Source organism: Gossypium arboreum, chromosome 10 (assembly GCF_025698485.1).
Source record: "Gossypium arboreum isolate Shixiya-1 chromosome 10, ASM2569848v2, whole genome shotgun sequence".
NCBI lineage: Eukaryota > Viridiplantae > Streptophyta > Magnoliopsida > Malvales > Malvaceae > Gossypium > Gossypium arboreum.
In genome coordinates this window covers 12869256-12941344 of record NC_069079.1, presented here as the reverse complement: position 1 = coordinate 12941344, position 72089 = coordinate 12869256, and the positions used below count along the sequence as shown (strand labels likewise).

The following is a 72089-nucleotide window of genomic DNA, read 5'->3' as shown; positions in this document are numbered from 1 at the left end:
TATCATTAATACATAGGCATTCATCAACAATTCATTTATTAATACGGTCTACGAGACCTAAAACATACATTTAAGAAAGTTCAGAGCTAAAATGAATACATTTAGAATTTTCAGAACTCAACTTTCAAACTGTTAAAGTCACACGCCCGTACGACTAGGTCGTGTGTCATACACGGGCATTAGACACGCCCATGTGAACTAGCCGTGCCAAAAATAGGTCCTATACTGACTTTTTCACACGGCAAATAGGCACGCCCGTGTACTATGGTCGTGTGATACTTAGCTAGCTACTGACTTTAGCCCACGGCCATATGACACATCCATGTGTCAAGACCGTGTGGTTCTTAGGAGAATACTGCTTTCCTTACATGGTCATAAGGCACGCCCGTGTCCCCTGATCGTGTGGCACCAAGCAGGCTTGGTTTAAGCCAAATTTGCCACCCTATTTTGGGTCCAATCCTACAAGCAATAATATTCAACATTCATACCAAAATTTCCAACCAATTCTATGATCAAAACATGCTTCATTATAACAAAAACATATTAACTCATAAAACACTACAACCATATATCATTTGGCACCATCAACCAAATACCAAAACTATATACAACATTTCATTTGCTAGCCAACTCCTATGGCATAATATACACACATCAAAACTTATAAACATAGACTTTCTAGCCTATACATACCATACTTTAAAATATGTACACTTTCAAAAGTACCAAAATGAGTTCGATAGTATGGTGACGATCCTCGACTATCCTCGAGCCTTTAGTAGCTATGATAACTGTAAAACAAACAAAAATCACATAGAGTAAGCTACAAGGAGCTTAGTAAGCCAATTACAATTGGTCTAACTACTAAAACATATAAGTACAATACAACCATAAAGATTCATAACCATTTCATAGAATAATTCATAAACTTAACTATGCTCCTTTGTTTGCATATATGTCATGCATCATTTCCATACATATTTCACGCTTCATTTCCATACATATTTCACAGAGATAGAGTTTTTCATATTCAAAAGTTTAGTACGATACAAATGTACCTGCATAGGTTATACAATTCATATATTCAACTCAGATTTTATACGCAATAATCAGACGAGTCAGAAATGATATAGATGCTCATAATCAAGTACAATGCCGACGTCCCAAACGTGGTCTTACATGTAATTCAATATCGATGCCTCTGTCCCAGACAGGGTCTTACACGAAATTAGATACGATTTCAATGTCCCAGACATGGTCTTATACGTAAATCTCAATCGAGGCCTGTGTCCTAGACACAGTCTTACACGATGTCACAGACAGATGTCAACTTTGCTTAGGAACATACAGAGTTTTTCAAATATTAACATATTATCATACTTTACTCCAAAGATATACATCAGATACTCAAGGCCATCAATACAGATTACAGTTTATATGTGTAGAATTTATTTCAATTAACATGTAATTGTAATTTGACTTACCTCAGATGAATTTCGGATAAAACAAGTTGTCTATTCAACTATTTTGGACTTCCCCCAATCTAAGTCTGATTTTCTTTGTTCTTGATCTAATACAATATAAATTCAACCATTAAATTATTCATTTCATTCAACTTAATCCATATACACATATTTAGAGCATTTTACATTTTAGCCCTTACATTTTCACACTTTGACAATTTAGTCCATTTTTTCACAAAATCACCAATATGCAAAATTTCTTTGCAACAAGGGCTAGCCGAATTTTTATGGCTTCTATATAAGCCCATACAACATGTTTATTTCACAATTTAGTCCTTCAAAACCTCATTTTCACAATTTATCCCAAATAGCTCAATTTCATCAAAAACTCAAAGACAAAACTTATGAACCATCTACCAAGCCTTCATAATTCATTCACAAACATCACAAAACACATGATATCAACAATGACATTTCATGAAATCTTTAACAGAAATAGAAATTCAAACATGGGTTTTGAAGAACACGAAGCAACGATCACAGAAACGTAAAAATTATCAAAAACAGAACAAAAATTCTAACCTTAATCAAGCTTGGACAAGGCCGAATCTAGCTTGTTCTTTTTCTTTCTTTTTCCTTTGAATTTTCGACCAATGATGAACTAATATGCATGGACATTTCATGTTTATTTTATTATAATATACATTAATATGCATTTTCCAATTTTGCCCTTTAATTAACAATTAAAAATTCCATCCACTAGTGTCCATACTTATCCATGCATTAGTACAATGGTCCAATTGACATGCAAGGACCTTTATTTTAAAAGCAAAGCCAAATAGGTGCTTTAGCATCTAGCATTGAGCTTTTATACTTTACGCGATTTAATCCTTTTTCATAATTAAGCATAGAAACAGACAAATTAAATCACAAAAATTTCACAGATGTAAATTCACATATCACAGACACAGAAAATAATATTAAAATATTTTTCAAACTCAGATTTGTGGTCCCAAAACCACTATTCTGACTAGGGTCAAAATCAAACTGTTACAGTTTCTTGCCTTTGTCATGGTTTGCTAGACACTTAGTCCACAAAATAAGGCAATCACTTGCTGAAATGAGAGCAACTAAGACATCAAATTGAAGGTGTTTAGGTGATTTTTAACCTATATATGACAAGGGAAGCCACCACAGGAAGCTGTAAGGAGCAGTTGCAGATAACCCTCTACATTAAGTTGTTTACTCTTCGCATTATGAAATGGTTGTAAATAACCCCTGAAACGTCTCCAATTTGGGCCTAGAAGTATTGGGCCTTTAGTTTGGGTCTGTAAGGAGGTTGTATATAAGCATTTAATTATACAAGGAAATGACATAATTAAATGCCTACTTTAATGGTTAATGGCCCTAAGAAGTGTTGGAGAAATCTTAGGGTCAAACCTGGGCTTTAGCAAATATTTTTGTAATAAGTGAATAAAACCCAGGGTGCTTGGATGAAGGCCTTTTAAATTATTGTGGTAAATAAATGACACAAGGAAGCTCGTGGTCTACTGGTTGTTGTGTCATTAAGGTTTCAAGGGAGCCTGGGTTCAAGTCTTGGCTCTTGCAATTTATTTTGGTTTTTCTTTTAAAGAAACCTGGACTTTGGCCTATAGACTTTATATTTAATTGATGATAAAATATGACGCAGAAAGAGCCTGTGGTGGAGTGGCAAGGTGGCGTGTTGTGTAACTGTGGGGCCTAAAGTTCAAGTCATGGGATGCGCAATGGAGTATTTATTTTGTTATTTGAGCTGTGTAGGAGGTGGAGTTGGACTGGAAGTCTGTGGTTGAAGTGGTCATAAGAAAATAAGGAATTTTCCTAAGGGTTGAAAGTAATCCCACATCGGGAAACTAACATGGGAATTGGTGATAAACTGGCTTTAAATAGAGCCAACTAAATGAGTTGTTGAAAAAGAAAAAGGTGATTAAGACCCAATGCAGGATATGCCAAGGTTGGTGATCATGGACTTCGGCGTGCTCTCATAAACAGGTTTGTATTCACGCCCTTCTTTGTTAGAAATCAGCAAAAGCTGAAAGCCGCGAGTTCTCGTGTATTGGGGCTATTTTGGGCCCCGATGGGCCCGTGAGCCCACTTGTGTAAATCTAACTGTTAGGTGGGAAGTAGTTGGGCCTGATGGGCCATATGAATGTGATTGGGCCTGATGGGCCATATGAATGTAATTGGGCCTGATGGGCCATGTGAACGAGATTGGGACTAAAGGGGCCAAATGAATAAGTATGGATCTGTTAGTGGTTAGTAAAGGGGTTGTGGATCTAGTTTTTGGTAACTACTCAAGCAGACATAAAACTTAAATAATTAATTAATCATGACCATGGACCAGTCATAAGGTTAAGGTGTGGCAATGGGTATATGCATGTCTAGAATTGGATCTAAGGAGAGCTTGGTACTTAAACGGTCTTAATGACTCACCCTTCTTCTTTGGAATCCTACCTGGTGTATAGTATCTGTTCACTTTAGCCAACGAGGACTTGTTAACGGACCATGGTAAGTAATAAAACCATAATAAAGAGAAATAACTGAAATACCCTCGATTTGTAAAATTATCAAAATACCCTCGATTTGTAAAATTACCAAAATACCCTCGATTTGTAAAATTACCGAAATACCCTCGTTTGTGAAATTACTAAAATACCTTTGATTTGTAAAATTATCGAAACACCCTCGATTTGTGAAATTACCAAAACACCCTCGATTTGTAAAATTATTGACACACCATCGATTTGTAAAATTACCGAAATACCCTTAATTTGTAAAATTACTAAAAATAGCCTCGATTTGTAAAATTACCAAAACACCCCCGATTTTTAAAATTATCAAAATACCCTTGTATTGTAAAATGACCGGCATACCCCTATAGGGTAAAATTACTATTTTGCCCTTGAGGGTAAATGACCGACTTAGATTTCGAATTTGACTGATTCGATTATGAATGTATAACGGCGTTTTAATTGACCTGACTGTGCTTGTATGACTGATATGCTCTTAATATATGTTTAAAAGACTGTTACTGACTATGGCCATTCTGCATACACGTGTGATGATTGAGCATGACATACACGACATATTGCATGGGTTGGGAATTATGGAACGCAGGAAGTATAAGAGGATCGCATGGTTGCTTAACGACTGTGGATCCATCGATGGCTATTAAGCCTAATATTTGATTAGCAACTTGCTGCAATGAAGATAGTACCGCAACTGGGCTACCATTGATGTGTATCGGATGGGTGGGTATATTTATATCCCCATATGATGTGTACCGTGGGACTGAGTTGGTGTGTAGCAGTTGGATTATTAGGGTGGGTTGCACAGCATTGCATGTATGATATTATTGTGATATTATTGCGATGTGGGCTTCGGCCCAACTGAGGCTAAGATGGGCTAGGCCCAATTGATTCTGTTAGGGGCTGTGACCCAAATGATATTGCAACTGGCTTTGGCCCACGTATTCTCTAAACTGGACTGCATCTTTATTCTTGTAATGGGCTCGGCGGATCGATTCTCAATTTTGTCATTTCTTGAATGTTACTCTAGTAAGGGGATTACACACTGAGTTTTCGTAAACTTACCCCGTTTATTAACTGTGCAGGTAATCCCCAACATTAGGTGGATCGGTGTCGTAGAGGAACTCGAAGACGACCACAAAACTGTACATGTTTTTCTATTTCGTTTATTTAGTTAAGCACTTTAGTTTTTGATTTGGGTTGTATTAAGGCCTCTTTATTTTCTTAACCTTTTATTTGGGGAATTTATTTAGTATGCTTAATATCTGTTAGAAGTAGGGCACGGCTTTCCAAAACAATAAGTGGTTTTCAAAATATCACGTTTTCGTAACTGTTTAAAAGTAAGCTTCCGTAGCAAGTAAGGTTTTAAGGGAATTAACGTTTCATAAGTTTTAAAATGGCCAGAGGTTTTGAGTAGTAAGAAGGGTTTTCAATGAGAACATGGTTTTCAAAAAACATTTCAATGTGGCACGCAAGATTCAGGCCTAACTTTAGGCCTAGTTTGGGGTGTTACATTTAGTGGTATCAGAGCCAAGTTGTAAAACTCGTCTGTGAAATGAGTTTTAAAATTGAATTTTTAAAAGAATTGTTTCAAAAAGGTTTGAAAATATTTGAAGTATTTGAAATGTATTTCTGAATATTTTCCTAAAAGTGTAGTTGCCGAGTCTCTGGCGCTGAATCCGTAAGTTTTCTGTTAAACTGTACTTAAAGTTAGATTTTGTATTTATTCAGTGTATGTTCTGGAAATCATATTTTTTTTTAGTTAGCAACAATACTGTGATGGATTTCGAAGGCAAGTAAGGTCGCGAAGAGTTGCCCGTCTCCCCGGAACATGAGATGGTTCAGGAAACTATAGTCACAGTAAGTCCGCTAACTTTGGGTAAGAATAACTTGGAGCTTGGTACGTAGGCACTGATCTGGTTGGTAATGGAAGTGCTGGAAGAAGTGTTCGAGGCAAGAGTTAAGGCTTATGGTGAACCACTTCAGGCTAGGCACTTGGAGTGCAGCAGGAAGAGGGATCACAGTTCCTTTTAAGTCAAGTGTGTTTTGTTTGGATGTGATGTTTGAATATAGAAATTGTAGGCATGTGTGGTAAATATCTGTTTGCTTCTGTTGTTAGATGTTTTGGTTGGGTGTGAAAGGTTTTGAGATTAAGTTAAAAGTGTATTCGTGTAGTTTGGAACTAGAGTGCACAACGAGAGCATAGTGGTATACATTGAGCTAAGCGCATGTTCAGATAGTTAGAAATTTTAGGGACGAAATTTCTTTAAGGGGGTAGAACTGTAACTCTCTGAATTTGGGCCTAAAACTATTGGGCCTTTAGTTTGGGTTCATAAGGAGGTTGTATATAAGCATTTAACTGTACAAGGAAATGACACAATTAAATGTCTACTTCAGTGGTTAATGGCCCTAAGAAGTGTTGGAGAAATCTTGGGTTCAAACTTGGGCCGTAGCAAAAATTTTGGTAATAAGTGAATAAAACCCTGGATGCTTGGATGAAGGCCTTTTAAATTATTGTGGTAAATAAATGACATAAGGAAGCTTGTGGTCTAGTGGTTGTGGCGCCATTAAGGTTGCAAGGGAGCCTGGGTTCAAGTCTTGGCTCTTGCAATTTCTTTTGGTTTTTCTTTTAAAGGAACCTGGACTTTGGCCTATAGACCTTATATTTAATTGAGTATAAAATATGACACAGAAAGAGCCTGTGGTGGAGTAGCAAGGTGGCGTGTTGTGTAACTGAGGTCTAAGGTTCAAGTCTTGGGATACGTAATGGAGTATTTATTTTACTGTTGGAGCTGTGTAGGAGGTGGAGTTGGACTGGAACTCTGTGGTTGAGGTGGTCATAAGAAAATAAGGAATTTTCCTAATGGTTGAAAGTAATCCCACATTGATAAGCTAGCATAGGAATTGGTGAAAAGCTGGCTTTAAATAGAGCGACCCAGATGAGTTAGTTAGCAGCTTGCTGCAATGAATGTAGTACCACAACTGGCTACCATGGATTTGTATCGGATGGGTGGGTCGATATTTATATCCCCACATGATGTGTACCGAGGGACGGAGTTGGTGTGCAGCGGTTAGATTATTGGGGTGGGTTGCACAGCATTGCATGTATGATATTATTGTGATATTATTACGATCTGGGCTTCGGGCCAATTGAGGCTAAGATGGGCTAGGCCCAATTGATTCTGTTATGGGCTGTGACCCAAATGATATTGTAACGGGCTTTGGCCCACGTTGCTCTGAACTGGACTATACTGTTATTTTAATGGGCTCCGGCCAGACTGATTCTGAATTATGTTTGTTTACTGACTGTTACTCTAGTAAGGGGATTACACACTGAGTTTTTCTAAACTCACCCCGTTTATTAACTGTGCAGGTAATCCCCAGCGTTAGGTGGATCGGTGTCATAGAGGGACTCGGAGACGACCACACAACTGTACATGTTTTTCTATTTCGTTTATTTAGTTAAGCAGTTTAGTTTTTTATTTGGGTTGTATTAAGGCCTATTTATTTTCTTAACCTTTTATTTAGGAAATTTATTTAGTATGCTTAATATCTGTTAGAAGTAGGGCACGATTTTCCAAAACAACAACTGGTTTTCAAAATATCACGTTTTCACAACTGTTTAAAAGTAAGCTTCCGCAGCAAGTAAGGTTTTAAGGGAATTAATGTTTCATAAGTTTTAAAATGGCCAGAGGTTTTGAGTAGTAAGAAGGGTTTTCAATGAGAACATGGTTTTCGAAAAACACTTCAATGTGGCACGCCAGATTTGGGCCTCAGTTCTAAGCCAAGTTTGGGGTGTTACATTTAGTTGTATCAGAGTCAAGTTGCAAAACTCGTTTGTGGAATGGGTTTTAAAATTGAATTTTTGAAAGAATTGTTTCAAAAAGGTTTGAAAAGATTTGAAGTATTTGAAATTTATTTCTGAATATTTTCCTAAAAGTGTGGCTATCGAGTCTCCGGCGTCGAATCCGTAAGTTTTCTGTTAGCTATACTTAAAGTTAGATTTTGTATTTATTTAGTGTATGTTTTGGAAATCAGATTATTTTTTAATTTAGCAACAATAATATGATGGATTTCGAAGGCAAGCAAGGTCGCGAGGAGTTGCCCGTCTCCCTGAAACATAAGATGGTTCAGGTAACTGTAGTCAAGGTAAGTCCGCTAACTTCAGGTAAGAATAACCCAGAGCTTGGTACGTAGGCACTGATCTGGTTGGTAAGGGAAGTGGCTGAAGAAGTGTTCAAGGCAAGAGTTAAGGTGTATGGTAAACCACTTCAGGCTTGGCACTTGGAGTAAAGCAGGAAGAAGGATCACAGTTCCTTTTAAGTCAGGTGTGTTTTGTTTGGATGTGATGTTTGAATATAGAAATTGTAGGCATGTGTGGTAAATATTTGTTTGCTTTTGTGGTTAGATGTTTTGGTTGGGTGTAAGAGGTTTTGAGATTAAGTTAAGAGTGTATTCGTGTAGTTTGGAACTAGAATGCGCAGTGAGAGCATAGTAGTGTAGATTGAGCTAAGCGCTTGTTCGGATAGTTGGAAATTTCGGGGACAAAATTTCTTTAAGGGGGTAGAATTGTAACGCCTCGAATTTGGGCCTAAAAGTATTGGGCCTTTTTTCTAGGTCCGTAAGGAGGCTGTATATAATCATTTAATTGTACAAGGAAATGACACAATTAAATGTCTGCTTTAGTGGTTAATGGCCCTGAGAAGTGTTGGAGAAATCTTGGGTTCAAACCTGGGCTTTAGCAAAAATTTTGGTAATAAGTGAATAAAACCCTGGGTGTTTGGATGAAGGCCTTTTAAATTATTGTGGTAAATAAATGACACAAGGAAGCTTGTGGTCTAGTGGTTGTGGCATCATTAAGGTTGCAAGCGAGCTTCGGTTAGAGTCTTGGCTCTTGCAATTTATTTTGGTTTTTCTTTTAATGGAACCTGGACTTTCGCCTATAGACTTTATATTTAAGTGAGGATAAAATATGACACAGAAAGAGCCTGTGGTGGTGTGGCAATGTGGTGCATTATGTAACTGTGAGGACTAAGGTTCAAGTCTTGGGATGCGCAATGTAGTATTTATTTTGCTGTTTGAGCTGTGTAAGAGGTGGAGTTGGACTGGAACTCTGTGGTTGAGGTGGTCATAAGAAAATAAGGAATTTTCATAATGGTTGAAAGTAATCCCACATCGGGAAGCTAACATGGGAATTGATGAGAAGTTAGCTTTAAATAGAGAGAACCAGATGAGTTGGTGAAAAAGAAAAAGGTGATTAAGACCCAATGTAGGATGTGCCAAGGTTAGTGATCGTGGACTTCGACGCGCTCTCATAAACAAGAGTGTATTCATGCCCTTCTTTGTTAGAAATCAACAAAAGCTGAAAGCCGCCACGAGCGTTCTCATGTGCTGGGGCTGTTCTGGGCCCCGATGGGTCTATGGGCCCACTTATGTAAATCTAACTGTTAGGTGGGAAGTAGTTGGGCCTGATGGGCCATATGAATATGATTGGGCCTGATGGGCCATATGAATGTGATTGGGCCTGATGGCTATGAATGTAATTGGGCCTGATGGGCCATGTGAAAGAGATTGGGCCTAAAGGGGCCAATTGAATAAGTGTGGATCTGTTAGTGGTTAGTAAAGGGGTTGTGGACCTAGTTATTGGTAACTACTCAAGCAGACATAAAACTTAAATAATTAATTAATCGCGACCGTGGACGAGTCATAAGGTTAAGGTGTGGTAATGGGTATATGCATGTCTATGATTGGATCTAGGGAGAGCTTGATACTTAAGGGGTTTTAATGACTCACCTCATCTTCTCTGGAATCCTACCTGGTGCATAGTATCTGTTCACTTTAGCCAATGAGGACTTGTTAATGGGCCAAGGTAAGTAATAAACCCATAATAAAAAGAAATTACTGAAATACCCTCGATTTTTAAAATTACCGGAATACCCTCAATTTGTAAAATTATCGAAATAGCCTTGATTTGTAAAATTACCAAAACACCCTCGATTTGTAAAATTATCGAAATACCTTTGTAGTGTAAAATAACTGACATACCCCTGTAGGGTAAAATGATTGTTTTGCCCTTGAAGGTAAATGACCGACTTAGACTTCGAATTTGACTGATTTGATTATGAATGTATGACTGCGTTTTAATTGACTTGACTGTGGTTGTATAACTGATATGCTCTTAATATATGTTTAAAAGGCTGTTACTGACTATGGCCATTCTGCATACACATGTGATGATTGAGCATGATATACACGACATATTGCATGGGTTGGGAATTATGGAACGGAGGAAGTATATGAGGATCGCATGGTTGCTTGATGACCGTTGATTCACCGATGGCTATTAAGCCTAATATTTGATTAGCAGCTTGCTGCAATGAAGGTAGTACCACAACCGGGCTACCATTGATGTGTATTGGATGGGTAGGTCGATATTTATATCCCCACATGATGTGTACCAGGGGACGGAGTTGGTGTGTAGCGGTTGGATTGCTGGGGTGGGTTGCACAACATTGCATGTATGATATTATTGTGATATTATTGCGATGTGGGCTTCGGCCCAACTGAGGCTAAGATGGGCTAGGCCCAATTGATTTTATTATGGGCTATGACCCAAATGATATTGTAATGGGCTTTGGCCCACGTATGCTCTGAATCGGACTGCATCACATTGTAATAGGCTCCGCGATCGATTCTCAATTCTATCTGCTATGATTGTTACTCTAGTAAGGGGATTACACACTGAGTTTTTGTAAACTCACCCTGTTTATTAACTGTGCAGGTAACCCCCAGTGTTAGGTGGATCGGTGTCGCAAAGGGACTCGGAGACGACCACACAACTGCACATGTTTTTCTATTTTGTTTATTTAGTTAAGCACTTTAGTTTTTTATTTGGGTTGTATTAAGGCCTCTTTATTTTCTTAACCTTTTATTTGGGAAATTTATTTAGTATGCTTAATATCTGTTAGAAGTAGGGCACGGTTTTCCAAAACAACAACTAGTTTTTAAAATATCACGTTTTCGCAACTGTTTAAAAGTAAGCTTCCGCTGCAAGTAAGGTTTTAAGGGAATTAATGTTTCATAAGTTTTAAAATGGCCAGAGGTTTTGAGTAGTAAGAAGGGTTTTCAATGAGAACATGGTTTTTGAAAAACACTTCAATGTGGCACGCCAAATTCGGGCCTAACTTCTAGGTCGGGTTTGGGGTGTTACATTTAGTGGTATCAGAGTCAAGTTACAATACTCGTCTGTGGAATGGGTTTTAAAACTAGATTTTTGAAGGAGTTGTTTCAAAAAGGTTTGAAAAAGATTTGAAGTGTTTGAATTATTTTTCTGAATATTTTCCTAAAAGTGTGGTTACCAAGTCTCCGGCGTCGAATTCGTAAATTTTTTGTTAGACTATACTTAAAGTTAGATTTTGTATTTATTTAGTGTATGTTCTAGAAATTAGATTTTTTTTAGTTAGCAACAATACTATGATAGATTTCGAAGGCAAGCAAGGTTGCGAGGAGTTGCCCGTCTCCCCGGAACAAGAGATGGTTCAGGAAACTGTAGCCAAGGTAAGTCCGCTAACTTTGGGTAACAATAACCCGAAGCTTGGTACAGAGGAGTTGATCTGGTTGGTAAGGGAAGTACTGGAAGTAGTGTTCGAGGAAAGAGTTAAGGCGTATGGTAAACCACTTCAGGCTAGGCACTTGGAATGCAATAGGAAGACGGATCACAGTTCATTTTAAGTTAGGTGTGTTTTGTTTGGATGTGATGTTTGAATATAGAAATTGTAGGCATGTGTGGTAAATATTTGTTTGCTTCAGTGGTTAGATGTTTTGGTTGGGTGTGAGAGGTTTGGAGATTAAGTTAAAAGTGTATTCGCATAGTTTGGAACTAGAGTGCGCAGTGAGAGCATAATGGTACAGATTGAGCTAAGCGCTTGTTCGGATAGTTGGAAATTTCGGGGACAAAATTTCTTTAAGGGGGTAGAGTTGTAACGCCCCAAATTCGAGCCTAGATGTATTGGGCCTTTAGTTTGGGTTCGTAATGAGGTTGTATATAAGCATTCAATTATACAAGGAAATGACACAGTTAAATGTCTGCTTTAGTGGTTAATGGCCCTGAGAAGTGTTGCACCAATCTTGGGTTCAAACTTGGGCTTTAGCAAAAATTTTGGTAATAAGTGAATAAAATCCTGGGTGCTTGGATGAAGGTCTTTTAAAGTATTGTGGTAAATAAATGACAAAAGAAAGGTTGTGGTCTAGTGGTGGTGGCATCATTAGGGTTGTAAGGGAGCTTGGGTTCAAGTCTTGGCTCTTGCAATTTATTTTTGTTTTTCTTTTAAAAGAAACTGGACTTTGGCTTATAGACCTTATATTTAATTAAGGATAAAATATGACACAGAAAGAGCCTGTGGTGAAGTGGCAAGGTGACGTGTTGTGTAATTGTGAGGTCTAAGGTTCAAGTCTTGGGATATGCAATGGAGTATTTATTTTGTTGTTTGAGCTGTGTAGGAGGTGGAGTTGGACTAGAACTCTGTGGTTGAGGTGGTCATAAGAAAATAAGGAATTTTCCCAATGGTTGAAAGTAATCCCACATCAAGAAGCTAACATGGGAATTGGTGAGAAGTTCACTTTAAATAGAGCGAACCAGATGACTTGGTGAAAAAGAAACAAGTGATTAAGACCCAATGTAGAATGTGCCAAGGTTCGTGATCATGGACTTCGGTGCGCTCTCATAAACAGTTGTGTATTCATGCCCTTCTTTGTTAGAAATCATCAAAAACTGAAAGCCGCCACGAGCATTCTCGTGTGCTGGGGCTGTTCTGGGCCCCGATGGGCCCGTTGGCTCACTTGTGTAAATCTAACTGTAGGTTAGAAGTAGTTGGGCCTGATGGGCCATATAAATGTGATTGGGCCTGATGGGCCATACGCATGTAATTGGGCCTGATGGGCCATGTGAACGAGATTGGGCCTAAAGGGGCCAAATGAATAAGTGTGGATCTGTTAGTGGTTAGTAAAGGGGTTGTAGACCTAATTTTTGGTAACTACTTAAGCAAACATAAAACTTAAATAATTAATTAATCGCGACCGTGGACGAGTCATAAGGTTAAGGTGTGGTAATGGGTATATGCATGTCTAGGATTGTATCTAGGGAGAGCTTGGTACTTAAGTGGTCTTAATGACTTACCTCCTCTTCTCTGGAATCCTACCTGGTGCATAGTATCTATTCACATTAGCTAACGAGGACTTGTTAACGGGCCAAGGTAAGTAATAAACCCATAATAAAGAGAAATTACTAAAATACCCCTGATTTGTAAAATTATCAAAATACCCTCGATTTGTAAAATTACTGAAACACCCTCAATTGTGAAATTACTAAAATACCCTCAATTTTTAAAATTATCTAAACACCCTCAATTTGTGAAATTATCGAAACACTCTTAATTTGAAAAATTACCGAAACACCTTCGATTTGTAAAATTACCGAAACACCATCGATTTGTAAAATTATTGAAATACCCTTATTTTGTAAAATTACCAAAATAGTCTCGATTTGTAAAATTACCAAAATAGCGTCGATTTGTAAAATTACCAAAACACCCCCGATTTGTAAAATTATTGAAATACCCTTATAGTATAAAATGACCAACATACCCTTATAGGGTAAAATGACTGTTTTGCCCTTCAAGGTAAATCACCGACTTAGACTTTGAATTTGACTGATTTGATTATGAATGTATGACTGCGTTTTAATTGAATTGATTGTGGTTGTATGACTGATATGCTCTTAATATATGTTTAAAAGACTGTTACTGACTATGGCCATTCTGTATACACGTGTGATGATTGAGCATGACTTACACGACATATTGCATAGGTTGGAAATTATGGAACAGAGGAATTATATGAGGATCGTATGGTTGCTTGACGACCGTGGATCCATCGATGGCTATTAAGCCTAATATTTGGATCCATCGATGGCTATTGAGCCTAATATTTGGATCCATCGATGGCTATTGAGCCTAATATTTGATTAGCAGCTTACTGCACTGAAGGTAGTACTGCAACTGGGCTACCATTGATGTGTATCAGATGGGTGTTTCGATATTTATATCCCCACATGATGTGTATCGGGGGACGGAGTTGGTGTGTAGCAATTGGATTATTGGGGTGGGTTGCACAACATTGCATGTATGATATTATTGTGATGTGGGCTTCAGCCCAACTGAGGCTACAATGGGCTAGGCCCAATTGATTCTGTTATGGGCTGTGACGCAAATGATATTGTAACGGGCTTGAGCCCACGTATGCTCTAAAGTAGACTGTACTGTTACTATAATGGGCTCCGGCAAGAATGATTCTGAATTATGTCTATTTACTGACTGTTACTCTAGTAAGGGGATTACACATTGAGTTTTCGTAAACTCACCTCGTTTATTAATTGTGCAGGTAATCCCCAGCGTTAGGTGGATTGGTGTTGCAGAGGGACTCTGAGACGACCACACAACTACACATGTTTTTCTATTTCATTTATTTAGTTAAGAACTTTAGTTTTTGATGTGGGTTGTATTAAGGCCTCTTTATTTTCTTAACCTTTTATTTGGGGAATTTATTTAGTATGCTTAATATCTGTTAGAAGTAGGGCACGGCTTTCCAAAACAACAACTGGTTTTCAAAATATCACGTTTTCGTAACTGTTTAAAAGTAAGCTTCTGTAGCAAGTAAGGTTTTAAGGGAATTAACGTTTCATAAGTTTTAAAATGGCCAGAGGTTTTGAGTAGTAAGAAGGGTTTTCAATGAGAACATGGTTTTCAAAAAACACTTCAATGTGGCATGCCAAATTTGGGCCTAACTTCTAGGCCGGGTTTGGGGTGTTACAACCCCTTCGGCTACTCTATCTTATCATTCTCTTTCTGTTAAATTATTGTTTTCTATGCCAGGAGATAAGATTGCATCTCATCTTTATATTTTCAGTTTAATATGACATGGCTTAATTTTGTTTATTCAAAATACATATGAATCTTGACTTGATTTCATTAGTGATTGTTTCTTGAATATTCTGTACAGATGATTATCTCATTCATTTAGGTTTAAAGCATGTTTACACTTGTGAATGTGTGACCAACAGTTGTAAGGTATTAAATTAACTGTTTAATCTTGGAAGAGGTAATAGTTAATAGACATAAATCTAAATGGTGCATACCATGTTGATTTCAGAAGATAATTATTGTATACATAAACTGTGTAAATGCCTGGGAGGGTGATTTCTAAGTTAGTTTTTTTGCATAGGGATATTCTAATTAACTTAGGGACATAATAGGACTTTAGGAGAAACCAATTTTTTAATTAAAATGAGTTTAATGAATTATGCTATATATTGTACAAGTGAATAAATCCATAAACGAATTTACGATCTACTCATCTTGGGTCTTGGTTGATGTACTATCAGTCTAGTCAGTTACATCTATATCTCTATCATCTAGGAGTCATCCACTCCGATGCCTAAGACAAAGCATCTCCCCAATTGGACTTGAGAGACAACATATTAATCTTTAGATCTGTTTGCTTATTTTTTTATTAAACTATGGAAATTTTTAAGTTCGTCTACTAATACAAGTTGTCTTTTTGTATTACGATCCGACCATGTAATACTGTTTAGTATTAGTTAAACATTAGATAACTAGTTAGCAACATTTGCTTCCATTTTGCTTTTCATGCAAAAGCCATTTAAAGACAATAGTACAAAGTATATTAATTGTAATCAATGAATTTCTTTTATTAATCAATCTGTTCGAAAAAAATACAAATTTACAAATGAATATAATACACTCAGGGCACCAGATCCAACATATTATGCCTTCAGGGTTAGCACTTATGTGCTTTCTCATTTTGTCTGGATGAGTCTCAAGTATCCGAGTCACATTTTGCTAGAGTTTACTAAGGGCTATGAGCTAATAAGCTTAAAATAAATTTAATAAATGAACATACTATGAATAAATATGTTTTGATGCCATGCTCTAAACATTTTTAGCATAAAAAGGATCTTGTGTCTTACTAACTAAGCCAAATGATTAGGTGTATAACAATAAAGGAAAATTATGGATCAATTCATAAGCATATGAGCCATAAAATAGAGTTTTGAGATTTAAATTTATGATTCTGTTGCTAATGCAATATAAGACTTGACTTATATATGGACAAATGAGAAAAATGCTTAAAAGGGGTTATATGCGTTAGTTTAAATACCATGTGAGTACTAATTAAAAGTCTTATATTTGAACTTTGAAATATGATCAATAATGAACCCATTATTTGGAAGTTGAGCCCATGTAATCTGCTAATAAGATTTAATTCCATTAGAATCATTAAAATGTGACAAATTATTTTTGAATCGAACATATCTAAAGGGCTAAACCTTAATAACAAGATAATATAAGTAGATTTATCCTTGTGTAGTTACTAAGCTCATTAAGCCCATGTGTTAGTTGTTTAAACTCGTAGGTTGGACTTGACAAGAAGCTTGTGATTTTGAACTTGGGAGTATCACATCACCATTCAAGAATTTGAAATTGCATTTTGGCATGTGCATATAGACTTAGGCTAGTATAAGAATTTGAAAGTATTTTGGTTTGTGAGATTAAGTGTTATTTGAAATTATTAAGATGTTTTGTGTAGTTCCTAATTTATAAATTGATTTTAGCATATTTGTGTCTTGAGTTTATGCTTAAATGAGTTTTGAAAATGTTTTATAAATGAATTGGAACTTGATAGTGTGTTTTGACAATGTTTGATTGTAGGGCTAGCTAGGTGGTAGGAGTTAGCCATGTAGATGAAAAGCAAACTATTTTGACCTTTTCATGTATGCCAACCTACCATTTGGAAGATAAAAATAGCCATTTGAATGACATCAAGGATGTTCTGAAATATGTAAAAGTGTGTTGTTGCCAAAAGTTCATTTTAAGTAACACTAATTTCCAAACACCTAAGGAATAATTTGATATGATTTGTAAAATGTCTTTGAGCCTTTAAAATTGTTGGAATTTATTCTTACGAGATTTTTATTAAATTATTTTAAAATTGTAGGCAAAGCTTTCCAAATTTTTAAAATTGTTCTAAAAGATTTTATTGAGTGAAAAATTAATTTTTTTAAAAAAAAGAAATTTTCTATAAGCAAATAAAGTGTTAATGTCACATAGCTTATCCATGCCAGTCCTCAGATTAAGAGGTGTTACACATACTTTTCTTTACATGAAGGGATCAAGTTTCTTTGGGCATTTCACATAAAATCATTGTATATTTTTGTTCCAGTAGCTATAAATTTTGATGCTAAAACCCAACCCAACCTGCAACAACAAAATAATAACATTTTCTTGCAATCATACTATTTGGCTGACCCCTTTTGGTGTCATTTGTTGGCATCTCTAGATTAGAAATTGTTTTAATGCAAATTTCATTGAATGTGATAGTGTATTAGAGATAAGCTACAGAATGAGAGATGTTTATCTTCATTCTAACCATGGGATGGCGAGTTCTTTGATGCATAGGCAAACTAAAATTTGCAGATTAGTTAGGTGGATTCCACCTAAGGATGGATGGCATAATGTAACACCCCTAACCCGTTTCCGACGCTGGAATAAGGTTAGAAGGAATTACAGTATAACAGACCTCATTCACATACATATATGCAATCATAATCAAAATCCATTCATATCAAACACTTTGTCCCTTATAAGGTCTTACGAGACCTTAAAACATACTTAGAAGTGGTTCTGGACTAAACCGATAACACTCACAAACTTTGAGAAACTTATAAAATTTTCAAATTCTGAAAGGTTACACGCCCGTGTCAACAGGCCGTGTGCCTCACACGGTTACTACACACACCCATGTCATAGGCCGTGTGAAAACAGGGCATACATACTGACTTGTACCACACGGTCGAGGACACGCCCATGTGCTATGACTGTGGGAAAACTGGGGAGGTTACTGACTTGGGTCACACGGTCGACCACTCACCCATGTGCCAGCCCGTATGCCACACACGGCCAGTGGACACGCCCGTGTTTCTAGGCCGTGCCAAACCTGTAGGGTATACTGACTTTAATTCGAAGGGTACCCCAGGGGACACACGATCATGTAGCATGACCGTGTGGTGCACTTGGCTAAGAAACACGCCCGTTTCTTTGCCCGTTGGTACGTGATATTCGCGACAGGTTTTAAAAACTTATAATTAATCGTTCTTGAAAATTACTATTATCACGATGAAGGCAAGTGTACCTATCGAACAGTAGTATAACTTTAGCAAGACCGGATTGCCGAACCCAAAGGAACCAACAGTACTAGTAATTACTTTCTTTTTATTATCTAGCCTAAAAATTAAGGGATTTGTTTATCTAAACTAATTAACTAAACTAAGGGTGCACAGAGAGAAAGTTGGGGAAAAGCTTTTGGGAAAACTTGATTGATTAAGATAATACCCAAGGAAAAATTCACCTAGACTTCACTTGTTATTTAACTCTAAATCAAATGATTTATTCATTTGATTTGATCGTAGAAATCCCTAAGTTATATTATTATCTCTCTCGAGACTAATAATGTCTAACCCTAGGTTGATTAATTGAAATCTCTTTCTAGTTAACACCCTAGTGTTGCATTAACTCGATCTATGGATTCCCTTATTAGGTTTCACCCTAATCCGGTAAAATCTTGTCACCCTATCTCTAGGCGTGCAATCAACCCCGCTTAATTACGACAAATGTACTTTTAGACAGGGACTTTTGCTCCTCTGAATAAGTGCATTTGCTCATCTGAATAAGTGCATTAACTTGAATCAATATCCTGGAATATTAAAATAAGAATTAAGAACACATAATTAAGAACAAGTCAAATATTTATCATACAATTCAGAAAATAATAACAAGATCCGTATTAGATTTCATTCCTCTTAGGTATTTAAGGGGTTTAGTTCATAATTATGAAAGAAAACATCTCAAAAGAATAAAGATAACAAAACATGAAGAAAACCCAGAACTCCTGAAGGAAAAAAACCCAAAACTCCTGAAGGGAATTGAAAGGAGATCTTCAGTCTTGATGATGAATCCGGCTTTTGAGATGGATCAATCGGCTTTCCTTGAGTAATTCCTTGCCTCCTACTCTCCGCTCCTTTCTAAGTGTCTCCTCAGGTGTTTAAATAGGCTTTCGAATGCCTAAGAGTCCTCAAAAATGGCCTTTTCCGAATAGGACTCAACTTGGGCTCGACAGGGACACGCTCGTGTGACACGTCTGTGTGCGATTGCTTCAGACCATGGTCAAGGCTATTAAATAGGCACGGGCGTGTGTTCTACCTGTGTGAGTCGTGCTTTGATTCTGCCAAATGGACACGGCCGTGTTGATTTCCCATGTTGGCCCATTTTCTCTGTTTTTGGCCCGTTTCTTGCTCTTTTTTGCTCTCATATGCTCACCTAAGTATAAAACATGAAATTAAAGGATTAGGAGCATCGAGTTCACCAAATCTAAGGAGAAATAATCCATAAATGTGCTAAGCATGGGATTAAAATATGTATAAATTACAGTTTATCAAATACCCCCACACTTAAGCGTTTGCTTATCCTCAACCAAAATCCTCAATTCAAAATCAAAATAAATTCTTCTCAACTTATAATCCCTATCGAAAATATCTCAAAATAAACCATAAGTAATCATACATTGAGAATTCAACTAGAAGAACCTCAAATTTTCAAACATTCCAAGTTGAGCATTTTATCACGAAGACATAGGAGTCTCCCCTCATTTAAGTGATTACCTTTGATTCAAAATATCATAAAGTTTAACATCCTCACTAAAGATTCACTCAAATCACTCGGGGTGTTTAAGGACAATAAATGAAGCACTCATTAGTCAATATGAAAAGTTATTACCATAAGCTTGCATGAAAATCAAATCTCCACCACTATATATTAAGATGATACATCGATCAAAAGGTCTTTAGAGGGTTGTAACGTGGCTTTGGTTAGGGGGTGTGGTCAAAAGCTGGAAGAAATGGTTAGAACCGAGATCGAATTAAAAAAAATTACCTAACTAGAAAAATAACTAATCATTAATTGAATACAAGTGAGCTTCTTCTCAGAATATGGAATTAACACTTAAGCTCAAAAAACGACGAATTACTACTAATATATATGTACGTATTGTATTTTATTTTTTTAAGATTATGTCAAATAAAATAGGCTATCTATCAAAAATAAAACATAGCTAAGCAATTTATTCAAATCAAATCTCGACAAAAATAGGGATCAAATTAATTTAAGGGATTTAAACAATAATGGGTTAAGGGTTAATGTTGGGGGTAAATCAATGAATGGGTTGTTAGGCTCAAGGGGGTTCACTAAGTTTAATTGTGAAGGTAGGCTTTTATGGAGTGAATGGGTTAAACCTAAGTTCCTTTATCATCTCAACATGCCAAATCAAATGGTGTGGTCTTGACATGCATAATCAAGCAAGATCTAGTGTCACGGACTTAGGATTCTTGCCTCACAATCCGTGCGGCCTTAGGCAGTTTCTTACTCCAAAAACGCCTAAGTCAGCCTAACTTCCACAAAAGAAGGATTCAACAGAATTCTTCCCAAAACACAACTCAAGCGAAGGCAACTCGAGGCCAAACAATATGAAAGAAGAACGAGACAAGAACAAGCCAAAGAAAATAAGAACACAAGAGAGAGAGAGATTTGAGTGAATGCTCTCAAGATTTCTTATTTCTCAAAACTCAAGTGATTTACAATGAGGGAAGAGGTCTCTTATTTATAGTTGAGCCTCTCCACATCCAACGGTACAAAATCAAGTATATCAATGGCTAAGATTAAAGGCCACCTACCACCAAATCTTTAAGAATATAAAATAATATCTTAAAAGATCATGTTTCCATATTTGTCTAACTTGTAGATGGGCCTTTAATCTCTTCAAGCAGCAGGCCGGTCTGATTGGGCCAAATGACCTTATTAAAAAGCGATAAATCGTACAAGTCCGTCATGGTTGCAAGTTTCCCTTCGCAACCCATGACACTAGAATGACAATTCAATATTGACGCACTCAAAGAAAAAATAAAAGTGAGCATGAAAGAAATAATAGATGCTCTAAAGGCTCAAGATCTCACAAACATTATGGCTTTTTGATGTTTAAACCTGTGATTTTTAACTCAAGATAATACCTAAACTTGGGGAAACAACCTAAAAATTTTTCATTTTCAAGAATCAACTCTTTATGCTTGATTCCTTAGTTCCTTTAAAGTCTGACAATCAATGAATAAATGCCTATGTTTTAGTTCAAGATCTATCAATAAAAATCATAAATTAATCAAAAATGCATTCTAGTAACGATATGAGAAGATTATTTGAGAACAAGACAAAATTCAGGGATTTTTTTATAATGATATAAATATCCCCCTACACTTAAGATGTACATTGTCCTCGATGTACAAAGATATATAATGTGATATAAAGATAATATTAGAAAAGAGAGGGAAAGAACTGAAACTTCCTGAATGTATAATGGAATCCTTGAATTGGAGGTATGGAGAATAATCGGCCAAGGAAATGATAAGATTGGAGGAGGATACTCCGGTGGTGGTAGAGGTTGGGTTCCACAACCACAGTGTCCAGTGAAGAGGTTATCGTGGTGGTCGGGCTAGATATGGCAGTCGTGGAGAACCTTTTCCAGTGGAGTTTCGAGTTCCTAGGTGATGATGAGCTTCGAAGCTCTTTATAACTATGATAACATCAAGAACTCTTTAGGAAATATAAAGAAGCATAATTACTCGTAATGAAATAGCCGAAACTATAAATTATTCAATAAAAATTATAAAACCTAAAGATGAAATAATATTAAAGGAAAATAAAATAAAAAGTACTTAAAGAAGATAAATAAAGATAAAAGTGAAAATAATAAATAATAAATAAAAAGTTCTTAATCATTGTCATTGCCGGATGGTTCGCGAGGTGGTGGTGGCGATGAGATGTGAAGGTGCTGACAAATCTGATGTAGAGTAGCATCAATATGATCAAAGTGCTAAAAACACTGCTGCTCAAATCGAGTAAGGCGCTCAGAGATGTCAGAGTATGAAGTCGCCACATGAACTGGATGATGGATGGGTGGTGGCTGAGACTGTGGGTCCTAGTGCTGTGGAAGGACATCATCAGTAATTTCTTCTGGGTCCTCCTCCTCGACAGACTGGACCAGGCGATACTAGGGAGGGTTAACTCTACGTTGTCGCTCAATCATCCTTATATGAAACATGCTCGAGATGCCTTGTGGGGACATCTGGCCGATAAGGGTGAGGGAGGATGATTGTACTGCTGTGTTGAGGAGCACAAGGTACTGTGCCAATCTAGTCACATAGGGGCCAATAGAGATAATTCTTCTCCTATGCCACTCCGTCTGATGGCGAATGGCGAAGACAATGAAATAGGCAAGGTCGAAGACGTTCCCGTTTGCCATACTCCATAAAAAGTAGGCATCGTGAGTGTTGACAACGCCAGTGCTCTCTCGCCGCCCTGTTAGAGTGTGGACCAAGATGGCGTGTAAGTACCTCAAGGATGGGGCAAGGGCCGATACCTTGGAACGACTAGGGTCGTAGATGGCCGAAACAGGAATGAGGGCCTTCCAGCAGTTGGAGGGAGACAAGTGAATGTGGCGATGGAGTGTGTTAAAATCATCGACGTCCATGAACTCCTCCGTACAGAGCCCCAGAGCAACGCCGAACTCAGGTACGCTCAACTGGTGGACTAAACCACCAAGACGAAACTGGACCATTCCGGGATCATCGAACTCAGTCATAACTACTTGGAGTTGGAAGGTCAAATAGAGTTCGAGTGTGAGCTCGAGGTACGTCGGCTCGATGATATCAAAGAATAGCCCCTTTGGGTCAGTCGTCAGGAGGGCTCAGACTGCGTCAGCCAGTTGGATTTGTTCAAGTGCGGCCCAGTCAATGCAGCGGCCCTTTTCTAAGGGTTGGGCCCATAGTATTTGAAAAAGTTCCTCCTGTGGTCCTGGTGGGAATTGGAGGAATGGGTGCCTGATTTCAGCGGTAGGACCCGAGGATGACGTTGCTCATTTCCTCTTCTTCGAGGGGGTACAGCGGTTTTCTTGCTGCGTGGATCTGACATAGTATCTGAATGAAAACATGAAGTTATAGGAATAAGCCACACGAATGGAAAAACATGCAAGTATGTTAAAACCAATATTTCATGGGAGTTTTCTAACTAAAGGGAAAGTCCACTGAAAAACAACCAAGTCCTAATAGACATATCAAAACATTATTATGAATCTAAATATGAGAATGATGCTAAGGGAAATAACTAGTGGATGCATGCATATGGGAATGATAATATGGGAAATAAATTGAAGTCCATGGCAATACAAGAATGAATGTACCATAATCCATCAACTAGAATAGCAAGAAACAAATAGCATAAGCATGGCTATTATTAGAACTATAAAGATTTAACGGTCAAAATAACACAAGAAAAATCAAATTAATAAACAAAATGAAGAGGAAAGAATGAACAAACACAATGGCTTGGTAGGGAGAGGTGTAACACCCCGTACCCGAGACCGCTGCCGGAGTCGGACACGAGGGGTTAACGGCTTAAACCATTCATTTTCACAGTCCATTTTAAAAATTTCCAGGCAGTTGGCTAACTGCGTCACTGTCACTTTAAAAATCATATCATGAGTTCCAAAACTCAAAAATCAGATTCGTAACTTTTCCCTGAAACTAGACTCATATGTCCATCTACAGATTTTTTTCTAGAATTTTCGGTCAGGTCAATTAGTACAGTTTATTAGTTAAAGTCTCCCCTGTTACAGGGTGCGACTACACTGACCTTCATGCATTACGACCTGGATATCTCCCGGTACAGGGTTTCAATACTGATGCAGTTTGTTTCTATAGAAACTAAACTCAAAAAGGAATCTATACATATATGGCATGACTTCTAAATGTCTCTGGTTAATTTATAATGAATTTCCAAAGTCAGATCAATGGATCCAGAAACCGTTCTGGCCCTGTCTCACGAAAACATTAACATCTCATAATATACTGTTCATATTAACGTTTCGTTACTTTCCTATGAAAATAGATTCATCAAGGTCCGATTACATAATTTATTCACTATTTAATTCCATTCCTACTATTTTTAGTGATTTTTCACATCCACATCACTGCTGCTGCCAGCATCTATTTTTAAGGTAAATTTTACCTATTTCATGATCCTTCATGGATCAACTAGAGTTTGTCATACATATATCAAAAGTGATCATGAATAACCATTCCCATGGCTAACCGTTGCCAACATTTCCTTACCTCTCGATGGATAACATACAAAACGATTATAATGCTATGATCAAAGTATATTTAAGCCATTTTCGCATGGCTATCCAAATTTACACAATACCGAAGGGTTCACGACCAACAACAAAAGGGTGGTCCTATACATGCCATTTCAAAGTTCAACCAAAAGTATACCAAAAGGAGCTTTGATAGTGTGGGCGACTTCGACTTCAAAATCCCGAGTCCGATAGCTGAAGAACCAAAATCTATAAAACAGAGAATCAAAGAAACGGAGTAAGCATTTAATGCTTAGTAAGTTTGAGTCATGAGTTTAGACACAACCAAAGTATAGCATTTATGTAGCTAAACAGATAATTTCATATGCACAAATTCTCAATATCATACTTACTTCACATTACCAACCCTTATATTCATACACAAAGATCAACTTAGCCAAAGGCTGGTAGCTCATTTATCAACTGAGTGAATACTTATTTGTAAGGGCTCAACTAATTCAAAGCACATACGAAACAAACCTCAAGGTTGGGATGTTACAAGCGTATTAACTAAAATTTTTACAGCAAGATCATTCATTCCCGAATCACGTACCTTCGGAATTTAACCGGATATAGCTACTCGTTCAAATGCCTTCGGGACATAGCCCGGTTATAGTAACTCGCACAAATGCCTTCGGGACTTAACCCGGATTTAGTAACTCGCACCAATGCCTTCGGGCGTAGCCCGGAATTAGTAACTCGGACAAATGCCTTTGGATCTTAGTCCGGATATGGTCACTTAGCACAAAGCCTTCGGGACTTAGCCCAAACATCATTCGAATAACCATGCACATTTAACAATAAATCATGACACATTCGTATTTCATTTTCATTAGCAAAACTCAAACACAAGACACTTATCACACTTGCAATTTCGGCTCAATAGCCACACACAAGAGCATGATTTTGATTTGCTTAAAACATGATCTAATCAAATCATAATTTAAGCTCTATTACTCAAGAACTTACCTCGGATGTTGTCGAACGATTTCGATGGCTATTCGACCACTTTTTCCTTCCCTTTATCGGATTTAGATCCCCTTTGCTCTTGAGTTTAATTAAACAAATAAATTGATTTAATCATTTAAGCATCGAAAAGAGGAACACAAGGCACTTAGCCCATATTTATACATTAGACATTAAAGTCACATACATGTGAAATCATGCATCAACTCAACATATTAACCCACACTCCCTTTTAGCCGATTGTCCTAACCAAGATAAAGGCATCAATATGCTTGCCTCTAACCGAATGCATGCAACACTAATCTTCTCATGTGGCCGAGTATGCATGTATATGTTGAGGCCAATTATATGCTTAATACTTTCTACAAGTATGGTTACTTGTATTGATTATATCTCGTTTCGTTTCAAATTCAAAACTCGGCTAATACGCATTTATACACTAGTAATCAAATACTAACATTTTGCATTTCATCTTACTACCATTTCACATCTACTTTCTACCATGGCGAATGCATCAAGACACCATTTACCCTTGCAAGGCATAAATTTCACCATCAAAACTAACAAGCTTATAATCCCATGACCGAAATCTCTAACAACACCAATTAAAATACTTCATGGGTTTGAGGTAAAACCAAGAAAGAAACTCATGAATATCGAGATATAAGCACTAACATTGTTCATCTAGATTTAGCATGACACAACATCCATCACCCTTATATTTTCCATAGCCGAAAACCTTACTCATTCCAAAAATTCAAATCTCAACTTGGTCACAAAAATAACTTGATATCTCACCAACACAACATCAACACCAAGCAAGAATGATGCATCCATGGCCGAGTGTCATTTCCATCACATAGCAAGATTTAGACCATGGGCTAGGTAGAACTCAAGCTAATAACTAAAACATGCATGCATCTCATGGAACATCATCAAACATACCTTAGCCTAGTTACATGCATGGCCGAACCTCTTCAACCTTTCTTCTTCCTTCCTCCTTAAAATTTTCGGCCAAGGATGAACCAAAGGATGAACACTTTTTTTTTTTGTTTTCTTTCCTTCAACTCACGGCAATGGGGGGACAATCACACACATCCTTTCTTTTTTTTTTTTTGTTTCTCATCCTACTAACACTAATATTTTATTGCCCATGCTTTTTATTTTATTAATCCTTACATAATGCATTACCTCAACATGTTTATGACATGTTTTTATATAACATCTTGTCCACCCATGCTCATGGCGGCCACTACATATTAGGGGGAAATTGACATGCAAGTCCCCCTTTGATTACATGCACTATTAGGTCCTTATAGATTAGCTTATCACATTACAAAAATGTCACCCATAAGTCTTTTTGACTAAATTCACATGCAATTTACTAAATCGAAGCCTAAAACTTTCACACATTCATAATCACATATTTTAGACAATAAATATCACATTCAAATAATTTGGTGACTCGGTTTAGCGGTCCCGAAACCGCTTTCCGACTAGGGTCACTTTAGGGCTGTCACAACTCTCCCCCACTTAAGAAATTTTCGTCCCCGAAAATCTTACCGGTAAATAGGTTTGGGTATCGCTCTTTCATAGAGTTCTCGGGTTCCCAAGTAGCTTCTTGCAATTTCTTCCAAAATCGTGAGGTGAATCTCGAATCTCTATCCGACACGATAGAAATAGGTACCCCGTGTAATCTCACAATCTGAGAAACATACAATTCAGCTAGTTTATCCATTGAAAAATCCGTGCGTACGGGGATAAAGTGAGCCGACTTAGTCAGTCTATCCACAACAACCCAAATCGCATCTTTCTTACTTCCGACATCGGCAACCCGGATACGAAATCCATCGTGACTCGATCCCATTTCCATTCGGTACCATGATTGGTTGGAGTAAACCGTAGGCACTTGATGTTCGCCTTTACTTGCGACATATTAAACACTTGAAACAAAATCGAAAATGTCTCGTTTCATACCATGCCACCAAATCTGGCGTCTCGGATCGTTGTACATTTTGTACTCCCGGTGAATTGACATTCGGCTACAATGGGCTTCGTTCGTAATCATCGAAATGAGTTCTGAATTTCTTGGAACACACAACCGACTTCTGAACCTCAAACAATCGTCATCATCAATTTGAAATTCGGATTCCATATTCGGAACACATTTAGCCTGTTTTGCAACCAATTCATCGTTTACTTTCTGAGCTTCACGAATTTGATGAATCAATAATGGTTTGGCCTTTAATTCAGCTACTAACACATTGTCGGGTAGAACAGACAAGTGTACATTCATCGCTCGTAAAGCAAACAGTGATTTCCGGCTTAAGGCGTCCGCAACCACATTAGCCTTTCCCGGGTGGTAATCAATGACAAGCTCATAATCTTTCAACAAATCAAGCCAACGTCTTTGTCGCAGATTTAAGTCTCTTTGAGTCATCAAATATTTGAGACTTTTGTGATCCAAAAATACATGGCACTTCTCACCAAATAAGTAATGTCGCCATATTTTCAAGGCGAATACGATGGCAGCTAATTTGAGATCATGGGTCGGATAATTTTTCTCATGTGGCTTTAATTGTCTTGACGCATAGGCCACAACTCGACCTTCTTGCATCAACACGCAACCTAACCCAAGTAGGGAGGCGTCACTATAGATGACAAACTCTTTGCCTGATTCGGGCTGCACTAAAATTGGGGCTTCAGTCAAATAAGTTTTCAATTGATCAAAACTTTTCTAACATTTTTCCGTCCATTCGAACTTAATATCTTTTTGAAGTAGCTTCGTCATGGGTGTGGCTATCATCGAGAAACCTTTTACAAACTGTTGGTAGTAATCGGCGAGTCCCAAAAAGCTCCGAACCTCAGTAATATTTCTCGGAGGCTTCCAGTTAAGTATGGCTGAAATTTTGCTCGGGTCAACTCGAATACCGATCAGATACCACATGGCCCAAGAAGCTAACCTCTTAACCGAACTCACACTTCTTGAACTTAGCATATAACCGCTTATCCCGTAAAATTTGCAACACTAATCTCAGGTGCTCAGCATGTTCGGTCTCATCTCTTGAATAGACCAAGATGTCGTCAATGAACACAACTACGAACCGGTCCAAATACTGTCTGAAGATCCGATTCATCAAATCCATAAATACCGTAGGGGCATTAGTGAGTCCAAACGGCATCACTAAGAACTCGTAGTGGCCGTATCTCGTTCTGAAAGCAGTTTTGGGTATATCCGAATCTCGAATTCGCAATTGGTAATAACCCGATCTCAAATCTATCTTTGAAAACACTGAGGTTCCCTTCAGTTGATCAAACAAATCATCAATACGCGGTAACGGATATTTATTCTTTATCGTCACTTTATTCAGCTGACGATAGTCAATGCACAACCTCATGGTTCCGTCCTTCTTTTTCACAAACAATACTGGTGCACCCCAAGGTGAGAAACTTGGTCGAGCGAAACCTCTATCCGTCAACTCTTGCAACTGAGCTTTCAACTCTTTTAACTCGGTTAGTGCCATACGATACGGAGTTATCGAAATTGGCGTAGTCCCAGGTACAAGCTCAATACCAAACTCTACTTCCCGAACAGGTGGTAAACCCGGCAATTCTTCAGGAAAAACATCCGGGTATTCACAAACCACCGGCACAGATTCGGGTTTCTTTTCTAATTCTTTATCATCAAGTACATACGCAAGGTATGCTTCGCACCCCTTTCTTACATATTTCTGGGCCAACATTGCTGATATTACAGCTGGCAACCCCTTTAAGTCCGTAGACTCAACTCGGATTATCTCGTTATTTGCGCACTTCAAATCAATAGTCTTGCTTTTGCAATTCACAATCGCATCATGCACGGTCAACCAATCCAAACCAAGAATAACATCAAATTCATCAAACGGCAAAAGCATCAAGTCCGCCGGAAAACAGGAACCTCGAATTACTAGGGGACATTTCTTACACACTTTGTTGACAAGCACGTAACGATCCAAGGGATTTGACACCCGAATTACGAACTCAGTAGACTTAATAGGTAAAGTCTTCCTGGATGCTAAGGTTTCGCATAAATAAGAATGAGTAGAACCAGGGTCAATCAAAGCAATCACATTAGTATCAAAGAGAGTAAAAGTACCGATAATAACATCTGGCGAGGAAGCATCCTCGCGTGCGCGTATAGCATAAGCCCTAGCTGGAGCACGAGCCTCAGATCTGGTCGTAGCATCCCTAGATCCTCTCTGACCACCACTAGCATTGCCCGTATTTCTAGATGGTCTACCCCGAGCAGTGGTAGCACCCGGTTTCCCACTCTGATTTGCATTCTGTTCAGACAACCTTGGGCAATCTTTAATGAAGTGGTCAACTGACCCGCACTTGTAACAGGAGTGGTCATGGAACCTACAACTCCCCGAATGCCATTTACCACAATACTGGCATTCCGCTCTGTCTCGACGGTCATTTCCAACACTGGCGATCGAAGTGACTCGTGTGCTCATAGGGGGTCGATCGCGATCTCGTCTAGAAAGGCCCGTAGTGTCTCTAGATCGGCCTAAGCCATCTCTAAATTTCTTCGATGACTGTGGGAAGGGCTTCCCCGAAGACCTCTTACAAAACTCCCTTGCTCCCATATCAGCTTTTCTTTTCTCCATACTGAGCTCCTCGGCTTTGCAAGCTCGCTCAACAAGTACCACAAATTCTCGGATTTCCAAGATGCCAACATACGCTTTATATCATCATTTAGTCCATCCTCAAACGCGTTTACACATTACGGCTTCGAGGAAATGCATTCTCGTCATGTCTGGCTAAGCCTTACAAATTTTCGTTCATAGTCAGAACCGACATGGAACCTTGTTTGAGTTCAAGAAATTTCTTCCGTTTTGGTCAATGAATCTCGATCGATATACTTCTTTCGAAACTTGGTTTGGAAGAACTCCCAAGTTACTTGCTCTCTAGGCACAACTGAAGTCAACGTATTCCACCAATAGTAGGCAGAATCACGTAGCAAGGAGATAGTACACTTTAGGCACTCATCGGGTATGCAAGATAGCTCATCGAGTACCCGAATAGTGTTGTCCAACCAAAATTTAGCTTGCTCGGCATCATTGCTATCCGTAGCCTTAAATTCAGTAGCCCCGTGTTTTCGGATTCTATCAACTGGGGGCTTATTTGACCTTATTTGGTCAGTTACCGGAGGTATTGTAGGTGCGGGGGTGGTATTTGTCGGGAATGGAGGTTGTGGAACAACCGTATTAGTTCGAATGTATTGGTTGAACCAATCATTCATCACACTATAGAAAGCTTGTCTAGCTTCATCATTTGGATTACTAGCATTAGGTTGAGAGTCCGCCGGCGCTGTCCCTTGTGTGGGAGCAGGCGCTACACTCTCAAGATCATCAACTGCCGCTCGGTCGGGATCGGGATCCATTACTATAAATAAACACATTTGCAAATGTCAGAAATCACCACACTATCAAACAATCACATAAAATGGCATGTATAGCTAGACCCAAACGCATTACGATAGTCCTAGAATCGACTAAACCGTAGCTCTGATACCAATAAAACTGTAACACCCAGGACCCGAGACCACTGCCGGAACCGGACACGAGGGGTTAACGGCTTAAACCATTCATTTTCACAGTCCATTTTAAAAATTTCCAGGCAGTTGGCTAACTGCGTCACTGTCACTTTAAAAATCATATCTTGAGTTCCAAAACTCGAAAATCAGTTTTGTAATTTTTCCCTAAAACGAGACTCATATTTCCATCTACAGATTTTTTTCTAGAATTTTTGGTCAGGCCAATTAGTACAGTTTATTAGTTAAAGTCTCCCCTGTTATAGGGTGTGACTACACTGACCTTCATGCATTACGACCTGGATATCTCCCTGTACAGGGCTTCAATACTGATTCCGTTTGTTTCTATAGAAACTAGACTCAAAAAGGAATCTATACATATATGGCATGACTTCTAAATGTCTCTGGTTAATTTATAATGAATTTCCAAAGTCAGATCAATGGATCCAGAAACCGTTCTGGCCCTGTCTCACGAAAACATTAACATCTCATAATATACTGTTCATATTAACGTTTTGTTACTTTCCTATGAAAATAGATTCATCAAGGTCCGATTACATAATTTATTCACTATTTAATTCCATTCCTACTATTTTTAGTTATTTTTCACATCCACATCACTGCTGCTGCCAGCATCTATTTTTAAGGTAAACTTTACCTATTTCATGATCCTTCATGGATCAACTAGAGTTTGTCATACATATATCAAAAGTGATCATGAATAACCATTCCCATGGCTAACCGTTGCCAACATTTCCTTACCTCTCGACAGATAACATACAAAATGATTATAATGCTATGATCAAAGTATATTTAAGCCATTTTCGCATGGCTATCCAAATTTACACAATACCGAAGGGTTCATGACCAACAACAAAAGGGTGGTCCTATACATGCCATTTCAAAGTTCAACCAAAAGTATACCAAAAGGAGCTTTGATAGTGTGGGCGACTTCGACTTCAAAATCCCGAGTCTGATAGCTGAAGAACCAAAATCTATAAAACAGAGAATCAAAGAAACGGAGTAAGCATTTAATGCTTAGTAAGTTTGAGTCATGAGTTTAGACACAACCAAAGTATAGCATTTATGTAGCTAAACAGATAATTTCATATGCACAAATTCTCAATATCATACTTACTTCACATTACCAACCCTTATATTCATACACAAAGATCAACTTAGCCAAAGGCGGTAGCTCATTTATCAACCGGCGAATACTTATTTGTAAGGGCTCAACTAATTCAAAGCACATACGAAACAAACCTCAAGGTTGGGATGTTACAAGCGTATTAACTAAAATTTTTACAGCAAGATCATTCATTCCCGAATCACGTACCTTCAGAATTTAACCGGATATAGCTACTCGTTCAAATGCCTTTGGGACATAGCCCGGTTATAGTAACTCGCACAAATGCCTTCGGGACTTAACCCGGATTTAGTAACTCGCACCAATGCCTTCAGGCTTAGCCCGGAATTAGTAACTCGGACAAATGCCTTCGGATCTTAGTCCGGATATGGTCACTTAGCACAAAGCCTTCGGGACTTAGCCCGGACATCATTCAAATAACCATGCACATTTAACAATAAATCATGACACATTCGTATTTCATTTTCATTAGCAAAACTCAAACACAAGACACTTATCACACTTGCAATTTTGGCTCAATAGCCACACACAAGAGCATGATTTTGATTTGCTTAAAACATGATCTAATCAAATCATAATTTAAGCTCTATTACTCAAGAACTTACCTCGGATGTTGTCGAACGATTTCGATGGCTATTCGACCACTTTTTCCTTCCCTTTATCGGATTTAGATCCCCTTTGCTCTTGAGCTTAATTAAACAAATAAATTGATTTAATCGTTTGAGCATCGAAAACAGGAACACAAGGCACTTAGCCCATATTTGTACATTAGATATTAAAGTCACATACATGTGAAATCATGCATCAACTCAACATATTAACCCACACTCCCTTTTAGCCGATTGTCCTAACCAAGATAAAGGCATCAATATGCTTGCCTCTAACCGAATGCATGCAACACTAATCTTCTCATGTGGCCGAGTATGCATGTATACGTTGAGGCCAATTATATGCTTAATACTTCCTACAAGAATGGTTACTTGTATTGATTATATCTCGTTTCGTTTCAAATTCAAAACTCGGCTAATACGCATTTATACACTAGTAATCAAATACTAACATTTTGCATTTCATCTTACTACCATTTCACATCTACTTTCTACCATGGCCGAATGCATCAAGACACCATTTACCCTTGCAAGGCATAAATTTCACCATCAAAACTAACAAGCTTATAATCCCATGACCGAAATCTCTAACAACACCAATTAAAATACTTCATGGGTTTGAGGTAAAACCAAGAAAGAAACTCATGAATATCGAGATATAAGCACTAACATTGTTCATCTAGATTTAGCATGACACAACATCCATCACCCTTATATTTACCATAGCCGAAAACCTTACTCATTCCAAAAATTCAAATCTCAACTTGGTCACAAAAATAACTTGATATCTCACCAACACAACATCAACACCAAGCAAGAATGATGCATCCATGGCCGAGTGTCATTTCCATCACATAGCAAGATTTAGACCATGGGCTAGGTAGAACTCAAGCTAATAACTAAAACATGCATGCATCTCATGGAACATCATCAAACATACCTTAGCCTAGTTACATGCATGGCCGAACCTCTTCAACCTTTCTTCTTCCTTCCTCCTTAAAATTTTCGGCCAAGGATGAACCAAAGGATGAACACTTTTTTTTTGTTTTCTTTCCTTCAACTCACGGCAATGGGGGACAATCACACACATCCTTTCTTTTTTTTTTTTGTTTCTCATCCTACTAACACTAATATTTTATTGCCCATGCTCTTTATTTTACTAATCCTTACATAATGCATTACCCCAACATGTTTATGACATGTTTTTAGCCATCACATCTTGTCCACCCATGCTCATGGCCGGCCACTACATATTAGGGGGGGAAAATTGACATGCAAGTCCCCCCTTTTGATTACATGCACTATTAGGTCCTTATAGATTAGCCTATCACATTTCAAAAATGTCACCCATAAGTCCTTTTGACTAAATTCACATGCAATTTACTAAATCGAAGCCTAAAACTTTCACACATTCATAATCACATATTTCAGACAATAAATATCACATTCAAATAATTTGGTGACTCGGTTTAGCGATCCCGAAACCGCTTTTCGACTAGGGTCACTTTAGGGCTGTCACAAGAGGGGTTTGGGACGTCGATGTGATGCTGTGGTCGGCACACAAGTGTGGTAAGGAGGGCGTGGGCAAGAGTTGCGGCGGCTAGGGCTAGGGATTTTGGGGAAGGGGATGATGAATAATAAGGGGTTTATATAGATTTTTGGGCACACGATCATGCCTTATTTCAGCCCGTGTTTATTGTGATTTTTAAAATTGGGCGTGCCTGAAATTCGTCCCACGCCCGTGTTCTTTGGGCGTGTTGATGCACACAGTCGTGTCGTACAGTCGTGTCCTACTTCGTTCACTTCTCCCACACTCGTGTGTATAGGTGCATGCCCGTGTATCAATCTTGAGCATGGGTGGTGGGCACGGACGTGTCGCACGCCCGTGTTAAATTCTTAGTTTCAACCACGGTTTCTAGACACGCCCGTGTTGTTTTGACAGATTGTCCCACGGCCACGTCGCATGACCGTGGCAACTTATCGCATCTCATGTTGGAGAAAAATTTTACCCTGTTTGTACACGACTGTATCGTACGGCCGTGTCTCCGCCCGTGGTGTGAGCACGGCCTAAGGCACGCCCGTATGCCTTGCCGTGTGGATTTGAAAACCTGTGTTTCAATGACTCAGTTAGTGATTAGATGTTAAAAACTAAAATTTTAAAGAATCAATACTGTTAGTGCTCGGGTTGCCTCCCGAGAAGTGCTTATTTATAGCCTATGCTCGATTTACCTCGATTTTGCATAGTCATGGTGATTCGAGGAGTTTATACTTCTCATCCCTGCTATTAATTTTATCAAAATAAGGTTTTAGACGAGTATTATTTACCTTGAATGTATTGAATTTGGGATGAATTACCTCGACTGTGCCGTATGGGAAAATGCTAAGTACCGTAAGAGTGATTTCTCCATCAGGTTCAAAGGTGGCAATACGAGGATCTGTTGCATCTAGTAGAACTTTGTCTCCAACCTTAAGTTGATTTGGTGGAATAATAAGCTCATCAAGGCATGGTTTTGGTTTATGTGTCCACCATTCATCTAGTTTCTTAACTCATATCCTTCGTTCTTCATAGATAGGTCTTTTATTGTTGCTTGAACAAGGCTCATGTGTGCTCTTCGAACATGTTTCCTGTAAAGAAGGTTGCACCACATGGTCAGTATTAATAGGATTATGAGCTTGAAGAGTAACTGAGTCATCACCCAGATGAAGTGTGAGTTCACCTGTACCAACATCAATTATCATTCTAGCAGTTACTAAAAAGGGCCTCCCTAAAATTAAAGGCATGTTACTATCCTCCTTTATGTCTAGAACAACGAAATCAACTGAGAATATAAATTTGTCAATTTTAGCAAGTACATCTTAAATAATACCCCTAGGAAATCTAATTATTTTATTTGCTAATTGAACACTCATCCTAGTTTGTTTGGGTCCCCAAGACCTAGTTGCTTAAACATTTTGTAAGGCATGACATTGATACTAGCCCCTAAATTAGCCAAAGCGTTTTTAACATTTAAGCTACCAATTAAATAAGGAATCGTAAAACTCCCTGGATCTTTCAATTTGTTGGCTAGCTTGTTCTGTAGAATGGCTAAGCAAACTGCATTTAACTCCACATGCGACGCTTCATCTAACTTCTGTTTATTTGCTAAAAGCTCCTTTAAGAATTTGACTGTGTTTGGCATCTGCAAAAGAGCTTCAATAAATGGTAAGTTAATGTGTAATTTCTTTAATAGTTTAAGGAATTTACCAAACTGTTCATCTAAGCGGTCTTTCCTTGTCGCATTAGGGTATGGTACACATGGCTTATACTCTTTACGTACCTTTTTTTGGTCATTATAGTCCACCTCACCTTTACCTTTACTTACAACAGTTTCTTGCCTTGGTTCTGGTTTAGGTGCAACTAACCCTTCCTTATCTTGAATGGTAATCGCATTTAGCTGCTCTCTTGGGTTAGATTTAGTGTTACTCGGTAGGCTACCTTGTGGTCATTCATATATCAATTTAGCAAGCTGGCCTATCTGAGTTTCGAGCCCTTGGATCGATGCTTGTTGATTTTTAAGTGTTGTCTCAGTATTCTGAAAATGAGTTTCTGACATCGAGATGAATTTTGTTAACATCTCCTCATGGTTTGGCTTTTTCTCTTGTTGGTAAGGTGGTTGTTGGAAGCCTGGAGGTGGTGGTGGTCTCTAATTCCCTTGGCCTCCCCATGAGAAATTTGGGTGTTTCCTCCATCCTGCATTGTAAGTGGCTATAGGGATTATTTTGAGGTCGAGAATTATTACCCATATAATTTAATTGCTCGTTTTCCATGTTGTGGCCATAAGATGGGTAGTTTGAATTGCTCGTCCCTCCTCCACTTGCATTGCATTGCATTACTGGGTGAACCTGTAAAGAACCAAGAAAATTGTCAATTTTTCTATTCAAAAGTTCTACCTGATTAGAGAGTATGGTGACTGAATCGATGTTAAAAACAACGGTTGCTTTTGCTGGCTTTGTGCTCATGACTTGCCACTGATAATTATTTAGTGACATCTCTTCTTTAAAATCATAAACATCCTCTGGTGTCTTATTATTGATAGTCCCACTAGCAGCTACATCAACCATTTGTCTAGTCGAAGGATTCAGCCCATTATGAAAAGTTTGAAGCTGTAGCCAGAGTGGTAATCCATGGTGAGGGCACCTTCTCAACAGGTCCTTGTATCCCTCCTGTGCATCATATAGTGTTTCTAAATCCATCTTCATAAAAGAAGAGATATCATTCCTTAATTTAGTCGTTTTAGCTGGCGGAAAATGTTTTAGTAAAAAATTTTCGGTCATTTGTTCCCAAGTAGTGATTGACCCTCGTGGTAATGAGTTCAACCACTATTAGCCTTATTCCTCAGTGAAAAGGGAAATAACTGAAAGCGTATGGCTTCGTCAGAAACACCATTGATTTTAAATGTGTCGCAAAACTCCAGAAAATTTGCCAAGTGATTGTTTGGATCCTCATCCTGCAAACCATCAAAATGAACAAATCATTGTATCATTTGAATCATGTTTGGTTTCAGTTCAAAATTATTTGCAGCAATAACAGGCCTAACTATACTTGACTTAGTTCCTGTTAAATTTGGTTTAGCAGAATCATACATAATGCATAGAGCATGATTCTGATTTACTGGATCAGCGGCAATCGCAGGAGGTAGCGGATTTTCCTGATTTTCAGCCATCTCCTCGGTTGTGGTTTGAATATCGTCCTCTTGCTCTCCCTCTGTGTATCTTAAGTTATACGTCATATTCGTGACAGGTTTTAAATATTTATAATAAGTCGTTCTTGAAACTAACTATTATCACGATGAAGGAAAGTGTACCTATCGAACAGTAGTATAGTTTTAGTATAGTTTTAGCAAGACCAAATTGTCGAACCCAAAGGAACTAAAAGTACTACTAATGACTGTCTTTTTATTATCTAGCCTAAGAATGATGGGGTTTGTTTTAACTAACTAATTAACTAAACTAAGAAATCACAAAAAAATAGAATTGGGGAATTACTTTTGGAAAAACGATTGAATTAAGACAATACCTAAGGAAAAATCCACCTAGACTTCACTTGTTATTTGACTCTGAATTGGACGATTTATTCATTTGACTTGACCCGTAAAAATCCCTAAGTTATATTATTATCCCTCTCGAGACTAACAACGTCTAACCCTAGGTTGAATAATTGAAATCTCTTTCTAATTAACTCCCTAGGGTTGCATTAACTCGATCTATGGATCCCCTTATTTCACCCTAATCCGGTGAAATCTTGCCACCCTATCTCTAGGCGCACAACCAACTCCGCTTAATTATGACAAATGTACTCTTAGACAGGGTCTATTCCACCTCTGAATAAGAGCTTTACTTGATTCAATATCCTGGAATATCAAAACAAGAATTAAGAACACATAATTAAGAACAAGTCAAATATTTATCATACAATTCAGATAATAATAACAAGATATATTTTAGGTTTCATTCCCCTTAGGTATTTAGGGGTTTTATTTCATCACTAAAAAGGTAAACACCTCAGAAGAATAATGAATACAAAACATAAAGAAAAACCCAAAACTCCTGAAGGGAAATTGAGGGGAGATCTTCAGTCTTGAAGATGAATCCGGCTTCTGAGATGGATCAATCGACTTTCCTTGAGTAGTTCCCTGCCTCCTTCCCTTCGTGACTCTTTTCCTCCTCCTCCAGAGTGTATTTATAGGCTTTGGAATGCCTAAGAACCCTCAAAATTGGCCTTTTCTGAATTGGACTAAACTTGGGCTCGATAGGGACACACTCGTGTGCGATTACTCTAGGCGGTGGTCAAGCCTATTAAAGAGGCACGGGCGTGTGGTCCACCCGTGTGAGTGGTGCTTCGATTCTGCCAAATTGACACGGTAGTGTGGTCTGCCCCGTGTGAGGAGGTCCAGGCTGTGTTGATTTCGTACATTGGCCCATTTTCTCTATTTTTGGCGCGTTTCTCGTTCCTTTCACTGTAACACCCCAAGCCTGGCCCAGACGTTACGGTCGAATCTGATGTGCCACATTGAATTTAAAAATCCACGTTTTGTTTTAGCGCTTTAAAACCAACTTTTATTAAGCTTAATCAAGTGAATGGAAGCTGGGCACCAGGTAGGAATCTGTAACAGAGGAGGTGAGCCATGAAGGCTGCTTAAGTACCAAGCTCTTTGATTGGATCCAATCCTAGACATGCCCAAAACCATTTCCACACTTGGTTATAGTAAGTTGAAATTTCTTTGAGTAGATATCTTTGATAACTCGAATAATCGTGATGTTGTGTTACTTTGAAAACAAGTATCGTTTTGAAAATGCGTCCTAAGTCTAGCCCATTTAAATTATTATCAACTAGAATAAAATTATTAGAAATAAAATAATTCCAGAAAAGAAAGAAAATAATAAAGTTAAAATGGCCTTATTACAACCCAAAAGTAAGTAATAAATAAGATAAACTAAAGAAAACCAATCACTTATTTCGAAAGCCCAAAAATGATCCTCGTGGCCACTCTGAATCCCCTCCGGCTCCAAGTCCCCAAATTAAGGCTCACCTGCAAGGTTAAGGAAGGGGTGAGTTTGGAAACTCAGTGTGCAACAAGCCCCTTCAGAGCCCAAAACAATTTCAGCCTGCTGGGCCTAAGCCCAAATTCAATCTCAACATATACTGGGCCGAAGCCTTTACATTATTCATATCACTGGGCCAAAGCCTTTACTGTAACACTATGGCCCATAGGCCCATTTCAATAATACATACAATATAAATGAACATATGCAGGCCCATTTGGGGAGACTACTCAACCCACCAACCGCTACTCTCCACCTGTACCAACCAAGCTCTCCATGTGGGGAATAACTCAACCCACCCAACCAAACTCTCCACTGGCAGCATAGCTGCTTTATCATATAACTGGAGGCCTAGCCTCTTTTATTAATTGGGGCAAAAGCTGTAACACCCCAAACCCGGCCCAAACGTTATGGCCGAATCTGACGTGCCACATTGGAGTTGAAAAGCCACGTTCCATTTCAGTGTTTTAAAAACCATATATTTTGTTGGGTTAACAAAGTGAAGGAAGCTGGGCACCAGGTAGGAATCCGAGACAGAGGAGGTGAGCCATGAAGGCTGCTTAAGTACCATGCTCTTCGATTGGACCCAATCCTAGACATGCCCACAACCATTGCTACACTTTGTTATATCGAGTTTAAATTTGTTTAAGTGGACGTCTTTGATAAATCGATTAATCGTGGCATTGAGATATTTTGAAATCAAGTATCGTTTTGAAAGCACGTCCTAAGTCTAGCCCATTTGAATAATTATTAACCAGGTTTAAAGTTATTAAAAATAAAATAATCCCAAAAAGAAATAAAAGAAAAGTTAAAATGGCCTTATTACATTCCAAAAATAAATAATAATTAAAGGAAATTTAATGAAAACCAATGCTTATTTAAAAGCCCAAAGGCGATCACCGTGGCCACTCTGAATCCCCTCCGGCTCCAAGTCCCCACATCAAGGCTCACCTGGAAGGTTAAGGAAAGGGGGTGTGTTTGGAAACTCAGTGTGCAACAAGCCCCTTTCAAAGCCCAAAACAATATCAGCCTGTTGGGCCTAAGCCCAAATCCAACCTCAACATATAATGGGCCATAGCCTTTTCATATCTCATATTTCATAACACTGGGCCGAAGCCTTTTACTGTAAACGGTATGGCCCATAGGCCCATTTCAATATCACATGTATCGTCAACGAAAGAATGAATGCAAGCCCATTTGGGGAGAGTACTCGACCCACCATCCGTTACTCTCCACCCGTACCAACCAACACACCATGTGGGGAATCACTCAACCCACCCAACCATAACTCTCCACTGGCAGCATAGCTGCTTTATCATATAACTAGAGGCCTAGCCTCTTTTAATAACTAGGGCAAAGCCCTTTTAATAACTGGGGACCCAACCCAATGCATTTATGAATACATCATGTGCATATCATACATATCATGTGCATACCATACATATCATGTGCATATCATATCAATCATGTATATCAAAATCCCATGCATCAAATTCATAATTAAACCCTAGGGGTATAATGGTCATTTTTACCTAGGGGCAAAACGGTCTTTTTCATATTATAAGGGTAATTCTATAATTCTACCAAAAATTAGGGTTTTCCATGTTCATTAACGGTTACTAACAATTCATGTGTGCAAACAGTGATTCTGGCCCATTTTTAGCGAAATTGAGTTATTGGGCCAAAAACCTTAATGGGCCCTACTTAGTCGATTTTTTCATCTAGGCCCATTTAGCCTATATTCCATGATGGTCTTATCAGTCTCAATGCGCAATTTAACAAGTTTTCATATTCTACCAATTTTACCCAAATGGGCTCGAAAGCCCATTGGGCCCTACTCCAGCCCCTCGAGGCCCAACTTATCGAGAACGCCAAAAATCACATTCTTACCATTTCCATTGTTCCCGATCATCATCTCATCGAATCTAACTAACTAATTAGCGTTCGCTTGCTCACAAGTCCTCGAAATGGCAGAATTTCGGCATTTCGACTTTTCGGCATTTATCGCTTTAAGCTATGAATAAGGGTTCGTTACACACCTGTTGTGCGATATTCCTCGACGAGATCTCCTACACGATTTCTCCTATAATCCATCATTAATAAATCAGCTTCCAATAATTGAACCAAATAAAAAATCATCTAATATTAATACTTACACATTCGGCCACCATCCATAATGGCCTTAGGAACCTTACCTTTGCCGCGATTGATGACTAGGTCTAGCCACTCCGGTGATCCAAGCTACTCCAAGTAGACACTACACCTTGCTGCTCCTCCACTAAATAAACCATAAAAATATTAGAAGAAGACCCCATAAGGCCTATACCCATATTCGGCCACCTCCCTAAACTAGAGCGGTTTCGGCTTTTGGCCAATAGTTACTCTAGGAATCGTTTAGAGTTAGAGCACTTACCACAGTCTTTCTCCTCTTGAATCCGTATGCCTAAAAGATAAGGGAATTGAACACCAACAATTGAAAAGGAAAGAAAAGGTTGCTGGTCACAAAGAATCGGCGACCCCCCTAGCTTCACTGATTTCGGCTTTTGCGGTATTTCGGCAGAAGTAGAGATAAAGGAAAGAAACAATAGAGGGAAATAGTAGGCTAGATTCAGATGAAAAAAGAAAAAGAGAGAAAAACACTAACCTCAAGGGAGAAAACGACACACAAATACCTAAGTGCCGAAAATCCCTAACTAAACCCCTCTGCCGAAAATCCCCTTTCCAATCTCCCTTATTCGGCCAACTCTACCTTCATATAAAATCCCTAAAATCGCTCCCCTTATCCATCCTTAATCCATGCATTTGACTTGATCCAAACTCTCCTCTTACAGAATCCACTTGGGTTCCAACACTTACCCTTCCTGCACATAAAAATAAATACCCCTATTTGCCAACACAGGCAATCGATCCCATGTCTTCCCCTATGCTCCACACGCCACCTTTTTAGGAGCTTAGTGGCGTCACCCTTGCCACTTTACTAAAGCTCTTTTTGTGATACATTTCTCCCACAACTTTACATAAGGTCACCTAGCCAAGACCCCTAACTCCTAAGTCTTAAAATTTGAAAATTCTACCGGATTTTGGCCGACACATGGGCCTTCCATAAGCCCATTTACATACTCAAATTATGAATTTCACAATCACATACCAAATTTTAGAAACTTTACTTAAAATACTAAGAATTGCGAAAAAACCCGAAAATCAGGATGTTACAAAAGCCCTTTTTGATAAACTGGGGCAAAAGCCCTTTTCGGTAAACTAGGGCAAAGCCCTTTTCTGTAACTGGGGCATAGCCCTTTTGCACTTCCTCCATCCATATAAACCCAGCCCATGCACAAATGAATACATCATGTACATATCATACATATCATGTGCATATCATGTCAAATCATGTATATCGAAATCTCATGCATCAAATTCATAATTAAACCCTAGGGGTAAAAATGGTCATTTTTACTTAGGGGCAAAACAGTCATTTTCATATTATAAGGGTAATTTCATAATTTTACCAAATATTAGGGTTTTCCATGTTCATTATCAGTTACTAACAATTTCATGTGTTTTGATAGCGATTCTAGCCCATTCTTAGTGAAATCGAGTTATTGGGCCAAAAACCCCTAATGGGCCCTACATAACCGAATTAGTCATCTAGGCCTATTTAGCCCATCTTCCATAATGGTCTTAGCCGTATCAACGCGCAATCTAATAGGATTCCATTTTCTACCAAATTTACCCAAATGGACCTGGAAGCCCATTGGGCCCGATTTCAGCCCCTCGAGGCCCAACTTACCATCGTGCACCAAATCATGCCCTTACATGTTCCAACGATCCCGATCATCGAACCTAGAAAATATAACTAACCTATAAGTATTCGCATGCTCACGAGTTATCGAAATGCCAGAATTTTAGCATTTCGGCTTTTCGGCAAATATCGAGTTAAGCTACGAAATAGGGTTCGTTACACACCTGTTTTGTGACGTTCACTAGCAAAGTCTCCCACGCCAACCTACAATTAACCATCACCATACTTAGTGTACAAATCATGCTTATCAAACCCAAAATCCACCTTGCCATATTCGGCCAAAGAACCACCTAATGGCTATAGATCACTTACCTTCACCGAGTCCGATACTCAATCTAAGTTATCCCAATCGATACCCCAAGCCTTGCTGCTCCTACAATGTTATCTACTCCACTATACAAACCATAAGAATCAAATGAAAAAGCCCAATAAGGCCTATATCTCAAATCGGCAACCTCCCTAAACTATAGGGGGTTTCGGCTTTTGTCAACAGTTACTACTGAATTGATTAGAGTTCGAACACTTACCACTGTCTTCCTTTGTACCACTAAAGTTCGATAGAAGAAGGAGTTGGCCACCAAAAATTGAAGAGAAAGGAAGGTTTCTGGTCAAAAATAGAATCGGCACAACCAAGCTTCACAGGTTTCGGCTTTTGCGGCTTTTCGGCAAAGGTGAAGATAAGAAAGGGAGTAGTAGTTGAAGTGAAAGGGAATAATGGACTGGTTTCGAAAAAGAAAAAAGAGAAAGATGAATGGGGAGGGTGGCAGTTTCGGTTAGAGAAGAAAATAAAAAGAAAAGAATGGTTCTACGGTGTTCAAATAGAGGAAAATCGGCACAACTATAGCCTAATGTCGAATATACAACCCTCAAATTCCCCCTAGCCGATTTCTTCTCCCTAATCCCCCCTATTCGGCCTAATCTAATCTCTATTTCAAATCCCTAAAATCTCTCCCCTTATCACTCCTTAATCCATGCATTTGACTGATTCAAACTCTCTCTCCCACAGAGTTCCATTCAGCTACAACTCCTGCATGCTCAAAGCATAAAAATTAACATCACATTTGCCATCACAAGGAATCGAACCTGTGTCTTCCCTAACCACTTACACGCCACCTTTTAGCTCCCTAGTGGCGCCACTTAGCCACTTTACTGAGGCTCTTTTGTGATACATTTTACCCACAATTTTTAATAAGACCACCTATCCAAATCCCCTAACTCTTAAGTCCAAAATTCAAAAATTCTACAGGGTTTTGGCCAACACATGAGCCTTCCATAAGCCCATTTACACCCTCCACTTATGAATTTCGCAACCAAATACCAAATTTTAAAAACTTTACCAAAATCTCAAAAATCACGAAAAACCCGAAAATTAGGATGTTACAACTTTACCCTCCTTAAAGAAATTTCGGCCTCGAAATTTTACCTGATCCAAATAGTTGAGGGTATTGCTGACACATTGCTTCCTCGGTTTCCTAAGTAGCTTCTTCTTTGCCATGGTTTCTCCAAAGTACCTTCACTAATGGAACTGACTTCCTTCTCAACACCTTGACGTTGCGATCAAGTATCTGCACAGGTTCTTCTTCGAAGGTCAAATCCGACTGTACTTCAATTTCTGCAACTGGCACGATGTGACTTGGGTCAGAACGATATCGCCTTAGCATGGACACATGAAAAACATCGTGAATACGATCCAGCTCTAGAGGTAACTCTAGCTGATAAGCCACCGGCCCTATTCGCTTAATAATTATTTAAGGCCCAATAAATCGTGGACTCAACTTGCCCTTCTTACCAAATCTCAATATCTTCTTCCAAGGCGATACCTTCAAAAAGACCATATCCCCCATAGCATATTTAATATCCTTACGCTTCAGATCGGCATAAGACTTTTGTCGATCCGCTGCCTCCTTTAACCGATTCCTAATCACCTTAATTTTGTGTTCAGTATCTGCTACCAGCTCAGGACCAAGTACTTGCCTTTCCCCCAACTCTGCCCAACAAGTAGGCGAACGACACCTTCGCCCATATAGTGCCTCATAAGGAGCCATCTGAATACTTGCTTGGTAACTGTTGTTATACGCGAACTTCGTCAATGGTAAATAGTCATTCCAACTGCCTCTAAATTCAATAATACAACCTCTCAACATGTCTTCTAAAATCTGAATGACCCCCTCTGACTGCCCATCCGACTGAGGGTGAAAGGCTGTACTGAAATCCAATCGCGTTCCCAACACCTCATGCAACTTCTGCCAAAACCAAGATGTAAACCTTGGGTCTCGGTCAGAAATTATCAATACTGGCACCCCATGCAACCACACTATCTCCACCACATACAACTTGGCCAGCTTCTGAAGTGAGTAGTCGGTTCGGATAGGTATGAAATGGGCAGATTTCATGAGCCTATCCACAATTACCCAAACTGAATCCTTCTTGGAAGGTGTCAATGGAAACCCACTTACAAAATCCATAGTTACCCTTTCCCACTTCCAAAGTGGTATCTTTCTTGGTCAGAATAATCTCAAGGCGCTTGATGCTCGGCCTTTACTTGTTAACACGTCAAACATTTCCCCACAAATTCAGTCATTTCTCGCTTAAGCCCAGGCCACCAATATAGCTCTCGCAAGTCTCGCTACAACTTACTCCCTCTTGGATGCATAGCACATGGTCCACTATGTGCCTCCCTTCAAATCATCGACCTTAAATCAGGGTCCTTCGGCACACACAAATTCTTCCTCGAAAACAAAGAATCCCATCATTATTTAACCCAAAATCTGGATTCTCCCCCTTCTCAACTTGTTGAAATCGAGAAACCAATGACTCATCTTCCAACTTTTGCTTCTTAATCTGCTCCACCCAAGTCGGTCTCACTTGTAACTCTGCCACTAAGCTTCCATCGTCATACAAACTTAAACGAGTAAATATTGCCTTCAATTCCACCACAGTCCTTCGACTTAACGCATCAGCCACGACATTTGCCTTACCTGGATGGTACTCAATCGAACAGTCATAGTCCTTTAACAACTCTATCCACCTTTGCTGTCTAAAATTCAGTTCCTTTTGAGTTAACAAGTACTTAAGACTCTTGTGATCCGTATAAATAATGCATCTCTCCACATACAAGTAGTGCCTCCATATTTTAAGTGCAAAAATCACTGCTGCCAACTCCAAGTCATGCGTAGGGTAGTTTACCTCGTGAAACTTAAGCTGTCGTGAAGCATAAGCGACCACTTTACCCTCTTGCATCAACACGCAGCCCAAACCTACATGTGATGCATCGCTGTACACAGTGAAATCTTTGCTAGACTCTGGCTAAATAAGCACTGGTGCCTCAGTCAAAACCTTTTTCAGCTTCTCAAAAGCCTCTTGCTGCTTTTTTGTCCAAACAAAAGGTGCTCCCTTCCTTATAAGTTTTGTTAACGGTGCTGCCAACACAGAAAATCCTTCCACGAATCTTCGATAATAACCTACCAACCCCAGAAAAATTTGAATTTCTATTACCGTCCTTGGTGGCTTCCATTCTAGAATTGCCTCAATCTTTCGAGGGTCCACCTTGATCCCCTTAGCAGACACAACATGCCCCAAGAAAGTTACTTCCTTCAGCCAAAACTCGCACTTACTAAACTTTGCATAAAGTTACTTTTCCCTTAGCACTTGCAGCACAACACGAAGATGCTCTTCATGCTTCTCTTCCGTTTCTGAATACACCAAGATATCATCGATAAATACGACCACAAACCGATCCAAGTACGACTGAAACACCCAATTCATTAAATCCATGAATACTGCCGGTGCATTAGTCAAACCAAAGGGCATAACCAGAAACTCGTAATGACCATATCAAGTTCTGAATGCCGTCTTGTAAATATACACTTCTTTGACTCTCAACTGATGATATCCTGATCGAAGGTCGATCTTAGAAAATATCGAGGCTCCTCTTAATTGGTCGAACAAATCATCAATTCTTGGTAACAGATACTTGTTCTTGATCGTCAGTTTATTCAACTGCCGATAGTCAATACACATTCGCATGGTCCTATCTTTCTTCTTTATGAATAACACTAGTGTGCCCCACGGGGAAACACTTGGTCTTATAAACCCTATATCCAACAGTTCCTGAATCTGAGCTTTCAATTCTACCAACTCTTTTGGTGCCATCCTATAAGGCGCAATGGACACTGGAGCTGTTCTAGGTAACAAGTCGATTCTAAACTCGACTTCTCTGTTTGGAGGTAATCCAGGAAGTTCCTTCAGAAATACATCTTGAAATTCTTTAATGGTCCTAACCGACTCTACAGTTATCCCCTCAGGTTCAACTTGACTTACAAACGCCAAGTACGCCTCACAACCTTTCCGAATCAATTTCTTGGCTCTTAAAATAGAAACAACATTGGACAAATAATTCATTCATTCCCCTATGACCATTATCTCCTCATCTTCGGTAGTTTTTAGTACCATTCTCTTAGTAGCACAATCCAACGTCGCCCTATGCTTAGCTAGCTAGTCCATTCCCAAGATAAGATCAAAATCCCCAAATGGCAGCTCCATCAAATCTCCTACAAATATCTTATCTTGTGTCTCTAAAGGCACCGCCCTAAAGAGTTTATCTACCTTAACCGAGTGTCTTAAAGGGCTTATCACTGATACCCCACTCACCGTCTCCTCGAGAAGCACACCCAAAGCCCCAGATACATCACAAGCAACATACGAGTGAGTGGAACCCACATCAATCAAAGCAGTGTAAGGCGTGCTATGAATGAAGAACGTACCGGTTATAACATCAAGAGCGTCACCCTCCTCACAACGTCGTACAGAATAAACCAACGCCGGCTGTCGAGCTTCAGCATGCCCAGCACCCCTGCTAGGTGCCCCATGTCCTCGTCCATTTCCATTGCCACCTCTACCTTGCCCACGACCTCTCTGTGGTGGTGGTCCTTCTCGCTGTGGTTGAACATCCCTTTGTTCCATAGCTAGTTCCTGAGCTGCTCTCCGAGGACATTCTCTGAACTTATGCTCCTTTGACCCACAACGAAAACATGCTCCAGTACGTTTCCAGCACTCTCCCATATGCACCCTACCACAGTCCTTGCAAGCCTGCGATCTAAAAGTATTCACTAGAACTGCTCGAACCGGTTCTTCCATTCTAGCTCTTTTAACATACCTATTTGTAGCACTCGAAGGTCCAGAATCCCTCCTAAATCTGGGTCGATCCTTCTCACGATTCTGCCGTTCAGTTCTCTTTACTTCCTCGGCTATCTTAGCCTTTTCTACCAACGCAGCGAAATCACGCTCCCTCTGTGGAGATTTCAGTATCCTAAGCTCATCGCGGAGGCCATCCTCAAATCGAACACTGCGCTCATATTCAGTCTCAACTATCCCGCTGGCGTATCGACTCAGCCTCAAGAATTTCGCCTCATACTCCGCAACAGTCTTATTACCCTGGGTCAAATTCAAAAATTCCTTTCAACGGGCATCCACATAACTAGCTCCAACATACCTCCCCTTAAAAGCAGTATTGAACAATTCCCAGGTTACTCGTTCAATCGGGGTGCTCTCCGTTACAGTGATCCACCATTAGTATGCCTCGTCTCGTAGCAACGACACAACCCCCTTCAAATTTTGCTCTACAGAGCAATCTAAATCGTCCATAATCCACTCTGTTGCTTCTAGCAAATTTTCAGCCACATTTGGGGCTACTCCAGATACGCCCCTAAAAACTTCTGCTCCGTTAGCCCGGAGTCGCTCCAAGATAAATCCCCTATTTACTGTCCCGGTCCTAGCTCCAGCAACCCTTTCCAAAACCCTTAACATTGCTTGGGACAAAGCATCATCCCCCGCAGCCCGATCATAAGACCTAGTCTCAGTTGCCGGTGGCACAGATGCCTCCTCAACTGGCCTATGCCCTGAGGATGAAGATTTCGCTTGCACCCTTCCGCGACCACATCCGCGACCTCGTCCACGAGTTCCTCTTGTACTCATATCGAATTATCTGATTACGAATTTTATGATATTAGTATAATGTTCAATTGTTTATTACGAGATGTCTTATGGAAATATAGCAGTTCAAGGATTGTTTTCGTAACGTCGTAGCCTAGCTACAGTTTCATTCCTACCATTTTTCAGCTCTACCCTATCTAAAGTATCATAGTAGGGTCTCAGTTCTATTCATAACGTCATATCATTATCACGTAAAAGAGAGTATACTTACAGACTTGGTGCCGGGGATTCAGTGTGCCACTCCTTTCTCCAAAAACATGCATTTGGTCACAACAAGTAGAAATTTTGATTTTGATTTCAAAACACCCTTGTTTTGAAACTCTTGATTTTAGTTCCGTTTTTTAAAAAAAAAACCAGAAAAAACTTGAACCATTTTATCATGTATACCTTGTAAAACATCCTTGAAAAGGAGTTTTCAACACCATTTCCAAAAATACCCCTCTGTGGCCTAAGTTTTCAAAAAGATTTTTGGACCCGATCCACAGTCAAGTTGTTACAACCTAGGCTCTGATACCACTAAATGTAGCACCCCAAACCCTACCCAGACGTTACGGCCGAATCTTACGTGCCACATTGAAGTTAAAAATCAACGTTTCGTTTTAGCACTTTAAAACCAACTTTTATTAAGCTTAACCAAGTGAATGGAAGCTGGGCACCAAGTAGGAATCTATAACAGAGGAGGTGAGCCATGAAGGCTGCTTAAGTACCAAGCTCTTTGATTGGATCCAATCCTAGACATGCCCACAACTATTGCCACACTTGGTTATAGCAAGTTGAAATTTCTTTGAGTAGATATCTTTGATAACTCGAATAACCGTGACGTTGTGTTACTTTGAAAACAAGTATCGTTTTTAAAACACGTCCTAAGTCTAGCCCATTTAAATTATTATCAACCGGATTAAAATTATTAGAAATAAAATAATTCCAGAAAAGAAAGAAAATAATAAAGTTAAAATGGCCTTATTACAAACCAAAAGTAAGTAATAAATAAGATAAACTAAAGAAAACCAATCACTTATTTTGAAAGCCCAAAAACGATCCTCGTGGCCACTCTGAATCCCCTCTGGCTCCAAGTCCCCAAATCAAGGTTCACCTGCAAGGTTAAGGAAGGGGTGAGTTTGGAAACTCAGTGTGCAACAAGCCCCTTCAGAGCCCAAAACAATATCAGCCTGCGGGCCTAAGCCCAAATTCAATCTCAGTATATACTGGGCCGAAGCCTTTACATTATTCATATCACTGGGCCGAAGCCTTTTCGTTATTCATATCACTGGGCCGAAGCCTTTACTATAACAATATGGCCCATAGGCCTATTTCAATAATACATGAAACACCAATGAACATATGCAAGCCCATTTTGGGGGGACTACTCAACCCACCAACTGCTACTTTCCACCCGTACCAACCAAGCTCTCCATGTGGGGAATAACTCAATCCACCCAACCAAACTCTCCACTGGCAGCATAGCTGCTTTATCATATAACTGGAGGGCTAGCCTCTTTTAATAACTGGGGCAAAAGCTCTTTTTGATAAACTGGGGCAAAAGCCCTTTTCGGTAAACTGGGGCAAAGCCCTTTTCTGTAACTGGGGCATAGCCCTTTTGCACTTCATCCATCTATATAAACCTAGCCCATGCATAAATGAATACATCATGTGCATATCATACATATCATGTGCATATCATGTCAAATCATGTATATCGAAATCTCATGCATCAAATTCATAATTGAACCCTAGGGGTAAAAATGGTCATTCTTAGTGAAACCGAGTGATTGGGCCAAAAACCCCTAATGGGCCCTACATAGCCGAATTAGTCATCTAGGCCCATTTAGCCCATCTTCCATAACTGTCTTAGCCGTATTAACGTGCAATCTGACAGGATTCCATTTTCTACCAAATTTACCCAAATGGGCCTGGAAGCCCATTGGGCCCGATTTTAGCTCCTCGAGGCCCAACTTACCATCGTGCACCAAATCGTGCCCTTACCTATTCCAATGATCCCGATCATCAAACCTAGCGAATCTAACTAACCTATAAGCATTCGCATGCTCACGAGTCCTCGAAATGCCAGAATTTCGACATTTCGGCTTTTCGACAAATATCGAGTTAAGCTACGAAAGAGGGTTCGTTACACACCTGTTTTATGACGTTCACTAGCAAAGTCTCCAGCGCCAACCTACAATTAACCATCACCATACTTAGTGTACAAATCATGCTTATCAAACCCAAAATCCACCTTGCCATATTTGGCCAAAGAACCCCCTAATGGCCATAGATCACTTACCTTCACCAAGTCCGATGCTCGATCCAAGTTATCCGAATCGATACCCCAAGCCTTGCTGCTCCTCCAACGTTATCTACTCCACTATATAAACCATAAGAATCAAATTAAAAAGCCCAATAAGGCCTATATCTCAAATCGGCAACCTCCCTAAACTATAGGGGGTTTCGGCTTTTGTCAACAGTTACTACTGAATTGATTAGAGTACGAAAACTTACCACTGTCTTCCTTTGTACCACTTAGAGTTCGACAGAAAAAGGAATTGGCCACCAAAAAGTGAAGAGAAAAGAATGTTGCTGGTCAACAATGGAATCGGCACAACCAAGCTTCACAGGTTTCGGCTTTTGCGGCTTTTCGGCAAATGTGAAGATAAGAAAGGGAGTAGTAGTTGAAGCGAAAGGGAATAATGGACTGGTTTCGAAAAAGAAAAGAGAGAAAGATGAATGGGGAGGGTGGCAGTTTCGGTTAGAGAAGAAAATAAAAAGAAAAGAATGGTTCTACGGTGTTCAAACAGAGGAAAATCGGCACAACTATAGCCTAATGCCGAATATACAACCCTCAAATTCCCCCTAGCTAATTTCTTCTCCCTAATCCCCCTATTCGGCCTAAACTAATACCTCTTTAAAATCCCTAAAATCTCTCCCCTTATCACTCCTTAATCCATGCGTTTGACTGATTCAAACTCTCTCTCCCACAGAGTTTCATTCAGCTACAACTCCTACATGCTCAAAGCATAAAAATTAACATCACATTTGCCATCACAGGGAATCGAACCCAGGTCTTCCCCCAACCACTTACATGCCACCTTTTTAGCTCCCTAGTGGCGTCACTTTGCCACTTTACCAGAGGCTCTTTTGTGATACATTTTACCCACAATTTTTAATAAGACCACCTATCCAAATCCCCTAACTCTTAAGTCCAAAATTCAAAAATTCTACAGGGTTTTGGCCAACACATGGGTCTTCCATAAACCCATTTACACCCTCCACTTATGAATTTCGCAACCAAATACCAAATTTTAAAAACTTTACCAAAATCTCAAAAATCACGAAAAAACCCGAAAATCAGGATGTTACATTCACTCTCCTACGCTCACCTAAGTATGAAATATGAAATTAAGTCATTAGGAGCATCGAATTCACCAATTTTTAAGGAAATATCATCCATAAAATATTCTAAGCATGGGATAGAAATATGTATAAATTACAGTTTATCAAAAACCCCCACACTTAAGCATTTGTTTGTCCTCAAGCAAAATCCTCAACTCATAATCAAAATAAATTCTTCTCAACTTATAATTTCTATCGTTAATATCTTAAAATAATCCATAGGTAATCATACTTTTAAAATTCGACTGAAAGAACATCAAAGTTTCAAACATTCCAAGTTGAGTATTTTATCATGAAAACATAGGTGTCTCCCCTCGTCTAAGTAATTACCTTTGATTCAAAATGTCACAGAGTTTCACATCCTCACTAAAGATTCACTCAAATCACTCGAGGTGTTTAAGGACAATAAATGAAGCACTCAATAGTCAATAATGAAAAGTCATTACCATAGGCTTGCATAAAAATCAAATCTCCAACACTATAAATTGAGATGAAACATCAATCAAAAGGTCTTTAGAGGGCTGTAACGAGTGTGACAACCCGAATTAGGGCCTAATCAGAATAGTGGTTTTGTGACCACAAATCCGAGATAGAAATAATTGTTTTATAATTATTTTGGGGTTTATGATATGATTGCATGATTGTGTAAAAATTTCGTGATGAAATTCTATGCCTAAAGTGCTTAAATTGAAAGTAGGGACTAAATCGAATAAGTTGCAAAATTTGCATCCGGAAGTTTTAGTATGAAATTGTTTTGGAATATTAATTAGGAGGTCTTAAATAGCAATTTGACCAATTTTAAGTTCATGGACAAAATTAGGACATGGAAGGAATTTTTGAAAGTTCAAGAAGGAGGGCATTTTGGTCATTTGGATATTAAATGAAATAAAATGGGAAAAATAACACAAAATTGATCATCATCCTCCTTAGTTGCTGCGAATTCTCCCTCTCTCCATAGCTAAGGTTTCTTCAATTTTCAAGCTCCATAGTAAGTGATTCCAAGCTCTGCTTTTAATGTTCTTTACGTTTTGGAATCCGGAAGCTCGATTAAGCTTATGCTAGTAATAATTTAACCTAGGGTTCATATTTGGAAAAATACCCATAGGTGAAATTTGTGTATTTTGATGTTTTATGATAGAATATGAGGTTTTAAATTATGTTAAATAACTTGTGCTACTCGGTTTTAAGTGAAAGCAGTAAAACAAAGATAATCCAGTAAAAATACCTATTGTTCATAACTATATGATAGAGTGAGAATTTGATGTTGTTGTAGAAGAGAAAATGTTCAGCATATCATAAAATATAAGAATAAGGGCTGAAATTAAATTCCCGAGCCTAGGGGCAAAATTGTAATTTTGTAAAAGTTAGGGGCAAAATGTAATTTTTCCATGATGTGATTTTGGATTGAAATAAATAGTATGAGTATTAAATGAGCTAAATGTGTTATTATAGATCAAGAAAGACGCGGAATTGATCTCGAGCGGGGAAGGAAAAAGTTTTGGACTAAATTGCAAAATTTCCACATTTTGCACCAAGGTAAGTTTGTATGTAAATATTACAATAATTTCATGTACATTATTATATTTCAGCCTATTATATAAATATACTAGCTGATGTTAAAATATAAATCGACTATTGGAAGAATGGAAATAAATATAGAGAGAGATCCGGTTGAACATTCGGAGAGATCGAATGAAATAGAGGGCGTAGCTAGGTCACATGTATGATCTTGAGTGCACATCATGTGTACAAGAAAGCTACGAGACACCCCTGTAGTAGCTAGGTCACATGTGTGATACGAGATGTATCCCATGTAGAAAAGAGAGCTACGTGAAAGATAAATGTAGCTAGGTCGCATGCGTGATTCCAAGTGAAGGACACCATGTAGACAAGAGAGCTACGTGAAAGATAAATGTAGCTAGGTGCATGCGTGATTCCAAGTGAAGGACACCATGTAGACAAGAGAGCTACGAGACAAATCGGTTAGGTCGCATGAGTGGTACTAAGTGTTCACCATGTGTACAAGAGAGCCGAACTAAACGAAGTATGATGGTGGGGCTGTGTGCTAAAACCATTAAATATCGAGGATTGATCCGAATTGTTCAACGGGATGGTTTTGTGGTGATATTGTGGTTTGGACCTACACTTATGGTGAATGAAATGTGGTGAAAATGATTTGTGGTATATACATATCTAAGATAAAATGAGGTTACCATAAAGAATGTGTGAAAGAGTGAAATTAGCATTAAACTATTTTTAGATGGTAGCAGTGACGTGATTTTGAAAAATCACCAAAAATAGGAGGAATATAATTAGAGGTTGAATGAGATGTGAAATTAAATTTTAATGAGTCTACTTTCATATAAAAGAAACAGAGCAAGCAAAGGAATTCTATATTTTGAGATATTTACAATTGTATGTGACTTGCTCAGGATGAATACATGATCCCCTGTTCCAACTTTGAAAAATCATTAAAAATTGTACAAAGCAAATTAAGAAATATAGTTTACATGCCTAAATTCCTTATTGAGACTAGTTTTAAATGAAACAGACTTCAGGGTTGTTTGAATTGTGTTCTGAGAGAAATTCAATTCGTAGTGAACAGAGGTCAGATCAGTGAGTATGTAACAGGGAAACTTTAACTAATAAACTGTACTAATCGGCTGAATCAAAATTATAGAAAAAATTAGCAAAAAGCTTTATGAGTCTAGATTCAGGGAAATTTTAAGGATTTGAATTTCAAGTTTTGTTACTCGAGTTATGATTTATTTAGTGAATATGACGCAGCAGAGATAGCTTAATCAAACTGGAATGAATAGTGAAGTTAAAGTAGATATACTTGAATTGTTGTGTAAACATGTTAGATTCTTTAATTAGCATTTACATACTTACTTACTAAGCTATAAGCTTACTTTGTTTCTCTCTTTTGTCTTATAGTGTCCTTCGCTTGCTCTCAGAGTTAAGGATCGTGAAGATCTACCCGCACTATCATACTTTAGGGTATTTGAACTAAACGTTTTGAATTATGGCATGTATAGTAGGCTTAATTATTTTGTTACGTGTCATATTTGTCTAGGTTTAAAATATTAGTTACTGAGACTCGACCAGCTACTTTGTACAAGCCATTAAAGTTGGCTAATATTGTTCAAGACATATATTATACGATGCACTAACAAATTGGATGACATATTTATATCTCGGTTATGTTTAATGGTATGTGTTATGTTACGGTAATACCTTGTATCTGTTAAATGACAGTAACGGGTAAGGGGTGTTACATTTAGTGGTATTAGAGCCATGGTTTAGTTGGTTCTCGGACTAATAAAGTGTGTGTAAAAGTCTAGCTATACATGCCATAAAAATATTGTGATAGTGTGGTGACTCCTGATTATTCTAAAGCTGTGTTTTGTTTTAATATAGTAATGGATCTGAAGGGCTGCGGTGATGATCTTTGCTAGTAATCTGTGGCTCCCTTCACAAGGGACCGCTACTGTGGAAAGTAGACACGAGACATTGAGACAAGGAGATAAGGCTCGGGATGCCTTTCTCCAAATGATGAACAATTGGTATCTTGAATTTATTCGAGCAAATCCAAATGCTCAACCTCCTCCACCCCTCCTATACCTCGGGACGATTCTGTAGCTGCTCAAGGTATAGATTTGGTAAGAATGAACAAGCCTCCGGTTGACAAGATTCGAAAACAAGGGGCGAAGAGTTTAGAGCAAAGGTCGATGATGATCCCGAGAAAGCGGAATTCGGCTTGAAAATTCTACCCGTGTATTTGATGAGCTCTCATGTACACCCGAGGAATGCTTAAAGTGTCTTTGTATCACTTTTGAGAGATTGACTTACCACCGGTGGAAGACTTTGGTTGCGATGGTGCCAAAAGAAAAAGTTACTTGGGATTTCTTCCGGAAGAATTTAGAAAGAAATACATAAGTCGGCGATTTATTGATCAAAACGGAAGGAGTTCCTTGAATTGAAGTAGGGAAAATGTCCGTAGCGAGTATGAACGCGAATTTGTAAGACTAAACAAGTATGCCCAGGAATGTGTGTCCACCGAGGCCATTATGTGTAGAAGATTTGAAGATGGGCTGAATGAGGACATTAAAGTGCTTGTAGGAATTTTGGAGTTGAAAGAATTTGTAGTATTGGTTGATCGAGCTCTTAAAGTCGAAGAATTGAACAAAGAAAGAAGAAAAGTGCTATTGAGGCCGAGATGTCGAAAAAGACGAGATAAGCAAGCCATTTCAATCTCAACCAAAGAGGTCCAAAGAGACAAACCCTCGAATAGCAGTTTCAATTGGGGATTCACACGAGATCGTGGTAGAGCATATTCGGGTCTAAAGCTCAAGCTACTTGATTGTCAAGTGTGGGTAATGTGCGACCTAGAAAGCCCGAAAGTGTCAACAATGTGGCGAGCAACATTATGGTGAGTGTTGGGGGACCGAAGCGAGCTTGTTTCAAAAGCGGTTCTCGCGAGAATTTTATTAGAGATTGTCCGGAGAAAGTTAAAGAAGAAAGATTTGAGTGCTAGATGAATACCACCGCTAGTAGAGGTAGACCATCGAGAAATCTGGAGGTGGGACTAGTAGTAAAGCGTGATGAAAGATTTAACGGCAAGATCGAAGCTAGAGCTTATGCTATACGTGCGAGAAGATGCATCATCTCCGATGTCATTCTTGGTACATTTTCTCTATGATACTATTGTTATTGCATTGATTGATCCGGGTCCACTCATTTCTATATTTGCATGAATTTAGTATCCAATAAAAAGTTGCTGTTGAATTTACTGAGTTTACGATTAAAGTGTCGAACCCCTTAGGCCAATATGTGCTAGTTGACAAGGTTTGCAAGAATTGCCCATTAATGATTCAAGGTCACTGTTTTCCTACCAACTTGATCTTGTTACCATTTGGTGAGTTTGACGTTATCTTGGGAATGGACTGGTTAACATTGTATGATGCTAAGGTAGATTGTAAACAAAAGACACTAGAGTTGAAATGTGAAAATGGAGAAATTACGTGGGTTGAAACAGATGAATCAAATAAATTGCCTATGGTGATTTCGCACATGTCCGCATGTAAATACATGAGAAAAGGGTGTGAAGCTTATCCGCTTATGTAATGAATATTGAGTTGCCTCAACTGAAATTTGAATCGATCTGGATTGTGCGTGAGTTTCGGATGTATTTCCGAGGAATTGCACAGGTTGCCTCCGACAGAGAGATAGATTTTGCCATTGATTTGTTGCTTGCATCTGCACCGATCTCGATTGCTCCATATAGAATGGCTCGATGAATTAAAAGAATTGAAGGCTCGATTGCAGGAGTTAACGGACAAGGGATTTGTGAGACCGAGTTTCTCTCCCTGGGTGCTCTGTATTATTCAGAAGAAGAAGGATGGTTCAATGAGACTTTGCATTGATTACCGTCGACTTAATAAGGTGACTATAAAGAACAAGTACCCATTGCCGAGGATTGATGATTTATTCGATCGGTTAAAGGGGCCACAGTGTTTTCAAAGATTGATTTGAGGTCCGGTTACTACCGGTGAGAGTTAAGGAGTCGGATGTCAGAAAACCGCCTTTAGGACAAGGTATGGACATTATGAGTTTCTTGTGATGCCTTTCGACAACAAATGCTCCAACTATATTTATGGACTTAATGAATCGGATCTTCGGCCATATTTGGATAAGTTTGTAGTAGTGTTTATAGATGACATTTTAATTTATTCTCGAGATGAGTCGAACATGCCGAACACTTGAGAACTATATTGCAGATCTTGAGAGAAAAGAAGCTGTTTGCCAAGTTTAGTAAAAGTGAGTTACGGCCGTGAAGTCGGATTTTGGGGCATATAGTCTCGGTGATGGTATTCGGGTGGATCCAAGCAAGATTTCTGCGATCGTTGATTGGAAACCGCCCAAGAATGTATCCGAGGTTAGAAGCTTTTAGGCTTAGCCGGGTATTATAGACGTTTTGTTGAAGGATTTTCGATGATTGCCTCTCCTATGACTAAGTTGTTGCAAAAGAATGTTAAGTTTGAATGGTGATAAATGTCAACAAAGTTTTGAAAGGTTGAAAGCACGATTGATGAAGCACCAATTTTAGTACTGACCAGAGTCGGAAAGGAGTTCGTAATTTATAGTGATGCATCATTGATGGGCCTTGGATGTGTGTTGATGCAAGAGGGTAAAGTGGTAGCTTATGCTTGAGACAGTTAAAACCGCATGAGAAGAACTATCCTACACATGATTTGGAACCGGCATTGTTGTTTTTGCCTTGAAGATTTGGCGACATTATTTGTACGGTGAAAAATGCCGAATTTTTACTGATCACAAAAGTTTGAAGTACTTGATGAATCAAAAGGATCTGAATCTGCGACAGCGAAGATGGCTTGAATTATTAAAGGATTATGATCTAGTGATTGATTATCATCCGGGAAAAGCAAATGTAGTTGCTGACGCCTTGAGCAGAAAATTTCTTTTTACTTTGAGAGCCATGAACACGGGGTTAGCATTGTCTGATGATGGGTCAATCTTAGCAGAGATGAGAGCTAAACCGTTATTTCTCCAGTTGATTTGTGATGCTCAAAAGAATGATAGTGAGTTGCGGATCAAGAGAACTCAATGCGAATCAGGTTACGACTCAGATTTTCGAGTTGGACCAGATGACTGTTTGATGTTTCGAGACAGGATATGTGTGCCGAAAAACGATAAATTGATTCAGAAAATATTACATGAGGCGCACAATGGCATTTATCGTTCATCTGGTAGCACAAAATGTATAATGATTTAAAGAAGTCAGTATTGGTGGCGGTATGAAAAGGACATTTCGAATTTGTAACCAAGTGTTTGATCATCAACAAGTAAAATTTGAACATCAAGTGCCTTGAGATTACTTCAACCGTAATGGTGCACGAGTGGAAATGGGACAAGATTACCATGGATTTTGTAACCGGTTTGCCTTTAACTCCTAAAAAGAAGGATCTTTGTTTGGGTAGTGGTTGATAGATTAACAAAGTCAGCCCACTTTATACCAAGTACATACCGATTACTCACTTGATAAATTAGCGAATTATATATTCTTTGAAATTGTGAAGTTGCACGGAGTACCTATGTCTATAATATCGATAGAGATCCAAGATTTACCTCGAGATTTTGGAAAAAGTTACAAGAAGCTTTGGGTACAAAATTGAACTTTAGTACCGCATTTCATCCACAAGCAGATGGTCAAAGCGGAAAGAGTAATCCGGTACTCAAGATATGCTTAGATGTTGTGTTTTAGAATTTGGAGGTAGTTGGGAGAAATATCTATCTTTGATTGAGTTTGCCTACAATAATGCTTATCAATCAAGTATACAAATGGCACCGCGTCTGAAGCCTTGTATGGTCGTAAGTGTCGAACTCCTTTATATTGGGTGAGCTTAGTGAGAAAGCAGATTCATGGAGTTGATCTAGTTAAAGAAACCAAGAGAAAATAAAAGTAATTCGGGATTGCTTGAAAGTCGCTTCAGATCGACAAAAGTCATATGCTGATTTAAAAGAAAAGAGATTGAATTTCGTGGGTGATAAAGTGTTCTTGAAGGTGTCACCATGGAAAAGATTCGAGATTTAGTCGAAAAGGCAAGTTGAGTCCGCGTTTTATTGGGCGTCGAGATTCTTGAGAGAATTGGACCGATGGCATATCGGTTGGCCTTACCGCAGAGAGTTAGAAAGAATTCATAATGTGTTTCATGTATCAATGTTATGACGTTATCGTTCGATCCTTCACATGTGATTTCCCAATGAAATTGAGATTCGATCGGATATGACCTATGAGGAGAAACCAATAAAGATTTTGGCTCGAGAGGTTAAACAGTTAAGAAATAAAAGTATAGCTTTAGTGAAAGTATTGTGGCACGGACATGGGATAGAAGAGGCTACGTGGGAACCCGAGGAAGCTATGAGGAAACAAGACCCAAACCTCTTTCTGGTAAGATTTTCGGGACGAAAATCTCAAAAGGGGGAGAATTGTGACAACCCTAATTAGGGCCTAATCGAATAGTGGTTTTGTGACCACAAATCCGAGATAGAAATAATTGTTTTATAATTATTTTGGGGTTTATGATATGATTGCATGATTGTGTGAAAATTTCGTGATGAAATTCTATGCCTAAAGTGCTTAAATTGAAAGTAGGGACTAAATCGAATAAGTTGCAAAATTTGCATCCCGGAAGTTTTAGTATGAAATTGTTTTGGAATATTAATTAGGAGGTCTTAAATAGCAATTTGACCAATTTTAAGTTCATGGACAAAATTAGGACATGGAAGGAATTTTGAAAGTTTAGTAAGGAGGGCATTTTGGTCATTTGGATATTAAATGAAATAAAATGGGAAAAATAACACAAAATTGATCATCATCCTCCTTAGTTGCTGCGAATTCTCCTCTCTCCATAGCTAGGGTTTCTTCAATTTTCAAGCTCCATAGTAAGTGATTCCAAGCTCGTTTTTAATGTTCTTTACGTTTTTGGAATCCTAAGCTCGATTAAGCTTATGCTAGTAATAATTTAACCTAGGGTTCATATTTGGAAAAATACCCATAGGTGAAATTTGTGTATTTTGATGTTTTATGATAGAATATGAGGTTTTAAATTATGTTAAATAACTTGTGCTACTCGGTTTTAAGTGAAAACGAGTAAAAGCAAGATAATCGGTAAAAATACCTATTGTTCATAACTATATGATAGAGTGAGAATTTGATGTTGTTGTAGAAGAGAAAATGTTCAGCATATCATAAAATATAAGAATAAGGGCTGAAATTAAATTCCGAGCCTAGGGGCAAAATTGTAATTTTGTAAAGTTAGGGGCAAAATGTAATTTTTCCATGATGTGATTTTTGGATTGAAATAAATAGTATGAGTATTAAATGAGCTAAATGTGTTATTATAGATCAAGAAAGACGCGAATTGATCTCGAGCGGGAAGGAAAAAGTTTTGGACTAAATTGCAAAATTTCCACATTTTGCACCAAGGTAAGTTTGTATGTAAATATTACAATAATTTCATGTACATTCTTATATTTCAGCCTATTATATAAATATACTAGCTGATGTTAAAATATAAATCGACTATTGGAAGAATGGAAATAAATATAGAGAGAGATCCGGTTGAACATTGAGAGATCGAATGAAATAGAGGAGCGTAGCTAGGTCACATGTATGATCTTTGAGTGCACCTCATGTGTACAAGAAAGCTACGAGACACCCTGTAGTAGCTAGGTCACATGTGTGATACGAGATGTATCCCATGTAGACAAGAGAGCTACGTGAAAGATAAATGTAGCTAGGTCGCATGCGTGATTCCAAGTGAAGGACACCATGTAGACAAGAGAGCTACGTGAAAGATAAATGTAGCTAGGTCGCATGCGTGATTCCAAGTGAAGGACACCATGTAGACAAGAGAGCTACGAGACAAATCGGTTAGGTCGCATGAGTGGTACTAAGTGTTCACCATGTGTACAAGAGAGCCGAACTAAACGAAGTATGATGGTGGGGTGTGTCTTTGAAACCATTAAATATCGAGGATTGATCCAATTGTTCAATGGGATGGTTTTGTGGTGATATTGTGGTTTGGACCTACACTTATGGTGAATGAAATGTCGTGAAAATGATTTGTGGTATATACATATCCAAGATGAAATGAGGTTACCATAAAGAATGTGTGAAAGAGTGAAATTAGCATTAAAACTGTTTTTAGATGGTAGCAGTGACGTGATTTTGAAAAATCACCAAAAATAGGAGGAATATAATTAGAGGTTGAATGAGATGTGAAATTAAATTTTAATGAGTCTACTTTCATATAAAAGAAACAGAGCAAGCAAAGGAATTCTATATTTTGAGATATTTACAATTGTATGTGACTTGCTCAGGATGAATACGTGATCCCTGTTCCAACTTTGAAAATCATTAAAAATTGTACAAAGCAAATTAAGAAATATAGTTTACATGCCTAAATTCCTTATTGAGACTAGTTTTAAATAAAACAGACTTCAGGGTTGTTTGAATTGTGTACTGAGAGAAATTCAATTCGTAGTGAACAGAGGTCAGATCAGTCGAGCTGTGTAACAGGGGAAACTTTAACTAATAAACTGTACTAATCGGCTGAATCAAAAATTATAGAAAAAAATTAGCAAAAAGCTTTATGAGTCTAGATTCAGGGAAATTTTAAGGATTTGAATTTCAAGTTTTGTAACTCGAGTTATGATTTATTTAGTGAATATGACGCAGCAGAGACAGCTTAATCAAACTGGAATAAATAGTGAAGTTAAAGTAGATATACTTGAATTGTTGTGTAAACATGTTAGATTCTTTAATTAGCATTTACATACTTACTTACTAAGCTATAAGCTTACTTTGTTTCTCTCTTTTGTCTTATAGTGTCCTTGGCTTGCTCAGAGTTAAGGATCGTGAAGATCTACCCGCACTATCATACTTTAGGGTATTTGAACTAAACGTTTTGAATTATGGCATGTATAGTAGGCTTAATTATTTTGTTACGTGTCATATTTGTCTAGGTTTAAAATATTAGTTACAGTACTCGACCAGCTACTTTGTACAAGCCATTAAAGTTGGCTAATATTGTTCAAGACATATATTATACGATGCACTAACAAATTGGATGACATATTTATATCTCGGTTATGTTTAATGGTATGTGTTATGTTCTGGTAATACCTTGTATCCTGTTCCGGCGACGGTAACGGGTAAGGGGTGTTACATTTAGTGGTATTAGAGCCATGGTTTAGTTGGTTCTCGGACTAATAAAGTGTGTGTAAAAGTCTAGCTATACATGCCATAAAAATATTGTGATAGTGTGGTGACTCCTGATTATTCTAAACTGTGTTTTGTTTTAATATAGTAATGGATCCTGAAGGAACTGCGGTGATGATGTTTGCTAGTAATGCGCGCTCCCTTCACAAGGGACCGCTACTGTGGAAAGTAGACACGAGACATTGAGACAAGGAGATAAGGCTCGGATGCCTTTCTCCAAATGATGAACAATTGGTATACTGAATTTATTCGAGCAAATCCAAATGCTCAACCTCCTCCACCCCCTCCTATACCTCAGACGATTCCTGTAGCTGCTCAAGGTATAGATTTGGTAAGAATGAACAAGCCTCCGGTTGACAAGATTCGAAAACAAGGGGCCGAAGAGTTTAGAGCAAAGGTTGATGATGATCCTGAGAAAGCGGAATTCTGGCTTGAAAATTCTACCCGTGTATTTGATGAGCTCTCATGTACACCCGAGGAATGCTTAAAGTGTGCTGTATCACTTTTGAGAGATTGACTTACCACCGGTGGAAGACTTTGGTTGCAGTGGTGCCAAAAGAAAAAGTTACTTGGGATTTCTTCGGGAAGAATTTAGAAAGAAATACATAAGTCAGCGATTTATTGATCAAAAACGGAAGGAGTTCCTTGAATTGAAGTAGGGAAAATGTCCAGATAGCGAGTATGAACGCGAATTTGTAAGACTCAGCAAGTATGCCTGAGAATGTGTGTCCACCGAGGCCATTATGTGTAGAAGATTTGAAGATGGGCTGAATGAGGACATTAAAGTGCTTGTAGGAATTTTGGAGTTGAAAGAATTTGTAGTATTGGTTGATCGAGCTCTTAAAGTCGAAGAATTGAACAAAGAAAGAAGAAAAGTCGCTATTGAGGCCCGAGATGTCGAAAAAGACAGATAAGCAAGCCATTTCAATCTCAACCAAAGAGGTCCAAAGAGACAAACCCTCGAATGACGGTTTCAATTGGGGATTCACAGAGATCGTGGTAGAGCATATTCGGGTCTAAAGCTCAAGCTACTTGATTGTCAAGTGTGGGTAATGTGCGACCTAGAAAGCCCGAGTGTCGACAATGTGGCGAGCAACATTATGGTGAGTGTTGGGGACCGAGCGAGCTTGTTTCAGGTGCGGTTCTCGCGAACATTTTATTAGAGATTGTCCGGAGAAAGTTAAAGAAGAAGGATTTCAGAATGCTAGACAGAATACCACCGCTAGTAGAGGTAGACCATCGAGAAATACTGGAGGTGGGACTAGTAGTAAAACTGTGATGAAAGATTTAACGGCAAGATCAGAAGCTAGAGCTTATGCTATACGTGCCTGAGAAGATGCATCATCTCCCGATGTCATTACTGGTACATTTTCTCTCTATGATACTATTGTTATTGCATTGATTGATCCCGGGTCCACTCATTCCTATATTTGCATGAATTTAGTATCCAATAAAAAGTTGCTGTTGAATTTCTTGAGTTTACGATTAAAGTGTCGAACCCTTAGGCCAATATGTGCTAGTTGACAAGGTTTGCAAGAATTGCCCATTAATGATTCAAGGTCACTGCTTTTCCGGCCAACTTGATGTGTTACCATTTGGTGAGTTTGACGTTATCTTAGGAATGGACTAGTTAACATTGTATGATGCTAAGGTAGATTGTAAACAAAAGACACTAGAGTTGAAATGTGAAAATGGAGAAATTCGTGGGTTGAAACAGATGAATCAAATAAATTGCCTATGGTGATTTTGCACATGTCCGCACGTAAATACATGAGAAAAGGGTGTGAAGCTTATCCGCTTATGTAATGAATATTGAGTTGCCTCAACTGAAATTTGAATCGAGACTTGATAGTCCGTGAGTTTCGGATGTATTTCTGAGGAATTGCACGGGTTGCCTCCGAACGAGAGATAGATTTTGCCATTGATTTGTTGCCTGCATCGCACCGATCTCGATTGCTCCATATAGAATGGCTCGATCGAATTAAAAGAATTGAAGGCTCGATTCAGGAGTTAACGGACAAGGGATTTGTGAGACCGAGTTTCTCTCCACGGGTGCTCTGTATTATTCAGAAGAAGAAGGATGGTTCAATGAGACTTTGCATTGATTACCGTCGACAATAAGGTGACTATAAAGAACAAGTACCCATTGCCGAGGATTGATGATTTATTCGATCGTTAAAGGGGCCACATGTTTTCAAAGATTGATTTGAGGTCCGGTTACTACCAAATTGAGAGTTAAGGAGTCGATGTGCGAAAACCGCCTTTAGGACAAGGTATGGACATTATGAGTTTCTTGTGATGCCTTTCGACTTAACAAATGCTCCACTATATTTATGGACTTAATGAATCGGATCTTAGGCCATATTTGGATAAGTTTGTAGTAGTGTTTATAGATGACATTTTAATTTATTCTCGAGATGAGTCCGAACATGCCGAACACTTGAGAACTATATTGCAGATCTTGAGAGAAAAGAAACTGTTTGCCAAGTTTAGTAAAAGTGAGTTCGGCCGTGAAGTCGGATTTTTGGGGCATATAGTCTCGGTGATGGTATTGGTGGATCCAAGCAAGATTTCTGCGATCGTTGATTGGAAACCGCCCAAGAATGTATCCGAGGTTAGAAGCTTTTAGGCTTAGCCGGGTATTATAGACGTTTTGTTGAAGGATTTTCGATGATTGCCTCTCCTATGACTAAGTTGTTGCAAAAGAATGTTAAGTTTGAATGGGTGATAAATGTCAACAAAGTTTTGAAAGGTTGAAAGCACGATTGGTGAAGCACCAATTTTAGTCTGACCCGAGTCGGGAAAGGAGTTCAGTAATTTATAGTGATGCATCATTGATGAGGCCTTGGATGTGTGTTGATGCAAGAGGGTAAAGTGGTAGCTTATGCTTGAGGCAGTTAAAACCGCATGAGAAGAACTATCCTACACATGATTTGGGCGGCATTGTTGTTTTTGCCTTGAAGATTTGGCGACATTATTTGTACGGTGAAAATGCGAATTTTACCGATCACAAAAGTTTGAAGTACTTGATGAATCAAAAGGATCTGAATCTGCGACAACGAAGATGGCTTGAATTATTAAAGGATTATGATCTAGTGATTGATTATCATCCGGAAAAGCAAATGTAATTCTTGACGCCTTGAGCGAAAATTTCTTTTTACTTTGAGAGCCATGAACACGGGTTAGCATTGTCGATGATGGGTCAATCTTAGCAGAGATGAGAGCTAAACCGTTATTTCTCCGATTGATTTGTGATGCTCAAAAGAATGATAGTGAGTTGCGGATCAAGAGAACTCAATGCGAATCGAGTTACGACTCAGATTTTCGAGTTGGACCGGATGACTATTTGATGTTTGAGAGCGAGGATATGTGTGCGAAAAGCGATAAATTGATTCGAAAATATTACATGAGGCGCACAATGGCTGTTTATCGTTCATCTGGTAGCACAAAATGTATAATGATTTAAAGAAGTTGTATTGGTGGCGGTATGAAAAGGGACATTTCGAATTTGTAACCAAGTGTTTGATCTGTCAACAAGTAAAAGTGAACATCAAGTGCCTTCAGATTACTTCAACCGGTAATGGTGCACGAGTGGAAATGGGACAAGATTACCATGGATTTTGTAACCGGTTTGCCTTTAACTCCTAAAAGAAGGATCTTTGTTTGGGTAGTGGTTGATAGATTAACAAAGTCAGCCCACTTTATACCAAGTACATACCGATTACTCACTTGATAAATTAGCGAATTATATATTGCTGAAATTGTGAAGTTGCACGGAGTACCTATGTCTATAATATCGATAGAGATCCAAGATTTACCTCGAGATTTTGGAAAAAGTTACAAGAAGCTTTGGGTACAAAATTGAACTTTAGTACCGCATTTCATCCACAAACAGATGGTCAAACGGAAAGAGTAATCCGGTACTCGAAGATATGCTTAGATCTTTGTGTTTTAGAATTTGGAGGTAGTTGGGAGAAATATCTATCTTTGATTGAGTTTGCCTACAATAACAGTTATCAATCAAGTATACAAATGGCACCGTCTGAAGCCTTGTATGGTCGTAAGTGTCGAACTCCTTTATATTGGGTGAGCTTAGTGAGAAGCAGATTCATGGAGTTGATCTAGTTAAAGAAACCAAGAGAAAATAAAAGTAATTCGGGATTGCTTGAAAGTCGCTTGGATCGACAAAAGTCATATCTGATTTAAAAGAAAAGAGATTGAATTTCGGTGGGTGATAAAGTGTTCTTGAAGGTGTCACCATGGAAAAAGATTCGAGATTTAGTCGAAAAGGCAAGTTGAGTCCGCGTTTTATTGGGCCGTCTGAGATTCTTGAGAGAATTGGACCCGATGGCATATCGGTTGGCCTTACCGCAGAGTTAGAAAGAATTCATAATGTGTTTCATGTATCAATGTTGCGACGTTATCGTTCGATCCTTCACATGTGATTTCCCAATGAAATTGAGATTCGATCGATATGACCTATGAGGAGAAACCAATAAAGATTTTGGCTCGAGAGGTTAAGCAGTTAAGAAATAAAAGTATAGCTTTAGTGAAAGTATTGTGGCACGGACATGGGATAGAAGAGGCTACGTGGGAACTGAGGAAGCTATGAGGAAACAGTACCCAAACCTCTTTCTGGGTAAGATTTTCGGGACGAAAATCTCAAAAGGGGGAGAATTGTGACAACCCGAATTAGGGCCTAATCGAATAGTGGTTTTGTGACCACAAATCCGAGATAGAAATAATTGTTTTATAATTATTTTGGGGTTTATGATATGATTGCATGATTGTGTGAAAATTTCGTGATGAAATTCTATGCCTAAAGTGCTTAAATTGAAAGTAGGGACTAAATCGAATAAGTTGCAAAATTTGCATCCCGGAAGTTTTAGTATGAAATTGTTTTGGAATATTAATTAGGAGGTCTTAAATAGCAATTTGACCAATTTTAAGTTCATGGACAAAATTAGGACATGGAAGGAATTTTTGAAAGTTTAGTAAGGAGGGCATTTTGGTCATTTGGATATTAAATGAAATAAAATGGGAAAAATAACACAAAATTGATCATCATCCTCCTTAGTTGCTGCGAATTCTCCCTCTCTCCATAGCTAGGGTTTCTTCAATTTTCAAGCTCCATAGTAAGTGATTCCAAGCTCGCTTTTAATGTTCTTTACGTTTTTGGAATCCCGGAAGCTCGATTAAGCTTATGCTAGTAATAATTTAACCTAGGGTTCATATTTGGAAAAATACCCATAGGTGAAATTTGTGTATTTTGATGTTTTATGATAGAATATGAGGTTTTAAATTATGTTAAATAACTTGTGCTACTCGGTTTTAAGTGAAAACTAGTAAAACGGCATAATCGGTAAAAATACCTATTGTTCATAACTATATGATAGAGTGAGAATTTGATGTTGTTGTAGAAGAGAAAATGTTCAGCATATCATAAAATATAAGAATAAGGGCTGAAATTAAATTCCGAGCCTAGGGGCAAAATTGTAATTTTGTAAAGTTAGGGGCAAAATGTAATTTTTCCATGATGTGATTTTGGATTGAAATAAATAGTATGAGTATTAAATGAGCTAAATGTGTTATTATAGATCAAGAAAGGCGGAATTGATCTCGAGCAGGGGAAGGAAAAAGTTTTGGACTAAATTGCAAAATTTCCATATTTTGCACCAAGGTAAGTTTGTATGTAAATATTACAATAATTTCATGTACATTCTTATATTTCAGCCTATTATATAAATATACTAGCTGATGTTAAAATATAAATCGACTATTGGAAGAATGGAAATAAATATAGAGAGAGATCCGGTTGAACATTGGAGAGATCGAATGAAATAGAGGGCGTAGCTAGGTCACATGTATGATCTTGAGTGCACATCATGTGTACAAGAAAGCTACTGAGACACCCTGTAGTAGCTAGGTCACATGTGTGATACGAGATGTATCCCATGTAGACAAGAGAGCTACGTGAAAGATAAATGTAGCTAGGTCGTATGCGTGATTCCAAGTGAAGGACACCATGTAGACAAGAGAGCTACGTGAAAGATAAATGTAGCTAGGTCGCATGCGTGATTCCAAGTGAAGGACACCATGTAGACAAGAGAGCTACGAGACAAATCGGTTAGGTCGCATGAGTGGTACTAAGTGTTCACCATGTGTACAAGAGAGCCGAACTAAACGAAGTATGATGGTGGGGCTGTGTGCTGAAACCATTAAATATCGAGGATTGATCCGAATTGTTCAACGGGATGGTTTTGTGGTGATATTGTGGTTTGGACCTACACTTATGGTGAATGAAATGTGGTGAAAATGATTTGCGGTATATACATATCTAAGATAAAATGAGGTTACCATAAAGAATGTGTGAAAGAGTGAAATTAGCATTAAAACTGTTTTTAGATGGTAGCAGTGACGTGATTTTGAAAAATCACCAAAAATAGGAGGAATATAATTAGAGGTTGAATGAGATGTGAAATTAAAGTTTAATGAGTCTACTTTCATATAAAAGAAACAGAGCAAGCAAAGGAATTCTATATTTTGAGATATTTACAATTGTATGTGACTTGCTCAGGATGAATACGTGATCCCCTGTTCCAAGTTTGAAAAATCATTAAAAATTGTACAAAGCAAATTAAGAAATATAGTTTACATGCCTAAATTTCTTATTAAGACTAGTTTTAAATGAAACAGACTTCAGGGTTGTTTGAATTGTGTACTGAGAGAAATTCAATTCGTAGTGAACAGAGGTCAGATCAGTCGAGCTGTGTAACAGGGGAAACTTTAACTAATAAACTGTACTAATAGGCTGAAACAAAAATTATAGAAAAAAATTATCAAAAATATTTATGAGTCTAGATTCATGGAAATTTTACGGATTTGAATTTCAAGTTTTGTAACTCGAGTTATGATTTATTTAGTGAATATGACGCAGCAGAGACAGCTTAATCAAAGTGGAATGAATAGTGAAGTTAAAGTAGATATACTTGAATTGTTGTGTAAACATGTTAGATTCTTTAATTAGCATTTACATACTTACTTACTAAGCTATAAGCTTACTTTGTTTCTCTCTTTTGTCTTATAGTGTCCTTCGCTTGCTCGGGAGTTAAGGATCGTGAAGATCTACCCGCACAATCATACTTTAGGGTATTTGAACTAAACGTTTTGAATTATGGCATGTATAGTAGGCTTAATTATTTTGTTACGTGTCATATTTGTCTAGGTTTAAAATATTAGTTACAGTACTCGACCAGCTACTTTGTACAAGCCATTAAAGTTGGCTAATATTGTTCAAGACATATATTATACGATGCACTAACAAATTGGATGACATATTTATATCTCGGTTATGTTTAATGGTATGTGTTATGTTCTGGTAATACCTTGTATCCTGTTCCGGCGACGGTAACGGGTAAGGGGTGTTACAACGAGGCTTGGTTAGGGGGTGTGTTCATAAGTTGAAAGAAAGGGTTAGAATTGAGATTGAATTGAAAAATTGCCTAACTAGAAAAATGACTAGTCAACAATTGCGTACAATAGAGCTTTTTCTTAGAATATGGAATTTAACTTCTTTAGCTTAGAAGATCACTACTACTAATATGTATACATTTTTTTATTTTTATTTTTTTTAAGAACAAGTCAAATTACAAAATAGAATAAAACATAGCTAAGCAATTATACCAACTCAAATCTCGACAAAAATAGGGACAAAATTAATTTAGGGGATTTCGACAATAATGAGTTATGGGTTAATATTGAGGGTAAATCAATGAATGGGTTGTTAGGCTCAAGGGGGTTTACTAAGGGTTAATTGTGAAGGTAGGCTTTTATGGAGTGAATGGGTTAAACCTAAGTGTCTTTATCATTTTGACATATCAAATCAAATGGTGTGGTCTTGACATGCATAATCAAGCAAGTTCTAGAATAACAATTCAATACTGGCGCACTCATAATGAAAGTGAGCAGGAAAGAAATAATAGATGCTCTAAAAGCTCAAGATCTCATAAAAATTATGGCTTTTTGATGTTTTAAACTTGTGAATTCCAACTCAAGATAATACCTAAACTTAAGGAAACAACCTAAAAGTTTTAATTCTTCAAAAATCAACTTATCATGCTTGATTCCCATAATTTCTTAAAGTTTAAACCCTCAATGCATAAATGCCTATGTTTTAATTCAAGATATATCAATAAAAGTCATAAATCAATCAAAATTTATCCTAAACATGATATGAGAGCTTTTCAAGAGAACAAGGCAATCATTTAGGGATTTTTCTGATAGTGAAATGAATACCCCCCACACTTAAGATGTACATTGCCCTCAATGTACAAAGATAGATATGTAGAAAAGAAAATATAAGAAAGGGAGAGAAGTGAAACTTCCTGAGTGGTGAATGAATTTCCTTGAACTAGAGTTTTGGAGAATACTTAGCGTGAGGGTGGAGGAGGATACTCTGACGGTGGTAGAGGTTCATTAGTCTATAAGTCCTGCGCCAAAGAATATTATATCTGAAGTTGGTTATGGTCGTGGTCGAGCAGGACATGGCAGTTGTGGAGAACCTTCCCCAGTGGAGTTTCAAGTTCCTAAGTAATGGTGAGTTTTGTAGCTCTTTATAACTATGATAAAATCAGGAACTTTTTAGGGGATATTAGGAAGAATAATTACTCATAAAGAATTAACCGAGATTTGTTTATAAAACCTAAAATAGTAACAAAAAGGAAATAACATTTAAAAGTTAAAGGTGAAATTAATAAAAACATGAAATAAAAATGAAAATGAAAATAAAAATAAAATAAAATTAAACATCATCGTCGTCGGATGGTTT

General features: G+C 38.3%; 1 non-coding gene across 1 annotated transcript; it reads left to right on the top strand.

The window, feature by feature from the left end:
• The first annotated feature begins 36852 nt into the window (after positions 1 to 36852).
• On the top strand, positions 36853 to 36959 carry LOC128283380 (small nucleolar RNA R71). Its single transcript, XR_008273721.1, has one exon. It is a non-coding gene; the product is annotated as a small nucleolar RNA R71 (small nucleolar RNA).
• The last annotated feature ends 35130 nt before the right edge of the window (positions 36960 to 72089 follow it).